This window comes from Musca autumnalis, unplaced genomic scaffold, assembly GCF_047663935.1.
Source record: "Musca autumnalis isolate F117 unplaced genomic scaffold, ASM4766393v1 scaffold_5, whole genome shotgun sequence".
Lineage (NCBI taxonomy): Eukaryota > Metazoa > Arthropoda > Insecta > Diptera > Muscidae > Musca > Musca autumnalis.
Window position 1 is genome coordinate 124,874,962 of NW_027412088.1, and position 72,089 is coordinate 124,947,050.

At 36.2% G+C, this 72,089-nt stretch overlaps 1 protein-coding gene across 1 annotated transcript; it reads right to left on the reverse strand.

Moving 5' to 3' along the window:
• Positions 1 to 15,919: 15,919 nt before the first annotated feature.
• Positions 15,920 to 32,115, reverse strand: LOC141386745 (uncharacterized). The gene is made up of 2 exons (XM_073955665.1): positions 31,782 to 32,115; positions 15,920 to 15,981 (listed from the first exon to the last, which is right to left on the reverse strand). Exons 1-2 carry the CDS (start codon positions 32,113 to 32,115, stop codon positions 15,920 to 15,922), a joined length of 396 nt encoding a protein of 131 aa, XP_073811766.1.
• Between the last annotated feature and the right edge of the window lie 39,974 nt (positions 32,116 to 72,089).

The following is a 72,089-nucleotide window of genomic DNA, read 5'->3' on the forward strand; positions in this document are numbered from 1 at the left end:
CATTACATGTCCATATGGGAGCAAATATCTCATGACCCATTACATCTACAGTCTTGTTTCTTACGTTGTTTGTTAAGCTATCGTTGACACACAATCCGTGCAATTGATATGATGATAACGAATACCGTTTGAAAGATAGATGGAGAAACAGCCAAGTCTCAAGAAATACAAGGGTAAGCTTGATAAAACACATTACATGTTCATATGGGAGCAAATATCTCATGACCCATTACATCTACAGTCTTGTTTCGTACGTTGTTTGGTAAGCTATCCTTGACACACAAACCATGCAATTTAGATGATGATATCGAATTCCGTTAAAAAGATAGACGCAGAACATCCAAGTCTCAAGAAATACAAGGGCAAGCTTTCTCAAAACCCATTACATGTCCATATGGGAGCAAATATCTCATGACCCATTACATCTACAGTCTTGTTTCTTACGTTGTTTGTTAAGCTATCCTTGACAAACAATCCATGCAATTTAGATGATGATATCGAATTCCGTTAAAAAGATAGACGCAGAACATCCAAGTCTCAAGAAGTACAAGGGCAAGCTTTCTCAAAACCCATTACATGTCCATATGGGAGCAAATATCTCATGACCCATAACATCTACAATCTTGTTTCTTTCGTTGTTTGTTGAGCTATCTTTGACACAATCCATGCAATTTAGATGATGATATCGAATTCCGTTTGAAAGATAGACGCAGAAGCATCCAAGTCTCAAGAAATACAAGGGTAAGCTTTGTCAAACCCATTACATGTGCATATGGGAGCAAATATCTCATGACCCATTACATCTACAGTCTTGTTTCTTACGTTGTTTGTTAAGCTATCGTTGACACACAATCCGTGCAATTGATATGATTATATCGAATTCCGTTTGAAAGATAGATGCAGAAACAGCCAAGTCTCAAGAAATACAAGGGTAAGCTTTGTCAAACACATTACATGTTCATATGGGAGCAAATATCTCATGACCCATTACATCTACAGTCTTGTTTCTTACGTTGTTTGTTAAGCTATCCTTGACACACAAACCATGCAATTTAGATGATGATATCGAATTCCGTTAAAAAGATAGACGCAGAACATCCAAGTCTCAAGAAATACAAGGGCAAGCTTTCTCAAACCCATTACATGTCCACATGGGAGCAAATATCTAATGACCCATTACATCTACAGTCTTGTTTCTTACGTTGTTTGTTAAGCTATCCTTGACAAACAATCCATGCAATTTAGATGATGATATCGAATTCTGTTTGAAAGATAGGTGTAGAAGCAGCGAAGTCTCAAGAAATACAAGGGTGAGCTTTGTCAAATCCATTACAAGTTCATATGAAAGCAAATATCTCATGACCCATAACATCTACAATCTTGTTTCTTACGTTGTTTGTTAAGCTATCCTTGACACACAAACCATGCAATTTAGATGATGATATCGAATTCCGTTAAAAAGATAGACGCAGAACATCCAAGTCTCAAGAAATACAAGGCAAGCTTTCTCAAAACCCATTACATGTCCATATGGGAGCAAATATCTCATGACCCATTACATCTACGGTCTTGTTTCTTACATTGTTTGTTAAGCTATCCTTGACAAACAATCCATGCAATTTAGATGATGATATCGAATTCTGTTTGAAAGATAGGTGCAGAAGCAGCGAAGTCTAGATGCAGCGAAGATAGATGCAGAAGCAGACAAGTCTTAAGAAATACAAGGCTAAGCTTTGTCAAGCCCATTACATGTCCATATGGGAGCAAATATCTCATGACCCATTACATCTACAATATTGTTTCTACGTTGTTTGTTAAGCTATCCTTGACAAACAATCCATGCAATTTAGATGATGATATCGAATTTCGTTTGAAAGATAGACGCAGAAGCATCCAAGTCGCAAGAAATACAAGGGTAAGCTTTGTCAAATCCATTACAAGTTCATATGAGAGCAAATATCTCATGACCCATTACATCTACAATCGTGTTTCTTACGTTGTTTGTTGAGCTATCTTTGACACAATCCATGCAATTTAGATGATGATATCGAATTCCGTTTGAAAGATAGACGCAGAAGCATCCAAGTCTCAAGAAATACAAGGGTAAGCTTTGTTAAACCCATTACATGTGCATATGGGAGCAAATATCTCATGACCCATTACATCTACAGTCTTGTTTCTTACTTTGTTTGTTAAGCTATCCTTGACAAACAATCCATGCAATTTAGATGATGATATCGAATTCTGTTTGAAAGATAGGTGCAGAAGCAACGAAGTCTCAAGAAATACAAGGGTGAGCTTTGTCAAATCCATTACAAGTTCATATGAGAGCAAATATCTCATGACCCATAACATCTACAATCTTGTTTCTTACGTTGTTTGTTGAGCTATCTTTGACACAATCCATGCAATTTAGATGATGATGATAGATAGATGCAGAAGCAGCCAAGTCTCAAGAAATACAAGGGTAAGCTTTCTAAAACCCATTACATGTCCATATGGGAGCAAATATCTCATGACCCATTACATCTACAGTCTTGTTTCTTACGTTGTTTGTTAAGCTATCCTTGACAAACAATCCATGCAATTTAGATGATGATATCGAATTCTGTTTGAAAGATAGGTGCAGAAGCAACGAAGTCTCAAGAAATACAAGGGTGAGCTTTGTCAAATCCATTACAAGTTCATATGAGAGCAAATATCTCATGACCCATAACATCTACAATCTTGTTTCTTACGTTGTTTGTTGAGCTATCTTTGACACAATCCATGCAATTTAGATGATGATATCGAATTCCGTTTGAAAGATAGACGCAGAAGCATCCAAGTCTCAAGAAATACAAGGGTAAGCTTTGTCAAACCCATTACATGTGCATATGGGAGCAAATATCTCATGACCCATTACATCTACAGTCTTGTTTCTTACGTTGTTTGTTAAGCTATCCTTGACAAACAATCCATGCAATTTAGATGATGATATCGAATTCCGTTAAAAAGATAGACGCAGAACATCCAAGTCTCAAGAAGTACAAGGGCAAGCTTTCTCAAAACCCATTACATGTCCATATGGGAGCAAATATCTCATGACCCATAACATCTACAATCTTGTTTCTTTCGTTGTTTGTTGAGCTATCTTTGACACAATCCATGCAATTTAGATGATGATATCGAATTCCGTTTGAAAGATAGACGCAGAAGCATCCAAGTCTCAAGAAATACAAGGGTAAGCTTTGTCAAACCCATTACATGTGCATATGGGAGCAAATATCTCATGACCCATTACATCTACAGTCTTGTTTCTTACGTTGTTTGTTAAGCTATCGTTGACACACAATCCGTGCAATTGATATGATTATATCGAATTCCGTTTGAAAGATAGATGCAGAAACAGCCAAGTCTCAAGAAATACAAGGATAAGCTTTGTCAAACACATTACATGTTCATATGGGAGCAAATATCTCATGACCCATTACATCTACAGTCTTGTTTCTTACGTTGTTTGTTAAGCTATCCTTGACACACAAACCATGCAATTTAGATGATGATATCGAATTCCGTTAAAAAGATAGACGCAGAACATCCAAGTCTCAAGAAATACAAGGGCAAGCTTTCTCAAACCCATTACATGTCCATATGGGAGCAAATATCTAATGACCCATTACATCTACAGTCTTGTTTCTTACGTTGTTTGTTAAGCTATCCTTGACAAACAATCCATGCAATTTAGATGATGATATCGAATTCTGTTTGAAAGATAGGTGTAGAAGCAGCGAAGTCTCAAGAAATACAAGGGTGAGCTTTGTCAAATCCATTACAAGTTCATATGAGAGCAAATATCTCATGACCCATAACATCTACAATCTTGTTTCTTACGTTGTTTGTTAAGCTATCCTTGACAAACAATCCATGCAATTTAGATGATGATATCGAATTCTGTTTGAAAGATAGGTGCAGAAGCAGCGAAGTCTAGATGCAGCGAAGATAGATGCAGAAGCAGACAAGTCTTAAGAAATACAAGGCTAAGCTTTGTCAAGCCCATTACATGTCCATATGGGAGCAAATATCTCATGACCCATTACATCTACAATATTGTTTCTACGTTGTTTGTTAAGCTATCCTTGAAACACAATCCATGCAATTTAGATGATGATATCGAATTTCGTTTGAAAGATAGACGCAGAAGCATCCAAGTCGCAAGAAATACAAGGGTAAGCTTTGTCAAATCCATTACAAGTTCATATGAGAGCAAATATCTCATGACCCATTACATCTACAATCGTGTTTCTTACGTTGTTTGTTGAGCTATCTTTGACACAATCCATGCAATTTAGATGATGATATCGAATTCCGTTTGAAAGATAGACGCAGAAGCATCCAAGTCTCAAGAAATACAAGGGTAAGCTTTGTTAAACCCATTACATGTGCATATGGGAGCAAATATCTCATGACCCATTACATCTACAGTCTTGTTTCTTACTTTGTTTGTTAAGCTATCTTTGACACACAATCCATGCAATTGATATGATGATGATAGATAGATGCAGAAGCAGCCAAGTCTTAAGAAATACAAGGGTAAGCTTTGTCAAACCCATTACATGTGCATATGGGAGCAAATATCTCATGACCCATTACATCTACAGTCTTGTTTCTTACTTTGTTTGTTAAGCTATCTTTGACACACAATCCATGCAATTGATATGATGATGATAGATAGATGCAGAAGCAGCCAAGTCTCAAGAAATACAAGGGTAAGCTTTCTAAAAACCATTACATGTCCATATGCGAGCAAATATCTCATGACCCATTACATCTACAGTCTTGTTTCTTACGTTGTTTGTTAAGCTATCCTTGACAAACAATCCATGCAATTTAGATGATGATATCGAATTCTGTTTGAAAGATAGGTGCAGAAGCAACGAAGTCTCAAGAAATACAAGGGTGAGCTTTGTCAAATCCATTACAAGTTCATATGAGAGCAAATATCTCATGACCCATAACATCTACAATCTTGTTTCTTACGTTGTTTGTTGAGCTATCTTTGACACAATCCATGCAATTTAGATGACGAATTCCGTTTGAAAGATAGACGCAGAAGCATCCAAGTCTCAAGAAATACAAGGGTAAGCTTTGTCAAACCCATTACATGTGCATATGGGAGCAAATATCTCATGACCCATTACATCTACAGTCTTGTTTCTTACGTTGTTTGTTAAGCTATCCTTGACACACAATCCATGCAATTGATATGATGATATCGAATTCCGTTTGAAAGATAGATGCAGAAGCACCCAAGTCTCAAGAAATACAAGGGTAAGCTTTGTCAAATCCATTACAAGTTCATATGAAGGCATAGCATCTACAATCTTGTTTCTACGTTGTTTGTTAAGCTATCATTGAAACACAATCCATGCAATTAAGATGATGATATCGAATTTCGTTTGAAAGATAGACGCAGAAGCATCCAAGTCGCAAGAAATACAAGAGTAAGCTTTGTCAAACATATTACATGTTCATATGGGAGCAAATATCTCATGACCCATTACATCTACAGTCTTGTTTCTTACGTTGTTTGTTAAGCTATCCTTGGCACACAAGCCATGCAATTTAGATGATGATATCGAATTCCGTTAAAAAGATAGACGCAGAACATCCAAGTCTCGAGAAATACAAGGGCAAGCTTTCTCAAACCCATTACATGTCCATATGGGAGCAAATATTTCAGGACACATTACATCTACAGTCTTCTTTCTTACGCTGTTTGTTAAGCTATCGTTGACACACAATCCGTGCAATTGATATTGATGATATCTAATTCCGTTTGAAAGATAGGTGAAGAAGCAGACAAGTCTCAAGAAATACAAGGCTAAGCTTTGTCAAGCCCATTACATTTCCATATGGGAGCACATATCTCATGACCCATTACATCTACAGTCTTGTTTCTTACGTTGTTTGTTAAGCTATCGTTGACACACAATCAGTGCAATTGATATGATAATATCCAATTCCGTTTGAAAGATAGATGCAGAAACAGCCAAGTCTCAAGAAATACAAGGGTAAGCTTTGTCAAATCGCATTACATGTCCATATAAGAGCAAATATCTCATGACCCATTACATCTACAGTCTTCTTTCTTACGCTGTTTGTTAAGCTATCGTTGACACACAATCCGTGCAATTGATATTGATGATATCGAATTCCGTTTGAAAGATAGATGCAGAAGCAGCCAAGTCTCACGAAATACATGGGTAAGCTTTGTCAAATCGCATTACATGTCCATATGGGAGCAAATATCTCATGACCCATTACATCTACAGTCTTGTTTCTTACGTTGTTTGTTAAGCTATCCTTGACAAACAATCCATGCAATTTAGATGATGATATCGAATTCTGTTTGAAAGATAGGTGCAGAAGCAGCGAAGTCTCAAGAAATACAAGGGTGAGCTTTGTCAAATCCATTACAAGTTCATATGAGAGCAAATATCTCATGACCCATAACATCTACAATCTTGTTTCCTACGTTGTTTGTTGAGCTATCTTTGACACAATCCATGCAATTTAGATGATGATATCGAATTCCGTTTGAAAGATAGACGCAGAAGCATCCAAGTCTCAAGAAATACAAGGGTAAGCTTTGTCAAACCCATTACATGTGCATAGGGGAGCAAATATCTCATGACCCATTACATCTACAGTCTTGTTTCTTATGTTGTTTGTTAAGCTATCCTTGACACACAACCCATGCAATTGATATGATGATATCGAATTGCGTTTGAAAGATAGATGCAGAAGCACCCAAGTCTCAAGAAATACAAGGGTAAGCTTTGTCAAATCCATTACAAGTTCATATGAAGGCATAACATCTACAATCTTGTTTCTACGTTGTTTGTTAAGCTATCCTTGAAACACAATCCATGCAATTTAGATGATGATATCGAATTTCGTTTGAAAGGTAGACGCAGAAGCATCCAAGTCGCAAGAAATACAAGGGTAAGCTTTGTCAAACACATTACATGTTTATATGGGAGCAAATATCTCATGACCCATTACATCTACAGTCTTGTTTCTTACGTTGTTTGTTAAGCCATCCTTGACACACAACCCATGCAAGTTAGATGATGATATCGAATTCCGTTAAAAAGATAGACGCAGAACATCCAAGTCTCAAGAAATACAAGGGCAAGCTTTCTCAAACCCATTACATGTCCATATGGGAGCAAATATTTCATGACCCATTACATCTACGGTCTTCTTTCTTACTCTGTTTGTTAAGCTATCGTTGACACACAATCCGTGCAATTGATATTGATGATATCTAATTCCGTTTGAAAGATAGGTGAAGAAGCAGACAAGTCTAAAGAAATACAAGGCTAAGCTTTGTCAAGCCCATTACATGTCCATATGGGAGCAAATATCTCATGACCCATTACATCTACAGTCTTGTTTCTTACGTTGTTTGTTAAGCTATCGTTGACACACAATCAGTGCAATTGATATGATGATATCCAATTCCGTTTGAAAGATAGATGCATAAACAGCCAAGTCTCAAGAAATACAAGGGTAAGCTTTGTCAAATCGCATTACATGTCCATATAAGAGCAAATATCTCATGACCCATTACATCTACAGTCTTGTTTCTTACGTTATTTGTTAAGCTATCCTTGACAAACAATCCAAGCAATTTAGATGATGATATTGAATTCCGTTTGAAAGATAGGTGCAGAAGTTGCGAAGTCTCAAGAAATACAAGGGGGAGCTTTGTCAAATCCATTACAAGTTCATATGAGAGCAAATATCTCATGACCCATAACATCTACAATCTTGTTTCTTACGTTGTTTGTTGAGCTATCTTTGACACACAATCCATGCAATTTAGATGACGAATTCCGTTTGAAAGATAGACGCAGAAGCATCCAAGTCTCAAGAAATACAAGGGTAAGCTTTGTCAAACCCATTACATGTGCATATGGGAGCAAATATCTCATGACCCATTACATCTACACTCATGTTTCTTACTTTGTTTGTTAAGCTATCTTTGACACATAATCCATGCAATTGATATAATGATGATGATAGATAGAAATACAAGGGTAAGTGTTGGAGCAGAATACTATTGTCTTTTTGTGTTATTGTTGTTATTTGTCATTTGTGTCGTTTGGGCCTTTCATTTTATTATTTAATTTAAAATTATTTAATTTAATATTTTATTCGGCCCACCTTAATGTTCGTATCGTTCGTCCCACCCTAATGTGCAGTGTCGAGTTTGTGTCATTTTTGTACGGAATACATTTCCTTGTTTTCTTTTGTGCTTTGTCCGCCTCAGTGAGAAGCAACAACAACATTGCCTTCTTGGTTTAGGCATTTGTGTGTTATTCGTCTTCATCGTTCGATCTGTGTTTGAAGGGCAACAACAACACTGTTGCTAAATGCAGTTCTTCTTGTATGCTTTTGCATACAATTCAAACTGCTGTAGCCCTTTTTTACTTGTTTTGATCGTCCATTTTCGCATGTTTTATTTCTAATGTTTTATGTTTCATATGTCGTTCTGTTCCCCTTTGTGTGTGGCCCCAAGAAGGGATAAGAAAATAAGAACATTTAGTTAGTTGACAAATAACCGGCTATCGAAAGCAACCAAATAAATTGTGAATTTTAAATTAGAAAACAAATCGTGTTTTTATTTAATTCCTGCGGGCACAAAAATATAAACTTTCTGTGCGAATATTTTGGCGACCGTGATAGGACGGTCGCGATAAAGTTAAAGTAAATTAATTATTTGCATAATTAATTGAACAAAATAGAATAAAGTGGAAACATTTGTGTTTCAATCATTTGTGATTTTCTTTGTTGTTGTTGTTGCCCAACAGATTCGCTGTTGCAACTTAATCAAATAGTCGTCCACTTTATAAACATAAACATTTTCGTTGATTAACTTTAATCGCTGCCGCCGTAAAAACTATATAATTATCGAAAAGAATTATTACATTTTTTAGCAGAAAGTGAATTTTTGTTGCTCGAATAATTTGAAGATGTTACGCTATCGTGATACACTTATACAAACAAGAGTTCTTCTAATTGGTATTAGAAAAAGACACCATCTTGAGTGAAAACTTTGTGATTTTACATAAATATTTTGGCGCTTTTATTTTGAAAATAGAAGCCAATTTCTCTTGTTGCTCAATTGTGTTTCTCTTGAATAATTTCTCAAAATGCCTAAAAACGATATTGATACCTTGGAAGAGAATACTAGTGCCTCCGATTTGATTTCTCTTAAACAGCAAAGAAGTTCGATAAAGAAAAATATTGTGAACATCCAAAAGAAAATTGAAAAAGATGGTTCAAAAATGGACACAACTATTTTAGAATGTCGCTTGGACATTTTAGAGTCGTACTTTAAAGAATTGTGTGAAATACAAACTCAAATCGAAGCCATTAATGCTAGTGACAATACACGAATTGAATTAGAAGAAACATTTATTGTTGCCAAATCGAAAATATTAAAATTATTGAAGAAAAGTCGTGATTCAGTGTCAGTGGACAATAGTTTGATGAATATTTCTATGGCTAGTGGTTCAAATTCTCGTTTGCCTTCACTGAATTTTCCCAATTTCAATGGAAAATATAGTGAATATCAAAGATTCATTACTGCGTTCAATAATATGGTACATGAAAACCCATCGATCAGTATAATTGAGAAGTTTAATTATTTAATTAATTGTCTTTCGGGTCCGGCCTTAGCCGTGGTCGAACCATACCAAATTTGTGAAGAAAATTATGAAAAGGCTTTACAAAGATTGGAAGAAAGATATGATAATAAAGTGCTCATATTCTTAGAACATATCGAATCGTTATTCAACGTTCCATCTTATTGATACCGTATCTGCTGTTCGTGGTTCGTTGTTGTCGCTCGGATCAGAGGCGGATGTTATGAATGCAATTTTAGTGCATATGGTTCTATCGAAAGTGGACAATGAAACAAAAGACAATTATGATAAGAAACAAGATTTTAAATCGTTACCCTCATGGGAATTGTGCTATGAACTATTAAGTCGTCGTTGTCAGTTTCTCGAAAGTCATAGAAAAAGAACTGAACTTGTTGAAAATGTAATTCCAAACAAACCTAAATCTCCTAGATTCAATCGGTCGGCTCATACATTTGTCAACTCTAATTCGAACTGTTCATATTGTAACTCAAGTGAACATTACCTCTCAACTTGTTCGTCGTTCCCAAATATCGTCATTTCTGAATGTTTTAGTTTCGTAAAACGTAGTGGACATTGCATCAACTGCCTTCGAAAGGGTCATATGGTGTCCAACTGTCCCTCTAAATCCCGATGCAGAGTTTGTGATTATGCACATCATACGCTGCTGCATATTTTCAGTACCCCAGAACAACCCAGTACTTCAAATTCGAATATTAATTCACCGCAACCATCTACAAGCTCAAATCCAGTTTCGTTCGTGGCTCGTTCTTTTCGAAGAGCTATAATTCCGACTGCAGTGATTCTAATGAAGGACAATTGTGGTAACTTTCAGACTCGATTCTTGTTCTGAATTGAATTTCATTTCGGAGGAAACAGCAAAAAGGCTGAAATTAAAATTTAAACCGTACTCACAAGAAATATCTGGAATTGGAGAAGTTCGTACTTCAATTAAGTTTTCTGTCGATGGTACTATAAAATCGAAAAGTAGTTCGTTCGTGTGGTCCTCAACATTTGCAGTTACCAAAAACATTTCGTCTCGTCAGCCTGGTGAATTCGTCAATAATTCGCAGTGGAAGATTCCCCAAAATATTGAACTCGCAGATCCGTTATTCTACAAGCCACAACCTATAGATGTGCTGCTGAGTGCCGAAGTCTTTTTCGATTTATTGTTGGATGGCAAAATTTCATTGGGAAATGGATTGCCGTGTCTCACAAATACAGTTTTCGGATGGATAGTTGGTGGTTCGTCGCCTAGTCGTTCCAATTCAAATTCGTTGATGTGTAACTTAATCTTAAGTACACGAGAACAAAATATTAATGAAATTTCGAAACAATTCTGGGAAATTGAGGAGTATTCAAAATCTCCTACAACATGTACTGAAGAAGAGCAAATTTGCGAAGATCATTTTGTCGAAAATAGTAGTTTGGATTCTTATGGAAGTGTACAAGTTCGTCTTCCATTCAAGAAATTACCCAATTATCTTGGCAACTCATTGGAAATATCTCGTAGACGTTTGTTGTCGCTCGAAAGACGAATTGAACGTGATTCAACTTTGAAATTGATGTATGAAGCAATCATGCAAGAATATGTGTCGCTCGAATACATGTCACCCTACACTCTATCGTCGAATAATTCGCATTATATAATACATCATCATTGTTTTCTCAAGCCTCATAGTAGTCCCACAAAACTTCGAGTAGTATTTGATGCTTCAGATGGCACTTCGTCGAATCATTCGTTGAATGATAAATTGATGGTCGGTCCAACAATACCAGAGGATTTGATCATCACACTCTTTTCGTTTCGCTGGAACAAATACACTCTCACTGCAGACATTTCGAACATTTCGCATTGGAGAACCGGATAGAAGTTCTCAACTCGTTTTGTGGATAAGTAACAAAAATTATAATATAAAGGTATTCGAATTACACATTATTACTTATGGCTTATCGGCCGCCTCCTTTTTCGCATATCGTAGTTTGTTTCTCATTGTAGGTAAACATGGCACATGTCATCCTTGTGGTTCGGAGGTCTTACAAGAAGATCTTTACGTCGATGGCGTACATACTGGCGCCGATAATATCGAAACTTTAGCCCTCAAGGAGGACGAGTTGTTACAAATTTTGAAATTGAATAGTATCGAATTGGCAAAGCGGAATAGCAACAATGCGTCGCTCACTTGGAATGATGATACAGCAAACATCATTAATACATCGGACAACGAAATTACCGAAACCTTGGGTATGTTCTGGAAAGCTAAGCAATATGTCTTTCTTTGTAATATCGTGTTGGCCGATGTCAAAAATGCCAAAAAATTTCAGTTTCGTCGCTCGCATTCAAAAATATTAGATTTTCTTGGAATTGTAAATCATCGAAAGTTGCTGCAATCAAAGGTGAATCTTTACATCGACTTGCTGGAGGGTCTCTCAGTAAATCGTGGCTAAAATCGAAATACAAAATATACCATTTTGGCTCATCGTTGCACTTTTGGACTAACTCCAAACTTGTACTGCAGCGGATCAAACCTCGTTCGCCGAATCTGAACTATAATGTAATAAATAGTGTCAGAAAGCCCAAAGAAGAAACTCGAATGGTATTTCGGAGACATGTCCAAACACACGATGTCTCAAATTGGCCGGGTACAGAAAACGAATTTTCGCTTGATGTTCCAGAATTTCGGAAAGCTGTCGCCATCAACTCTATTCTATAATTGTGGAAATAATGTCATTTTGGACATTTTAGATAAGCTTTTCTCATATTTATATCGGATACGAATAATCCCGTTTGTTTTTTGTATCTCCAACAGACCTTTAAAGTACCGATCTTTGCAACATACCGCTCCACTTGGAATAGAGTGCATAGTTTGGAAACCCTAGTATATATCGTCGTTGCAGAAGGTCTCATTTTTCTCGAAAAGCCTTCAAATTAGTACCACTGATGTGGGTCTGAATCCAATTTCTGGTTGTATTCCGAAATCACTCATCCCATTCGCCATGCTGTTCGTTTATTTTCCTACATTTGTTGCCGAAAAACCACCTATAGTCAGAGGATTATGTTGATGTCGCCCCATCCACGAAATCGCTCCCTTACAATATGTACTTGAACCTTTAGGATTCAACGGGCGGAGGATGTTGGAGCAGAATACTATTGTGTTTTTGTGTTATTGTTGTTATTTGTCATTTGTGTCACTTGGGCCTTTCATTTTATTATTTAATTTAATATTATATTCGGCCCACCTTAATGTTCGTATCGTTCGTCCCACCCTAATGTGCAGTGTCGAGTTTGTGTCATTTTTGTACGGAATACATTTCCTTGTTTTCTTTTGTGCTGTGTCCGCCTCAGTGAGAAGCAACAACAACATTGCCTACTTGGTTTAGGCATTTGTGTGTTATTCGTCTTCATCGTTCGATCTGTGTTTGAAGGGCAACAACAACACTGCTAAATGCAGTTCTTCTTGTATGCTTTTGCATACAATTCAAAACTTCTGTAGCCCTTCTTTACTTGTTTTGATCGTCAATTTTCGCATGTTTTACTTCTAATGTTTTATGTTTCATATGTCGTTCTGTTCCCCTTTGTGTGTGGCCCCAAGAAGGGATTAGAAAATAAGAACATTTAGTTAGTTGACAAATAACCGGCTATCGAAAGCAACCAAATAAATTGTGAATTTTAAATTAGAAACAAATCGTGTTTTTATTCAATTCCTGCGGGCACACAAATATAAACTTTCTGTGCGAACAGTAAGCTTTGTCAAACCCATTACATGTGCATATGGGAGTAAATATCTCATGACCCATTACATCTACAGTCTTGTTTCTTACTTTGTTTGTTAAGCTATCTTTGACACATAATCCAGGCAATTGATATGATGATAATGATAGATAGATGCAGAAGCAGCCAAGTCTTAAGAAATACAAGGGTAAGCTTTGTCAAATCCATAACATGTCCATATGATGGCATATATCTCATAAGATAGACGCAGAAACATCCAAGTCTCAAGAAATACAAGGGTAAGCTTTGTCAAACCCATTACATGTCCATATGGGAGCAAATATTTCATGACCCATTACATCTACAGTCTTGTTTCTTACGCTGTTTGTTAAGCTATCATTGAAACACAATCCATGCAATTTAGATGATGATATCGAATTCCGTTTGAAAGATAGGTGAAGAAGCAGACAAGTCTCAAGATATACAAGGCTAAGCTTTGTCACACCCATTACATGTCCATATGGGAGCAAATATCTCATGACCCATTACATCTACAGTCTTGTTTCTAACGTTGTTTGTTAAGCTATCGTTGACACACAACCCATGCAATTTGGACGATGATATCGAATTCCGTTAGAAAGATAGACGCAGAAGCATCCAAGTGTCAAGAAATACAAGGGTAAGTTTTGTCAAACCCATTACATGTCCATATGGGAGCAAATATCTCATGACCCATTACATCTACAGTCTTGTTTCTTACGCTGTTTGTTAAGCTATCATTAACACACAATCCATGCAATTTAGATGATGATATCGAATTCCATTTGAAAGATAGGTGAAGAAGCAGACAAGTCTCAAGATATACAAGGCTAAGCTTTGTCAAACCCATTACATGTCCATATGGGAGCAAATATCTCATGACCCATTACATCTACAGTCTTGTTTCTAACGTTGTTTGTTAAGCTATCGTTGACACACAATCCGTGCAATTGATATAATGATATCCAATTCCGTTTGAAAGATAGATGCAGAAACAGCCAAGTCTCAAGAAATACAAGGGTAGGCTTTGTCAAATCGCATTACATGTCCATATAAGAGCAAATATCTCATGACCCATTACATCTACAGTCTTGTTTCTTACGTTATTTGTTAAGATATCCTTGACAAACAATCCATGCAATTTAGATGATGATATTGAATTCCGTTTGAAAGATAGGTGCAGAAGCAGCGAAGTCTCAAGAAATACAAGGGTGAGCTTTGTCAAATCCATTACAAGTTCATATGAGAGCAAATATCTCATGACCCATAACATCTACAATCTTGTTTCTTACGTAGTTTGTTGAGCTATCTTTGACACACAATCCATGCAATTTAGATGATGATATCGAATTCCGTTTGAAAGATAGACGCAGAAGCATCCAAGTCTCAAGAAATACAAGGGCAAGCTTTGTCAAACCCATTACATGTGCATATGGGAGCAAATATCTCATGACCCATTACATCTACAGTCTTGTTTCTTACGTTGTTTGTTAAGCTATCCTTGACACACAATCCATGCAATTGATATTGTACATGAATGTACCATTTTTATACAGTGTACCATATTTCTCGGCCTAACACTGTGGTATCTAATATGGTCAGACACCACTTTTGGTTAGCGGTGGGCATTTACATACACACACAACAGCATCCATGCAGGGGTATGTTGTTGTTTTGTTTTCGCTATTAGTTTTGTTTATTCCATTAGGCATTGGAATATTTGCAAACTCCAAAACAGGTTTTCTTATGACGTTGAAAAATGTCATTCGAAGTTTAGTTATCAAGCGCAACAAACGTACACCCCCGCCGTGATCGAAGTGTTTAGATAAAAAGGTTATAAAAAATGTAATATAAATGTGAAATATTGTACAGTGGAAAATTATAAATTGACATTTAAATATTGTACAAAGTTACTTACCTTTTGATACTTACCTGTGAAATTAATGAAGAAGAGAAAAATACTTACCAGATTAGTACTTACCTTTTAATTATAAACCCAATACTTACCGTGAGAATTTAAAGAATTTAAATACCAATACTCACCTGTGAATATAACCAAAATTACTTACCTTGAAAAGTGCCATACTTACCTTTGTAAATCATTTGTACATAAAAAAACCCTAAACTGAATTGAAAATAAAAAAAATTGAATTTGAGATTAAAAACAAACAAACCAAAAATCTTCTGTTTTGGAAAAAAGTGTAAAAAAGGTAAAGTGCTAAACATTTGGTCCATGTCGAGCCGAATAAAGTGAGGTTAAGAAAATTCTTAATAATTACAAAAATAAAAATTGGAAAAAAGAAGTTTGTGAACAGCGAAAGAAAAAATCCTGCAACAACAAAAACACAGAGTGGAACAATGAAATTATAAAGTAGAAAAAGCTTAAAACAAAAACAACAAAACAGTGAACATTGAATAACTTTTGGAAGAAAGAACAAATAATTTGGAAAAAATAAAAAAAAGCACAAACAGTTTACAAATACGGTGAACATTGCAACACAGTGGAACATATCAGTGGAAAACATACGGTGGAACCTAAAACGAAAGAACAAACAAAAAAGTTTAAAAATAGATCTTTTTACATTAAACATTAAATTTTCAACAATATACACACAAACTACCAAGTGAAAACAGAAACAACATATCGGAGCAAAATTTCTTAAATTATTACACAAGCATTGAATCCAATTATCTGACTTCACTTGCTTTTCGTGACGAAAACAGATCTCAGTCGAAATCGGAAGAGACTTTGCTTTTCACGGCCTTAGTGGAAGTTGAATCACACGGTCAAAGATACGTAGCCCGCGCAATCATCGATTCCGGCTTGCAATCGCCCTTAATTTCCGAGAAACTCAAAAATAGACTTCGACTTCCAACCAAACGAACCTGGTGCATGTTTCAGGTTTGAAACCAGCAGTGACAGAAACCTCAACACAAGCTTGTAACTTCTCACCTCGGTCGCGGTTTACTCCTGACTTCATCCTAGACGTATGGGCGCCAGTTCTGAAGACTTTGTCTTTCAATTTGCCCCCTCAGAATATATTTATCGACAATTACTCCACTTTTCTATGAGAGTAGACCAATTGACATTCTCATTGGCCTTGACATTTACCACAAAAATTTTGACTTCGCCGTTCCGATGCGCTCCCATGGCTCCTTATTGACACAAAAAACTATCTTTGGGTGGATTGTGGGGGGACCTGTCGAGCGATCAACCCAGTCACCTATACCTGTCTCGTTATTTAACGCAGTGGCGTTAGATAACCTCCTCACACAATTCTGGGAGGTGGAGGAGACGCCAAGTAAGACTTTGCGATCCAAAGAGGACATTTTTTGCGAAGACTTGTACAAGTCAACAACTTCAAGAACTCCCTCTGGGAGATACCTGGTTGAGCTTCCTTTCAAAAGCAAGGAGGAAATTGGGCATTCTAGGACCATTGCAATGGCTCAGTTTCTTCGCATGGAGAAAATGCTCAGCAGGAAACCAGAAGCCAAAGAATTATATGATAAAACCATCAAAGAGTATCTGGATTTGGGCCACATGAGGAAGGTTTTAAAAGAAGATATAGATAATAGACCTAATTTTTATCTACCACCCCATGCGGTGATAAAACCTGATAGGGTGACCACCAAACTAAGAGTGGTATTTAATGCCTCATCTCCTTCAGATAATAAGAAGAGTTTGAACGACTTTATGTATCCCGGACCTATCCTTCAACAGGATCTCTTACTTCAAACTTTGAAGTGGAGATTCTATAAATACGTATACAATGCCGACATCACAAAAATGTACAGGCAGATTCTAGTGACTCCTTCTCAAACCCGATATCAACGGATTTTGTTTCGAGAATCGCCAAAAGGGCCAATTGAAGACTTTGAACTCCTGACAGTGACGTTTGAAGTCAACTGTGCCCCGTTCTTGGCAATAAGGACATTGTTACAGTTAGCCGAGAACATTAAGGAAACATATCCTTTAGCAACGCACATATTATTAAACAATGTGTATGTTGACGACGTTCTGGCTGGAGGACACACTGTGGAAGAAGCAGTTGCCTCTAAGAGTCAGCTAAGCTTTGCACTCGCTTCCGCTGGACTTGACCTGCGAAAGTGGAGTTCAAATAATCCCAAAATCATTAATGATCTACCACCAGAAAGTCTTTTGTCTGACGATTGTCTTCATCTATCCGAAAACTTTTCAACAAAGACTTTAGGCATTAAATGGAATGTCAGCAGCGATTCATTCTCATTTCCTTAACCCGACATCTCTCTTAAATCGACTTTTACGAAAAGAGAAGTGCTCTCAATAATCGCGCGGTTCTTTGATCCCTGTGGATAGTTAGCGCCAATAATTGTCATGGCCACACTCGTAATGCAACAAGTATGGCTTGATCAAGTTGGCGACTTTGTTTATCAGACTTGAGGAAAACAATGATGTACACACACACACCTCTTGGTTGCAAAAACTCGAGTTGCTCCTATAAAGAAGATCTCGTTACCTAGATTAGAACTTTGTGGGGCAGTTTTATTGGCAAACTTGACCTCCTCAGTTATACCGAAACTAAATTTGGGATTATATGAGACATTTTTTTTGGACTGATTCAACAATCTTGGTTGCAAAAACTCGAGTTGCTCCTATAAAGAAGATCTCGTTACCTAGATTAGAACTTTGTGGGGCAGTTTTATTGGCAAACTTGACCTCCTCAGTTATACCGAAACTAAATTTGGGATTATATGAGACATTTTTTTTGGACTGATTCAACAATCGTCCTAGCCTGGCTTAAGAAACAACCATATGCCTGGAACACCTTTGTTGCCAATCGTGTATCAGACATTATAGATAAAGTGGGAACATCGAACTGGAGTCATGTAGATTAATCTGATAACCCAGCTGATATTGCAACAAGAGGATGTTCCTCTAACGACTTACAAACCAACGACTTATGGTGGCATGGATCTGCATGGCTCCGAAAACCAACTAACTGTTGGCCACAAACTCAGCAAATCAGTGACACTTGCTTGGAACAAAAGAAAATCAAAACATTCATAATTCCCTCGACAACAGATTTGAAAAAAAACCGATCCTCTCAAAAATTTTTCGACTTTATCAAAAGCATATCGTTGGTTTGCATATGTTGCCAGAACCACTCGAATAATACGTAAACTTAGACGTCAAGGTTCCTCGAATGACATCCTCTATGACGAAATCCAAATAGGCAAATCTAAAGCAATTCTACTCACGCAGTCTCACTACTTTCGGGAAGAATACACCCTACTATCTCGACAGCTTTTACTAGGTTTATTGGACGACGTGGCTGTCCAGCTAATATGTACTCCGACAATGGCACTATTCCGGAAAATTCAAAATGACCTCTCCCACTAGTATTCATATCAAAACTTAGAGTGGACCTTCATTCCTCCAGGGGCTCCGCACATGGGTGGACTTTGGGAGGCCGGGGTAAAATCCTTTAAAATGAATCTCAGGAAAATTGTACCTAATATGACGTTCACATTTGAGGAATTCTCGACAATACTGGCGCGTATTGAGTCTTGCCTAAATTCTTGGCCGCTGTCACCAATCAGTGATGATCCGAACGACCTTTCGCCACTCACGCCAGGACATTTCCTCATTGGCTCGCCTTTATTGACGCCACCTGAACCTGAAATATCTAATGAAAATTTAACGATCACCAATCGTTGTAAACTTCTTAAGATATTATCTCAGATGTTATGTCAGCGCTGGAAGACCGAATACTTGAAGGAGTTACATCGACGTTACAAATGGAAAAGACAGCAGGACAACGTTCGACTTAATGACATAGTTATCATTCTAGATGACCGATTACCTCAAAATGAGTGGAAGCTAGGCAGAATCGTAAAATTATGTCCAGGATCAGATAAAAATGTCAGAGTCGTTAACCTAAAAACTTCAAACGGTGTCATACGACGTCCAATAACAAAGCTTATTCTGTTACTCTCTAATTAACTTTATCATTCCATTATTCATCTTCACCATACACTACCATCAACATTTGTTTTTTTTTTAGATATGGCACCCACTGACCACCACAAGGACCTCCGACCAGCTGGATGGAAATATTCCTGTGGGCTATGCCAACAGGATCACGCCATCAAAACCTGAAATGCCTTTCGCAACCTTAACCAGGATCAGAGGTTCGACGTTGTCTGTCAATTCGAATACTGCATAAACTGTTTGGCTCGGTCCTACACGCAACAACTGCCCTACAAAACTTAGTTGCAAGATTTGCCAAGAAAAACATAATACTTTGATTCATTATGCAACACTACTGAAGGAGATAGAGAATGAACGACCAAGTCGAGCTCAACAACGACAATCTACTGGCAATATAAAACGGCCATAATCGACAAACAATTGTAAGGTCAAATCATCAACTGATCGCAGTTCTTCGTCAAAGCATCATGAAACACAAGACCGACCAACAACTTCAAAGTGACCTCAAAATCAGCTATCACCTGTACGTACTGAACCATCAAAATGCCACCAAAAGCAACCAGGACGAGAACGTTCCGTATCGCCCAAACGACATCAATAACGATCCGTATCGGCTAGCCACAACCCTTCTACACGATCTCTATCATCCACTCGACCATCGCCTTCCAAGGTTTCCCCGTTCTGGAGGACGATAAATTTAAACTGGCGCCAAGACCAAACATGCCATTTGCTTGGTCAAAAGTTGTTGTACCTACAGCCCAAGTCCGAATTGAAATTCCTGGCCTTGAACGCATGTGGCATACATGCCGATCAAGCTTAAGCTTCAATGCCACGGTCTCGCGAATCTCAATCAGCCTTCAAACTAAACTCAATTTAGAAATCTTTACTCATAATGAGGATCAGTTTGCGAAGTTTGTGATGGCTCCTCGCCTAGAACGCACCCGTTGGAAACGGGTAATACGTGCAATATTGACAAACAAACTCCCAAAAAAGCCGTATGCAGGGCCTATTTTCGACGACCCCACCATTGATCTTCCACCAGATACCCTAGCGGATCCGAATCCCAGATGCAATGCAGCAGTCGACATCGAGATAGGTGCCAATTTCTACAAAGATATACACAGAAACGGCGCTTGGATATGTTTTTGTTGGAGCTATTGGTAACTTGTGGTAAAGTCACTCCGAGGGGACTGAATGTTCAAAGTCCATTGAACCAGTAAAAAAAACCATCACAATATTTAATATTAGAATTTAACTATAAATGGGTCAAATTTGGCATGGAACGCGCCATAAGCAGCTGATCGGCAATTGTCCTATTTATCGTTAGTTGCTTATTCCTTGAATTATTATTCTTATTTTTATTTTCTCCTTCTTAGTAAAATCCTCACTCAATTCTCTGACCAACATAAACAACAACAACATACACACACGCACGTGCCTATGGCCTTGCATAGACAACGATGATGTTGTTGTTTATTCTGTTTCAAACTTTCTAATGCCCTTTTTGCAAGTGATTGCGAAAGAGTTTTTTAGTCGGTTCACGGTAGTTAAAGACAACGCATAAACAAATTGAATTTAAGCGGGAAAATAAAAACCGAGGAAATAACTGAGAAGTGTTAAAGTGATCAAATTACATATTATACAAAAAACTGAACTTTAAGTAATCGAACCAAATTGAACTCTATTTACAAGATAACACCATTGAATTAAAATCTATGTAAAACGAAAAGTGAATACAAACCAAATTTGTACATTTTGTGAAACAATCAATTAATTATTGTTTGAACAAAAACCAAAAGAAATCTGAAATAAATCTTTTTCACCATCAACTCTATCTGTTTCATTTAAGTTAACGAAGATGTAAAACAGATTATCCAAATAAAATATCAAACACACAAAGTTTAGACACCCAGATTTACACTACTTTTACCGTTATAAAATTTTAAAACGAATAAACAAACGCCAACCCTCCTAATCACGTATTTAATAGCGGTTTCTGCGGATCATTTCTACGGCAGTGATACAGGATTTTCGCTTTTGCGGCAACAGAGATTTAAGAAACTTCACTGGCAAGGGAGCTATATTAATTTTATCCCAAAAATAGTGTGTGATACTTGTTTAAGTTAGAATTGATCAAATTGTTTTAGTTGGCCCTATGAATCGCATCGGCATATTCGTTGAAATCTCCTCATTCCCATTTATTACACCCCTGTAATTGTATTAGAGATTTCAACGAATATTCACTTGACAACCGCCCTCTTCAAGCATCCATGCAGATGTCAACACAACATAATAATAAACAAAATAAACAAAGATCGATCGACATCTTGCAATCAAGCACAAGAACCGCGCTTTATTGTAAGCATCGCGTACATATCGTTGTACATACATTAAGTAGAAAAGTAATATCGTTTACCATAAATAAACACCGGCAGTTGAGCCAAACCTTCTTACTAAACTATTGTGTTTTATTTTCTACTAGCTGAACCCGGTGCGCTTTGCTGCCCCGACTACGATAAAATATAATGGAATGCATAATTATATAAACGTTTTTAATATTTTAACGAATAAATAAAGGAGATATAGCTTATATAGCTAATCAGGGTTGCTATGAAGCTACTATGGAAAGCCTTTCCGCCTATAAGTATTCCTAATGATTTTGATATATCATAATAAAACATAAATCTTAAGAAGTCTCTCAAAGATATGATACTTAATTGCTGTAGCCTTGGTCAATTCCTTCCCAACTATAAGTACTTCTGTAAATAATGATGACTTTTACTGACTGCTAAGTCTTCAAAATTTCATTGAAATTGAACATACGCAACAAAAACATTAAATCGACCGAAAATATATATTGCTAGCTATATTCCTATATGAACCGCTCTCGATATAATTTGTCATATTTTTAGACCAAATCCCGTCTTACATTCACATTTTGTGCATAAAATACGGAAAATCAGCCGAAAATATATATGGCGAAAAACAAAAATTTTTTACAATCGATGAATCTGAGTTTCACCCTTTCAGAATTCGCGAACTGTTAACATATTCTATATAGTATGATATACATTCTTTAAACTGAAGTGTTTTAGGAGGAATCCCATAAGGTCGACCATTAAAATTAATTTACGTGGAAGCTGTGTTGGCATCAATGTAGAATAATAGGTAAAAATGGGTTGAAGCCAACAAGTTTTTTTATGCTCCCTTCCGATTTTAGGCTTAACCTTACATTTTATAGACATATGCCCAAAGAAAGACTCAAAGAATACTTCATGGGCAATATGATACTAGTGTATCATTTTTCAATATATCCACTGCATCCACCTAAAATTGATGCTGACATTTTGAAGCCGGAATTTCGGGGTTTTTTGAATTGTTTTAATAATTCGGACGCGCAACAAGATAATATTCAAAACTCACATTAGGATTATAAAACTCGTAATTCTACGTCGTTTAATGCGTATCTCATGAGTGTGCTCCTTACAGCATCCTAGTAATTGGAGTCTAAAGGCCAATATTTGATGCGTGATTTTTTTTAAAAAACCTATTTTTTGCGTTTAATATTTACAAGTGCCATTCAATTTCCTTTGTACCCCGCGTGAATTTAGTTTTTTTACGCGACGGATCTAATGATACCTTCCGCGATCGAATCCATCCACTAAAACCGCGGATATAGATACCCTGAAAATAGGAAAAGCAGCAAAAAATTATTTCGACAAATCCGCGTACTAAACCGCGATTTTCTTGAAATTTTTTTACGTAAATGGAATCCTTTATACGCGATTATAATATTTGCGAAAACGCGTGTCATAAATTACAGAGATTCGCGTGTAATATGGGTTTTTCACCAAAAATAGAATGTGGAGGCACATCCGCGGTTCTTGAAGAATCTAATTAAAATTGGTATATTTGGACGTATTTTTGATAGGCGCTGACGAAACCGGATGCGCATCAAAATCGTATGCACATTGCGCGACTTTTACCAACTTTAAGGTTTTTTGCAGTGTATGATGCAACTGGTGGCACACAATGGCCCCTGAGTGAAACATCGAAATATGCATAAATTTTGACAGAGATTGATTTGCTGTATCCAAAAACGGATGCGCATCAACCGACTTTAACTAATTCGCGAATAACAGGCTTTTTAATTATAATATTAATTGAATGATTGTAATTTCAATATTACTCTTAATTTCCTACCCTTATAAGTTATCACAGTAATCTGTTAAACTCTCGCGATGGTAAACCATATTTTTTGATGAAGTTTTAACTGTATACATTCTTTATTCTATGGGATTTTAGCAAAATAGTTGGAGAACTCCCAAATATTTTTTTCTAATTTTTAGAATCAAACCAAAAAAATATTTGCAACAATATTTTCCAACAATAAGTTTTTCTCTTTTGTTGTTGCTATAATATGCAATTTATGTACCCAATCTCTATAAATTTGGTATCATATTTTTCTACGCATTGTCTAGATTCCGCATATATTCTTTAATTTATTTTTTGAGGGTTTGTACGGATTCTGGGACAGGATAATTTGGATTTACTTCAAAATTTTTTTATTATTTGTTGACTTTCCGCGAAAATAATAATAAATTTAATAACTATTTAAACATCTACGAATAGATATGGACTGCTGTTAACGATTTATGCATACATTTTCTCATAACAACAAAAAAGATATTTTTAAATATTTTTTCTTTATATGAGAATAAAAACCGCTATAACTTTTGCGCGCATTGGCCAATTTCGTGAACGCGAGCAGATTTGAAACCGGATTTTTTTCCTTTACCTCTGTACCAAAAATCGTAGATGTGCTCGTAAAAAAAATTTTTAATTTTTTTCAAATGGAATTGTAAAGGAATTTTGTTATTCGCCATATGGGAGCTATATTCTAATCTAAACCGATTTCGGTATAATTTGTCCCATTTATTTCTAGAACGAATTGCGTCACGCTTTCCAAATTTCAGTGAAATTGGACATATGTAGTGTCCAAATCTGAACCGGTTTCGATAGAATTTGGCACATTTATTTCTAGACCAAGTTCTGTAACACATTCCAAATTTCAGCGAAATTGGACATATATAACGTGCTTGGTGCATAAACTACAGAAAATCGGCCGAAAATATATACAGGAGCTATATCCAAATCTGAACCGATTTCAATATGATTTGGCACATTTATGTCTAGACCAAATCCCGTTACTCATTCCAAATTTCACAGAAATTGGACATAAATAGCGAGTTTGGTTCATAAAATACAGGAAATCGGCCGAAAATATATACAGGAGCTATATCCAAATCTGAACCGATTTCGATATAATTTGGCACATTTATTTCTAGACCAAGTTCTGTAACACATTCCAAATTTCAGCGAAATTGGACATATATAACGTGCTTGGTGCATAAACTACAGAAAATCGGCCGAAAATATATATGGGAGCTATATTCAAATCTGAACCGATCTCTATATAAGTTAGCACATTTATTTCTGGAACAAATTCCGTCAGACCCTCCAAATTTCAGCGAAATTGAAAATATACAGCGTGTTTGGTGCATAAAATGTGGAAAATCGGCCGAAAATATATATTGGAGCTATATTCAAATCTGAACCGTTTTCGATATAATTCGGCACATTTATGCCTAGACCAAATTCCGTTACACATTCCAAATTTCAGCGAAATTGGACATATATAGCGTGTTTGGTGCATAAAATAAGGAAATCGGCCGAAAATATATATGGGAGCTATATCCAAATCTGAATCAATCTCAATATAATCTGGCACATTTATTTCTAGACCAAATTCCGTGGGAAATTCAAAATTTCAGCGTAATTGGACATATATAGCGTGTTTGGTGCATAAAATAAGGAAGTCGGCCGAAAATATAAGTGTATGGGAGCTATATCTAAATCTGAACCGATTTTGATATAAATTGGCACGTTTATTTCCAGACCAAGTTCCGTCATACATTCCAAATTTCATCGAAATTGGACATAAATAGCATGTTTGGTACATAAAATAAGGAAATCGGCCGAAAATATATGTATGTGGGAGCTATATCCAAATCTGAACCGATTTGAATATAATTTGGTAAATTTATTTCTACATCAAACTCCGTCACGCATACAAAATTTGGAGATTGTATCTGTAACAGTTCTAAAGATATTTGCATACAAAATCTAAATTTTTTGGAGGTACCTCCGGTTTTGATGCTATATCTCCAGATCAACGCGAAATTTCAGAAAATGATATAGCCTATTTTCATTCCAGGCCATGTAGCAATGTACCCTTAACATTTCAGTAAGATCTGTTCAGCGGTTTTCGAGTCTATAAGGCACAAACAAACAAACAGACAGACAAACAAATTTCAATTTTATATATATAGAAGATAGATTATTGGGGCAGAAATATCATCTATCCCATATGTTTATGTTCTACTAGGGTTAGCAATTTTCGAGTTTTCTAACGCTGCAATAATGTGCCATTTGAAGCAATATACATCTCGATTATAAATGTTTATGCATGCTCTTCTATGTTGGAGTGATTTAGAGGTTTTTATGTATTGGTGGTGTAGATTTATTTATGTTTATTCCTATGCTTATTATTTTCCATATGGCCCATCCCGAATCACGTTCTTGAAACTCGTAAATTTTATTTCTCAATGAATCAATATGTTCATCTAATATTTCTTCTATGTCATCAACCCTCGTAATCTGATGCATTGGAGTGTGATGTTTAAATTCTTTTTGTTGTTGTTTTTCTCCAGAACTCTTGAAATATTGTGCAATAGCTTCCACATTAAATTTTAACACATTGTGGCGTGCTAAAGAATTATTCATTAATTCAATCATTGCTTTCTTTGCGTCAGCGTATACTTCATTGATTTCAAATGTATCCTTTGTTAGTTTATATTCAAACATTTCTATACGATTTTTGAAACCACTTGTTATTAATTTTATATTTTCATCAATTACTTTAGAACTATTCTCTTTATGAGTTGTTGTTTTGCAATGTTTAAACCATGATTTTTTTGGTATACTTACATTGCAAGAATCACAAAATCGATACATTTGTGGGTTATTGTTTTGATTGAAATTTTGTTGGTTATGTTGTTGTACTTCATTAAATTGATGTTGAAGCTGTTGGTGTGAATTTTGTTGATAATGTTGTAGATATAAATTCTGTTGGTCATGGTATTGTGATAGACTTAACTGACGTGGAAAGGTTTGTTGTCGATATTGTTGAGATATTTGTTGCTGATGCTGTCCATACCCGTATACTTGGTATTGTTGTATAGGGTTTTGTTGATATTGTAGAGTATAATGTTGATGGTTTTGTTGAGGGTAATATTGATATTGTTTGTGATATTGCTGATTATAATTTATGTTATTGTTTTGTGAGAAATCATTATATGTAAATAAGTTATTCCATTGACGCTGCTGTTGCCAATTATTCGCTCCAAATAATCCATTTTGAATTTGTTCATTCTGTTGGTGTCCATAATACCCATTATTTATTTCAGATAAATATTGTTGTTCTTGTCCTTGGTGTTGAAGTTAATTTCTTTGTGAGGGATTTTGTTGGTTATATTGGATAGGATTTTGCTGTTGATTTTGTTGGTTGTTATCTGGTTGACAACTTTGGTTCTGAAACGAAGCACTCTGATGAGTCTGTTGCCAATTACTTAATAAATTTTGCATCTGTCCTCTTCGCTGATCAATATAATATCTATTATTCATTTCACATAAAAACTGTTGTTCTTGTTCGTAATCCCATACATTTAACTGTTGTTCTTTTGGTAAAGGAGCTTGATTACGATGATTTATTTTATAATGCGCTTTAAGAGCTGGTGAGTGTATAAAAACCTCTTTGTATATGTATTTTGAAGGGACTATTTTGTCCTTCAATGAGGTTTTAGATGTCTTTTATCAAGGCAGTGTCACCAAGATAAAATTATAGGTTTAACGCAAGCACATAAACTTGGTTAAGACGGAGAGGAAATGATTGTAACACGATAAGTAGTTTTCACTTTCTCATTTCTTTATTGAAAAGTTTGTTCTTAAATACTAAATTATTGCTAACTTGCACATTTACATTGAATATCTTGACCTAGTAAAATGGTTTAATAATTATTACAAAAATAACTATTGTGATTCATTAGCCTACAACCATTCTACGACATTGTTGTTGACTTTTTAGTTAATAACAATAAATCTGCGTTTGCAGTTTTTAACTAGAACGTTTCGTTTATCGCAATGACATAATGAATGAGTTATGACGATATGAACAAAAGCATGAACGCATACATTTATTATTTTGTTTATTTATTATTTAGACATAGTAATGCAAAAAGTCTTTAAGACCAACGTTTGTTTTTAAGCATAAATATATTTTCGATGATGTGAATGTCTGAACAGGCTCCCCGCCGTTGAGCCATGCTCAACTGAAATTTGATATGCTGGTACAACATATATTAGTTTACATTAAAAAGAGTGCAGTAGTATGATTGTTCGTTTTCGTGTAGCCGTTTTTCAATGTTGTTCAATTGACGATCAAGGCTGTCGAAGTCTTCTTTTAGTTGTAGTTCATCTTGTTTAAAAATGTTGAGGGTTGAGTTAATAACTGAGGTTTGGTTTCTTAAGAGCTGTTTCATGTGGTTTTCATCTTCTTTGATTAAGGTGATAGTGTCTGACATTTGTTCCGCGTAATTTGAGTCCAAAACTCCAAAAAGTGAGTTAGCAATGTTTCCAACAATATTTACAGCACCACGTTTGCTTCTTTTGTTTTTTAGCAAAAGGTTTCCGTCCTTGAGGTCTGAGAAACCGAGCTCAAGGGTATGTAGAATGTTCAGACACGGTGTCCTTTGGGATATGAGGGTACATAACTTCTGGAGTGCCGAAGTGCCATTTGTAAATGTGTCCATCTCTCGCCAGTATGGTTGTAGTTCATAGTACGTTATAAGTTTCCAGTCTGATCTTGAGATACGTGTGGTGCCAATTCCTTCAAAGTGTATTCCAATGTTGGGTTCAAACTTGGTTACCTCTATTTTGTTTGCACAAATTAAGGGAAGTGCACATAGAGCTACGATCATCGTTAGCATGATGCTAGAGCTTGAAGTTGTTCGTTTCCTTTTGCTTGGACGTTCGTCTGTTGATGTTGAGGATGATTGCGTCTCCAGCTCTTCCTCATTGGTCGGGTTTGGTGATAGTTGCACGGTCGGCAAGTCTTTGCAGGTATTGTCTTCTTCGAGTCGCGGAAGTGGTGCTAAATATTGGATAGCTCTTTTAAAAACTCCGGATGCGGTTTTTACGTCAGCAACTCTCACTAAATTGTCGTTTCCTTTGTATGTTTTGATAACACGACCTAAGGGCCACTTCATGACCGGAACATTGTCTTCTTTTATAATGACAATGGCTCCTGGTTGTAGATTCTTCGACTGCTCTTTCCACTTACTGCGATATTGCAGTTCGTTTAGATAGTCTCGTGACCACCTGCTCCAAAATTCGTGCTTAAGTCGAGAAACCAGATTCCACCTTGTCGCTAGGCTTAAGGTTGGTTGCTTTGCTTGCGAGTCCACTTGTGCAGTGAGTGGTTCTCCAATCAAAAAGTGTCCTGGAGTGAGTGCACCTATATCATTGGGATCATTTGACATCGGAGAAATAGGCCTCGAGTTTAATATGGCTTCAATTTCAATGACCAAAGTCTCGAGTTCTTCATAAGTCAAGGATGCATTCCCCATGCTTCTGATTAGAAGATGTTTTGCTGACTTGACAGCGGCTTCCCAGAGGCCACCGAAGTGTGGCGCTCTTGGCGGAATGAAATGAAACTGAATGCCCTTGTTGTTGCAAGTATTTGAAATGGCTTCTTGGGCATTTGTTGTATGTATGATGGTTGACAGTTCAGGTAGCTGGTTTTTTGCTCCTACGAAGTTCGTTGCGTTGTCGCAGTATAGGTTTTGGCAGTGCCCACGTCGTCCGATGAATCTTTTAAGAGCACCTATGAATGCCTCTGTTGTGAGATCACTCACTAGTTCCAAGTGTACTGCCTTCGTCGAGAAGCAACAAAATACTGCAATGTATGCCTTGTGTGGCCGTTTTCCGCGAAGTTTGTAATGTACTGTTATTGGGCCACAAAAATCTACCCCAGTATTAATGAAGGCTCTGGCTGGTGTGACACGCGTGGAAGGCAAGTTTCCCATAACTTGATTAAAAAATGCTGGTTTAGCTCTGCTACAAATTGTACAGCGATGAACCGTAGCTCGAGCCATAATCTTCCCTTTTAGTGGCCAAAACCGTTGTCGTACGATTCCCAGCAATGTTTGTGCGCCACAATGTTTATTTTCTTTGTGGACCATTTCAAATATTAATTTTGAAATTGGGTCATTGTAGGGAATAAGAAGTTGATGCTTGGAGTCGAATGACAAAGACGATGCTTCAAGACGACCCCCAACCCGAATTAGGCCGTCATTGTCCAAGAATGGTGACAGGTTACTCAGTTTACTTGTTCCACGCACCTCTTGATACTTCTTCAGTTGTTGAATTTCTTCCTTAAAGTCCGACTCTTGTATGTGCCTGATGATATGCCTTAAAGCCGTGTCTAGCTCGACCGTTGTAAGTGATCCTTGGGCCTGTCGAAGGGTATTTTTATACCCTACACCACTATGTGGGGAGGGTATTATAAGTTGGTTTTGGCCAAAAAGTTTGTAACGCATCGAAATAATGGTCGTAGACCCATACTTATATATACCAAAATGAATGTCTCGACGAGCTGAGTCGATCTGGCTATGTGTGTCCGTCCGTCAGTCCGTCCGTCCGTCCGTCTGTCCGTCTGTCCATCTAAACCTTGTAATCACGCTACAGGTCGCAATTTTGATCGGATCGTCACGAAATTTTGCATGTTGATGGGGGTCCCGGAGGGGAAGAAGCCTATTGATTTTGGTAATGGTCGGATAATATTTAGGGGTCGGAAAGGGCAAAAAACTTAAGTGGATAAAAAGACAACGTTTTTTTTTCAAAGCGAATATTTCAGCTTCTATATGGGGTATACCAAAAGCAAAACCTGACAATGAAAGTAGAAAATATCACCTTTCTAATGATGTAAAGTATGTTCTTGTAGGTGATCAAATAACGAAGATATCACAGTAGTCGCAAATAAACTCAAAATTTTCATGCTTGCGATTTTAGTTATAATGACGAATATCACAGCTTTGATTGGATACTTTCCAAAAGCAAAGCCTTACTATGAAAGTAGATGATCCCGTCTTTACAATGATGCAAAATAGGTCGGCGTAGGTGACCAAATAACGGAGATAATACATCCCATTTTTCCATTTTTATTTTTAGAAATCACGCTACTGCGCGCAATTTTGATCGGATCGTCACGAGGGTTAATGAGGGTCTCACAGAGGAAGAAGCCTATTGATTTTGATGATGGTCGGATAATATTTAGGGATCGGAATGGGCAAAAAACTTATGTGGATAAAAAGACAACGTTTTTTTCCAAAGCGAATATCTCAGCTTCTATAAGGGGTATACCAAAAGCAAAACCTGGCAATGAAAGTAGAAAATATCACCTTTACAACGATGTAACGTAGGTTGTCGTAGGTGGTCAAACAACGAAGATATCGCAATAGTCGCTAATAAAATCCAACTTCTCATTTTTGCGATTTTAATAGTAATGACACACCTTTGGTTGGGGACCTTCTAAAAGCAAAGCCTGACTAAGAAAGTAGAAAATCCCATATTTAAAATTATGCAAAGTAGGTTGGCGTAGGTAGTCAAATAATAGAGATATCGCAATAGTCGTTACTGCATCCCTTTTTCCACTTTTTCTGCAATCACACTACAGGTCGGAATTTTGATCGGATCATCACGAAATTTTCTCACAGACATAGAAGCCCATTGATGTTGGTGATGTCGACAGTAGTCAAATATAAAATTAAATATTAATTATTTTGGTTCAGTTCCCCTTAAGTCATTTGGTATAAAAGCCAGATAGGTGAAAACTTTCGTATCTCCATAAACGAAATGTTTTCGAGTGAAAAGATTATTCACAGAGGTAGTGGTGTAGGGTATCACATAGTCGGCCCCGTACCGACTATAGCCTTTTCTCACTTGTTGCATCTGCTCTGAGTAATGAAACGCAAAACGTATGCTATGATTCGTTGTAGACGGATGAACGAGTTGTTGTGATTTATGTTGTACATAAAGTTGGTTGGTGTCACTGAAGTGACGAGTGCCTCTGGTACCTTCCTCTTTCTCTCGAGATTGGTCGAAATTGCAAGATTTGAATTGAATTTTTCTGGCCATGTTGTATCCTTTCCGTGTAAAAACAAGGGACCACAGAACCAAAGAGTACAATCTTTAAGGGTTGTCGGCGATATGCCGCGAGATAGTACATCGGCTGGATTGCACTTTGAGCTGACATGACGCCACTGTTCTGCCTGAGTGATTTCTTGTATGATTGCAATTCTATTGGCCACAAATGTATTGAATGCTGCGGATGATGAGTTTATCCAGGCCAGCACGATTTCTGAGTCAGTCCAAAACCAGGTTGGACACGTCAATTGAAGATCGATTTTGATTTTTGAAGCTAGCTGGGCTCCAAGTACTGCTGCGCAAAGCTCCAACCGTGGTATGGTTTGCCTTTTGAGTGGGGCAACGCGAGACTTCGAACATAGGAGACGTGTCATGATTGTTCCATCTTTAAAGGTTGATCGCATATAAGCCGCTGCGCCGTACGCCTTTTCTGACGCGTCTGTGAAGATGTCTAGTTGCCTTGATTCTGGCACTCTCCCTTTAAAGATGTGTCTATATATCTGAAGATTTTTTAGAGCGTTTAAGTCCGATCGAAACGTGGTCCATTTAGAGTGTAAGGATTCTGGTAACGATTGGTCCCAGTCTAATTTTAACTCCCACAATTCTTGTATGAATATTTTGGCCGTAACTGTGACTGGAGACAGTACCCCTAATGGATCAAAATGTCTGGCAAGATCTGAAGTCACTGTACGTTTAGTGACTCTCCTGACGGGATCAATATTGACTTTTACACAGAAGGTGTCATCTTTTGGAAGCCATGTTAACCCTAATGTTTTAACGGTGTCAGCCTTTGAGCTCTCGAAATCTAAATTTACTTCTTGATCTCCTTCTGAAATGTCTTTAAGCAATTGAGGGTTATTAGCACACCACTTGCGTAAGTTGAACCCGCTGTCTTTCATAACTTGAATGAGTTGCTGCTGCAAATTTACTGCGGTTATTAAACTGTCGGCTCCGCCCAGGCCATCGTCGACGTAAAAGTTCTCTTGCAGAAATTGCGAGGCGAGTGGGTAGCGGATTGCGTTCTCCTTGGCCATTCGTTGCAGGCATTTTGTTGCCAGATATGGGGCGGCTCTTGTGCCATATGTGACTGTGTTGAGTTGGTAGTAGGTTATAGGCTGAGTGACATCCTTTCTCCAAATTATTAGTTGAAACTGGCGGTCCTCAGGAGAGATTAAGACCTGCCTGTACATTTTCTCGACATCAGTTGTAAAAACGTACTTGGGTAGCCTAAATCTCAGTAGTATAGAGAACAGATCGCTCTGAACCGTAGGTCCTGCGTACATAAGATCATTTAGCGAATGCATTGACGAAGTTTTGGCCGAAGCGTCGAATACTACACGGAGCTTTGTTGTTGTGCTTTCAGGTCGTTGTACGCAATGATGTGGGATAAAGTAGTGTGGTGAGCGAATAGCATCTGTCGATATTTTTGTCATGTGTCCTAGGTTTTCATATTCTTCCATGAATTTGACATATTGTTGTTTCAACTCCGGATCCTTCTGCAACCGGCGTTCGAGGGAAAAGAATCGATTGATTGCGATCCCATGAGAATCTCCTAAGGCGTCGGGGTTTTGATGAAATGGTATTCGAACTACGAATCGATTTTTGTTGTCCTTGGTGGTGTGCTGCTCAAAGTGATTTTCTTATTGTCTTTCTTCGAGGGACATTGGTTTGCTGGTTGTCTTGATTTCTTCCAATTCCCATAGTCGGGCGATAGAGGCGTCAAGCGATTCATCCGTCGTACATATTCCGCATGTAAGGTTCCTGGGCTGTTCCTCTTGAATTTTTCCTGAGATTACCCATCCAAACACAGTGTTTTGCATTGTAGGGAGATTCTTGGCTAATTTTATTTGTCCAATCGACAATAGTTCGTGATAATGTTCTGCACCTAGCAATATATCAATTTTATCAGGACGGTTGAAGGCTGGATCAGCTAGCGTCAGATTCTTTGGAATCGACCAATCTTCAATGTTAATGAATTGTGATGGCTGTGGTGATAGGATACGAGGCAAAACAAACGCTTCAAGTCGAGTCGAATAATTGTTGATTCGAGACTTTAGAGCTACATTTACTCGATGGTTTGTTCTAGTGTTGGTTGCACCGATCCCGTTGATATTGATTGTTGATTTTTGCATTGAAATGCCAAGTCGCTTTACTAAACGTTCTGTGATGAAATTGACTTGGGATCCCGAATCGAGCAAAGCGCGACACTCCACTTCTGCTTCATCCACCTTTATTTTTACTACAGCAGTGCTGAGTACCACGTACGAGCTGATTTGTTCTTTATTAGCAGCAGCTAGCGCCGTGGCTTCCTGATTATTGCACGACTCAGAATTTACGGAGGCTACTCCACCGGCAGGCTTTGTACCAGTTCCAGCTGATAAAGTCGTACGACTATCTTGTTTGTTCGTAGACCCTTGCTTGCGTTCTGGATGCAACAATGTGTTGTGTTTCTTGTTGCATTTCGTGCAACATCGTGTTGTACATTGCTTCGATGAATGGCCCGCCTTTAAACAGTTCACACATCGTTTTTGCTTTTGAGTGAAGTTTAGTCGTTCTGGCGGTGTCATTTTGAGAAAGCTCTGGCAGTGATATAGCTTATGGGTGCCATTTTTACACAGAGTACACATGTTGTCTCCTTGGTTTGCCGATGCCACTGTAGCACACGATTTAGGTGACGTTTTTTCCTTTTGACCCATCGCCTCCATTGACTGGAATCGAGTCTCCAGAAATTCTAGGAATTGGCTAACTTGCTGCAACTCCCTTGGGTTGACAATAGACCTTTCATACTGGCTGTAAGTACTTCGGTCTAGTTTCCTCGACAGTAGATGAAGTAACATTGGACTCCAAGAGGACGTGTCGACTCCAACGTTCTTAAGCGCATGTAAGCACTCTTGAGTGACGTCATGTAGCTGCTTAATGGACGCGGCAGATGACCCGGTCGATGGTTGATCAACCAGTTGATGTATAAGCTATGCTACCAGCACTCGCTTATTGTTGTATCGATCTTGCAGCATTTTCCATGCCGCGTCATAATTTTCGGCAGTAGCTGATATATGACTAATCAGATTTTCTGCTTCACCCGTCAGATTTGCCTTCAGATACCACATCTTTTGTACTGTGGGTATGCGTTGGTTGTTTACCAACTGTGTAAAAAGATCACTGAATGCCGGCCATTTTAAATAATGCCCATTAAACTTTGGGATTGTTACCTTCGGTAGCGGAATTACACTGTGTGTTGACAAGTTACTCCCCAGTTGAGGTGCGTTTCTTACATTATCAGAGCATTTGTCCTTCAGGACCGCCAGCCGAATTAGGTTATGCTGCACCGAATCTTCTAGGCTATCGTAACTATCTTGATCTAGCCCGATTTTGGAAGGGTCCTTGATCTGCTGCCAAATTTCGTCGAATAAATCTGTGATTTGGCCCCACAGCTTTTTTATCGTATCTTCTTTGATTGTATAAAATGGAATTGATTGTCCGGCTTCGATACTGTCCAAGCTCTGCAAATGGCGCTTAAGAGCAGCCATTCTGGCTTTTATCCTTCGGGCCAGCCCCTCAACTTGGGTTGATGCATATACCTCTATCTGGCCCGAAGTTTGGTCTTCTGAACTAATTTCTTGGGCTTTTTTCGATGGACCTGGCTTGCTCTTCACTTTGTCTAATTCCGCCGCGATGTAGTCCATTGTTGAATTGAATTTTTCTCCAATGTTCTTATGTAAATTCTCCGCTATATATGGGTCATCCTCTGGCAAAGACGGATCATTGCGGATCTGGTTCTCCTTCTTCTCAAACGTCTGCCAGAGCGCCGTTAGCTCGTTACGCTTGCTTAAATAGAACTCCTCCGTCCTTCTGTCGTGCGGCGCCTTCTTAATTGTCGACACGAATTTGTCGAAATTGCTGGCCCTTACTCCCTGCAGAGCTATAAGGTCTTGTACCGTTGTCATTGCTATATCTCCAAACCACTTGTGAGTTTGTTGCTAGATATGTAGCTTTATGAGTTTTCGAACGTTGTAACCGAAGTTGAATCAGCAAGGATCTGGTTCGTATCTGAGGTTCTGTGTATACTCAGAAAGGATATGCGTTGTATGCGGGATCGTATTTAGAATCAGGATATGTGGGATCGTATGTAGAATCAGGATATGCGCTGACCGTATGTAGAATCAGGATATGCGCTGATCGTATGTAGAATCAGGATATGCGGGATCGATTGTAGAATCAGGATATGCGCTGACCGTATGTAGAATCAGGATATGCGCTGATCGTATGTAGAATCAGGATATGCGGGATCGATTGTAGAATCAGGATATGCGCTGACCGTATGTAGAATCAGGATATGCGCTGATCGTATGTAGAATCAGGATATGCGGGATCGTATGGCGAATCAGAAAACGCGCTGTATCCGGGAACTCGAATTAAATAAACGCGACACGTTACACTTAAACCGGTACGATCACGTCGGGGTCACCATGTATTTTGAAGGGACTATTTTGTCCTTCAATGAGGTTTTAGATGTCTTTTATCAAGGCAGTGTCACCAAGATAAAATTATAGGTTTAACGCAAGCACATAAACTTGGTTAAGACGGAGAGGAAATGATTGTAACACGATAAGTAGTTTTCACTTTCTCATTTCTTTATTGAAAAGTTTGTTCTTAAATACTAAATTATTGCTAACTTGCACATTTACATTGAATATCTTGACCTAGTAAAATGGTTTAATAATTATTACAAAAATAACTATTGTGATTCATTAGCCTACAACCATTCTACGGCATTGTTGTTGACTTTTTAGTTAATAACAATAAATCTGCGTTTGCAGTTTTTAACTAGAACGTTTCGTTTATCGCAATGACATAATGAATGAGTTATGACGATATGAACAAAAGCATGAACGCATACATTTATTATTTTGTTTATTTATTATTTAGACATAGTAATGCAAAAAGTCTTTAAGACCAACGTTTGTTTTTAAGCATAAATATATTTTCGATGATGTGAATGTCTGAACAGTATACATGACATATTTTGTGGGTTTGCATATGCTTCTTATATGCATAACGGGAATCAAAACTGCTGGAGCCAATACTGCAGACAAAATATCTTGGTGCCATTTTAATGAACAAAGTAATTTTTTTTGTTTGAATGTGAAATGCGTTAATTAATAGTCGACGTCTCAACTGAAAGTGATATTTCGACTTCCCTTTTCAAATAAGTATAACTTTGTGAAAAAGTTTATCTCAATATTTTTCAAGTTGGAAAAGTATGACGAAGATTGTACAAATAAAATCTCTCTTGTTAAATCTAGAAATGTATATATTAGATTGTAATATGCAGCAACAATGTTATACAATCCAACAACAACATGAAATATCAATAGCATCTTACCAATGACGAATTCTTGATCGTTTCATACAAAAAAAGAACATGTAACAGAAGACAACAACAAGTGTATTTCATAAATCAGTCAATGACAATCACCACCCAAAATATTTAGGCACATTCATATTTCAAATACGTACATTTTTATGAAGTGTGATCTTACATGGGTATTTAGCTTCTTATTACAAATCATACTTTACAATAACAACAAGGGTATTTAGCTGCTTTGTACAAACCACACTTACAACAAATACACACACACACAATTAATTCTTAGTCATTCCTCCCCTCAGATGCATGCCTAGTAACGAGATGTTACAAGAATCAAAAACATACCGCACTTTACAAATTAGGCGATTAAAAAAATTTCCCCCTCTTATTTTTGTCCAGTAACGAGATGCAACAAGAATCAAAATATCACCCAAAAATTGAGGCACACTTACATGAATATTTAGCTGATTAGTACAAACCATTCTTACAACAATAACAAGTACATCTTAACAACAAGAATCAAAACATGTCCTTCAGTTCATTGCTCCCAATGTTCATTCCCCCCCAAAGTTTTAAGCTATGACCTAGTTTTACGTTATCACCTAATTATTTTTAATTGTCGTCCCTTGATTTTATTGCACATTATGGTTTAAATTGCCGAAACTGATATTAAGCTGAATTTGAAGCCTCTGTTGTATACTACTATCTGCTATAAGATTTAGTGACTACATTTCTACCTCAGTTAGGTGTTAAAACATATACGTTGCATCTTTGGTCCGATTCGACAATAATACTAGCTTAGGTCAAAAAACCGTCGCACACATGGACAACATTTGTGCGAGCAGTGTTGCGAAGATTTATGAGGCAGTCAGTTAGACGAAGCAAGCAAATCTCAATTTCGATGAAATTTGGAATGTGTTACAGAACTTGGTCTAGAAATAAATGTGCAAAATTATATCGAAATCGGTTCAGATTTGGATATAGCTCCTGTATATATTTTCGGTCGATTTCCTGTATTTTATGAACCAAACTCGCTATTTATCTCCAATTTCGGTGAAATTTGGAATGCGTAACGGGATTTGGTCTAGGCATAAATGTGCCAAATCATATCGAAAACGGTTCAGATTTGGATATTGCTCCTTTCTATATTTTAGACCGATTTTCTGTATTTGATGCTCTAAACACGCTATATGTGTCCAATGTCGCTGAAATTTGGGATGTCTGACGGAATTTGTTCCAAATATAAATGTGCCAATTATATCGAGACCGGTTCAGATTTGGACACACTACATATGTCTTATTTCACTGAAATTTGGAAAGCGTGGCGCAATACGTTCTAGAAATAAATGGGACAAATTATACCGAAATCGGTTCAGATTAGAATATAGCTCCCATATATATTTTCGGCTGATTATCTGTATTTTATGCACAAAATGTGAGAGACGGGATTTGGTCTAAAAAAAATGTTCAATTTCAATGAAATTTTGAAGACTTAGCAGTCAGTAAAAGTCATCATTGTTTACAGAAGTACTTATAGTCGGGAAGGAATTGACCAAGGCTACAGCTATTAAGTATCATGTCTTTAAGAGACTTCTTAAGATTTATGTTTTATTATGATATATCTAAATCATTAGGAATTCTTATAGGCGGAAAGGCTTTCGGAGGAGTGTTACCTCCTGAAAAATACAAAAATACCATAGTAGCTCCATAACAACCCTGAATAGGTATATAACGCCTTCATATCTCCTATATTTATCCGTTAAAATATTAAAAACGTTAAAATAGTTCTGGAATTCCATTATATTTTATCGTAGTCGGGGCAGCCAAGCGCACCGGGTTCAGCTAGTTTATGAATATATTTTTATATATTTACACTGCTTAAGACAACGAGAACGATATCAACGTAAATTAGAAATATTTTAGGAAATATCTTCTACACTTTTTGCAACAAGAAAGGAAAAGTAAATGACAATTTCGAAAAACAAAAAACAATGCGAAATTTTTAAAACGAAAAATATTATTTTTGTTTTGGTTTCTTATTCCCGTATGTATGTATGTACGTCTGTCCACGATTTGGACTTTGACCGATTAACAAAAAAGGGGAATATGTGACGTTTATTTATTGCTCACTTTGCACTATACGTACCGATGGTAGTTGAAAGCTGCAATTATGTTGTGGACTGTATTTTAATTCCAAAATTATGCCAACTGGAATATCCGGCTCGATTGGATCATATGTTTATTCGGCTCGAAGCGACCAAATGTTTATTCGGCTCGAAGCGACCAAATGTTTAGTCCGCATTATAGGGACTTGGTGGGAACAAGTGTTATCGATCCAATGGAGCCAGTACGCCCAATGCGTACGTTTGGCCGTCAATACAAATGAAAAGAAATCTATATATATAAAATTTAAATTTGTTTGTCTGTCTGTTTGTTTGTTTGTGCCTTATAGACTCGAAAACCGCTGAACACATCTTACTGAAATGTTTAGGGTACATTGCTACATGGCCTGGAATGAAAATAGGCTATATCATTTTCTGAAATTTCGCGTTGATCTGGAGATATAGCATCAAAACCGGAGGTACCTCCAAAAAATTTAGATTTTGTATGCAAATATCTTTAGAACTGTTACAGATACAATCTCCAAATTTTGTATGCGTGACGAAGTTTGATGTAGAAATAAATTTACCAAATTATATTCAAATCGGTTCAGATTTGGATATAGCTCCCACATACATATATTTTCGGCCGATTTCCTTATTTTATGTACCAAACATGCTATTTATGTCCAATTTCGATGAAATTTGGAATGTATGACGGAACTTGGTCTGGAAATAAACGTGTCAATTTATATCAAAATCGGTTCAGATTTAGATATAGCTCCCATACACTTATATTTTCGGCCGACTTCCTTATTTTATGCACCAAACACGCTATATATGTCCAATTACGCTGAAATTTTGAATTTCCCACGGAATTTGGTCTAGAAATAAATGTGCCAGATTATATTGAGATTGATTCAGATTTGGATAAAGCTCCCATATATATTTTCGGCCGATTTCTTTATTTTATGCACCAAACACGCTATATATGTCCAATTTCGCTGAAATTTGGAATGTGTAACGGAATTTGGTCTAGGCATAAATGTGCCGAATTATATCGAAAACGGTTCAGATTTGAATATAGCTCCAATATATATTTTCGGCCGATTTTCCACATTTTATGCGCCAAACACGCTGTATATTTTCAATTTCGCTGAAATTTGGAGGGTGTGACGGAATTTGTTCCAGAAATAAATGTGCTAACTTATATAGAGATCGGTTCAGATTTGAATATAGCTCCCATATATATTTTCGGCCGATTTTCTGTAGTTTATGCACCAAGCACGTTATATATGTCCAATTTCGCTGAAATTTGGAATGTGTTACAGAACTTGGTCTAGAAATAAATGTGCCAAATTATATCGAAATCGGTTCAGATTTGGAAATAGCTCCTGTATATATTTTCGGCCGATTTCCTGTATTTTATGAACCAAACTCGCTATTTATGTCCAATTTCTGTGAAATTTGGAATGCGTAACGGGATTTGGTCTAGACATAAATGTGCCAAATCATATCGAAATCGGTTCAGATTTGGATATAGCTCCTGTATATATTTTCGGCCGATTTACTGTAGTTTATGCACCAAGCACGTTATATATGTCCAATTTCGCTGAAATTTGGAATGTGTTACATAGAAATAAATGTGCCAAATTCTATCGAAACCGGTTCAGATTTGGACACTACATATGTCCAATTTCACTGAAATTTGGAAAGCGTGACGCAATTCGTTCTAGAAATAAATGGGACAAATTATACCGAAATCGGTTTAGATTAGAATATAGCTCCCATATATATTTTCGGCTGATTTTCGTATTTTATGCACAAAATGTGAATGTAAGACGGGATTTGGTCTAAAAATAAATATGACAAATTATATCGAGAGCGGTTCATATAGGAATATAGCTAGCAATATATATTTTCGGTCGATTTAATGTTTTTGTTGCGTATGTTCAATTTCAATGAAATTTTGAAGACTTAGCAGTCAGTAAAAGTCATCATTATTTACAGAAGTACTTATAGTTGGGAAGGAATTGACCAAGGCTACAGCAATTAAGTATCATATCTTTGAGAGACTTCTTAAGATTTATGTTTTATTATGATATATCAAAATCATTAGGAATCAAGGCTTTCCATAGTAGCTTCATAGCAACCCTGATTAGCTATATAAGGCCTTCATATCTCCTTTATTTATTCGTTAAAATATTAAAAACGTTTATATAATTATGCATTCCATTATATTTTATCGTAGTCGGGGCAGCAAAGCGCACCGGGTTCAGCTAGTTAAACATAAAAGTGGGATCATACTCGACTTTACAGGTCTAAGTTTCCCTTTGCAATTGGAGAGCATAAAAATATTTGAAGAACGCAATGCAAGTATAAGCATAAATGTATTTGGATATGAAAGATCTACGAAGTCTGTTGTGGGACCATACTACAACACAAAAAAGGAAAAAGCAATTCATATTAATTTGATATTTAGTGAGGAACGTTTCTAGGTAAGAAAAAACTATATCTACAACTGATTCGTAAAAATATAAATTAAAATATTTTTTTAGATTACTAAGAAGTCAATTAACACTATCAAAACAAGAAGTAAAGATTTGCAATCTGTGTTTTTACTATACTACGAACGAGCAATTGATGAAAATTCAAAAAAAATATTGCAGCCTTGTTTTTACAGAAATGCCAAAGGCAGGTAAAGACATATTAGAATTTAAGAATTTAAAAAAAACAAATGGATGTATATTTCGTTATATACGCAGACTTTGAATTCGTGTTAGAAAAAGTGGGTGGTGTAGGGAAAAGTGTAAACAAGCATGTTCAATGTGCCTTCGGCTTAAATATAAAATTTACCTTTGGTAGCAGCTTAGATAGATTTCACAAATATACTGGAAAGGATGCTGCTCAAAAATTTGTTGAAGTATTAGATAGAGAAGGAAAAGATATTTATAATAAGTATTTAAGTGTAAATCGCCCAATGACACCATTATCACATAGAGAAGAAGAAATATTCAGCACTACAGAAAATTGTCATATATGTGACAAAAAATTATATAATGATAGAGTACGTGATCATTGTCACATTACAGGACAGTATAGATGGGCAGCTCATAAGGAATGTAATTTGAATTATACAGTTCCTAAGTTTATTACTATCTTCTTTCACAATTTCTCCTCATACGACTGTCATTTGCTCGTAAAAGGACTCAAAATACAGTTCAAGGTAAAACAACCATTATTCCTCTAAATAAAGAATTATATACTTCATTGTCACATAAAGTACCAATGAAAGGGCGAGAAACTTTAGAGTATAGATTTTTGGATTCCCTTCGTTTTATGGCGCAAAGTTTAGATGCATTAGCCAGTTACTGTAAAGATTCTGACTTATTATCGATTAGAAAACATTTTCCGTCCGATATTCAATTTAATTTAATGAGGAAAAAAGGTATATTCTGTTATGAATATATTGACAATTTTGATAAAATAGAAGAAACTGCTCTTCCGCCTATAGAATCATTCTATAGTAAGCTAAACGAAAAACACTGTAGTGTTGACGATTACAAACACTCAAAAACATTGTCAATTGTCAAACCATTCGAGATTATATGGAATTATATTTAAAAACTGATGTGCTTCTGCTCACTGATGTTTTTCAAAATTTCAGAAAGTCATGCAAGCAAATCCATAAACTAGATCCCTGTCAATATTATACTGCTCCTGGGTTGTCATTTGATGCTATGCTTCGACAAACCGAAATCAAGCTAGACTTATTGACAGATTTAGACATGTTTCAGTTGTTTAAAAACGGAATAAGAGGAGGTTTAACACAATGCTCACTTAGGCACACTAAGTCTAACATCAAATATATGAATGATTTCAATGCAAATGAACCCCCTAATTATCTGTTGTACATTAACGCTAATAATTTGTATGGTTGGGCTATGCAACAATTTCTTCCTTCAGGAGATTTTGAGTGGGTTAAACCAAAAGATATGATAATTGACCCAAAGTTAATTCAAGCATTCAAAGCAAATCAAAACATTGGATATGTATATTTGGTCGACTTAGCATATCCAAAGGAACTCCATAAAAAGTATAATGGTTTACCGTTTTGCCCCGAGAATAAAAAAGTAGGAGGTTCAAAATGTGAAAAACTAATTGCAGACTTTGCTCCAAAACTAGAATATCCCATACATTATATATTATTTAAGCAGTGTTTAGATAATGGATTGGTATTGCAAAAGGTTCATCGAATTCTATCGTTTACACAATCTCCATGGCTAGCATCATATAATAATATAAACACCAAAGAAAGGCAAAAAGCAGACAACGATTTTTTGAGAAATTTCTTTAAACTGCTTAACAACGCGGTCTTTGGTAAAACTATGGAAAATGTTGATAAGCGAAAGGATATACGATTAGTTACACATTGGGGTAGTATTAAATGTAATAAATTAGGAGCTGGAACTTTAATTTCAAGACCAAACTTCCATAGCGCTTCGAAATTTAGTTCGAATCTTTGGGCTATTCAAATGGATAGAGTAAAGGTTACCTATGATAAGCCAATTTATTTAGTTTTTTGTATTCTAGAATTAGCTAAGTGGAAAATGTATGATTTCCACTACGAATATATCAAAAAGAAATTTGGTGAACGTGTATATTTTAACTATATGGACACTGACCCTTTCATATATACAGTATTTTCCGATGATGTTTATCAAGAAATTAAACCTGATATTGATCAGTTATTTGATACATCAGCCTACCCAGAAGATAATTCGTATAATATTCCTCGTCGCAATAATAAAGTTATTGGTATGATGAAGGATGAGAACTGTTCCGAAGTAAAAAAGCAAAAGGCGTTAAAAAGTGTGTTATTGGGCGTTATACAATAGAAGATTACAGAAATACTCTATTTAATCAAGTATCAATAAGCGATACTATGCTTAATTTTAAATCTAAGTTGCATCAAGTGTATACTGAGGAAGTACATAAAGTAGTTTTAAATTATAAAGATAATAAGAGAAAAATAAGATTAGACAAAATCAACACATATGCGTGGGGTCATATAGTGATTGAGGAGGAAGATGCTCTCAATACCTTCCTTAGTAATTCTACATCAGAAATGGGTGGTATAGGCATTGAGGATATTTCACCAAGTGACTTTACATCAAAAATGTATGTTGTTGGTATTGAGAATGAATATGCTTCCAGTATCTTACCTAGTCATTTTACATCAGAAATGGATGTTGTAGATGTTAATTTTACATCAGAAATGGATGTTTATTTAAACTTATCCTAAGAATATTAGTAATAATAATATGTAAATTGTCTATAATAACTATTTGTAAGTCATATATTTCACCCTCAAACCTTTATTTTATATGAATAATAAAACCAAATATATTAAAATATAAAATGTGTTTTTACTTTATTTATAAAATGAGGTAAGTAAGAAAAAGTTACATCATATAAATAATATTAAATGTTTAAAGAATCTTTCGAACAATTCCAGTTAGTGGTGTATATTCAATTAAGCGATCATGAAGAATAAGACAGTATGCTGATGTTCCACTTGGGATGGGTGTATTCGTTTAAAATTCCAGTTTTACATCTATTGGACCGCTTTTTATTACTTCATTCTGATGACTAACATCAATTACAACAATTGGTGCTTCTTTGAATTTTTCCCACGATAGAATTGGTTGAGGTTCTCTGAAAAAGTAGTTTTGTTGAAATTTGGCGTACATATCGTATAGTACTGCATGTCTGTTTTCATCAAATTTTAGGTTTAAGTCATCGTAGGGATATGTTTCTGAGTTTAAATGAACTTTTACATTAACCAAATTGGAGTGAATAAATTCGTTATCTTTTCCTAAAGTTAATAATATAAAACGTGGCCTTTCTCTACTTGTTGATAATTTAACATTCCAATGACATTTTGTTGCACCTTGAAAAGTTGGATTAAAATGACAGTCCCAACTCCGAAAAGCAATAGGAAGCGGCTTTCCATTGTTTATTGTTTTCATAATTTGCAGTTTTGTAGGATCTGATTGTATATGAGGTAATCTCCATGTGATATTGGTAATTGTCAAATTTAATTTTTCCTTTGAATCCATCGAATAGTATGCGTTCTTATCTGTTGTACTCCGCAGTATAATAAGATCATGTTTACTATGTAATATAACTTTATTATAATCTTCAGCGAAACCCAACAGCATTTTAAGAGGTAAACAAAAGTTGAATAACCCCATTTTTAAATCAACTCCGTTATTCCATCCAGCATTTCTCATTATACTACTTTCTGAGTTAGAAAGGGAAACAAAATTTTTGATGGTACTCGACGTACCTAAATAACGTGTACGATCAATTTCAATACCATTTATTTCATAACGGATTTCATAAAATAAATAAGCTATGCAATTATTGCGTAAACGAGCATTAGGTGGCACTTCACCCCCTGGTAATTTTACTGAACCTTCAACATAAATATAACTTTCGCTTGGTAAAACATATAAATCTTGATTTTGAATAGTGATCCTTATTTCATCATTATTTTTAAAAGATTGAATATATGGCACGTAGCTATGATAATCTTTTTTTAAAAATGGTGTCATCGGAGAGTGGTTTGTCTTCAACATTAAGCATTTCAATCATTTTCCTTTAGACGTAGCTTAATAGATTTTAAAAATGTTTTATTTTTGTCAGTGAGCGTCAATGCTTTGGGTTTGGTTGTCTTTGGAGGAATGTTTGAATAATTCTTCTTTGTTATATATTTATTATATATAATCATCTTGTTATAGCTCTCAAATGTAGACGTAGTGTAATTTCTTCTCCTCGAAAATTAATTAGTCGTTGTTCTTGATCAGCTATCCAAACTTTTAGTGAACTTATTTCTTTAACATTCACTGGTAAATAGATTAGGTTACAGGGTATTTCATCCAATTTATATCCTGGTGGGGCATTTATTCCAAATTCATGTAAAGTATGTACAGGCGCATTATTCATATATGACCCTGTTGTTTTATTACATTGTATCTGTATCGCGCATACTCTTAAAATATTTACGGGGAGTTGCGATAAATTTTTCTTTTCAGATTGTAAAATACCTCCACTAAAGCCAAATAGTGAGCATATGGGACGTTCTTTATTAAAATCAATAATATCATGTGATGAATATATTTCGAGTTGTAATGTATTGTTATTAGCATAAATTTCAATAGATTTCGTATCGTTGTTATTTGCGTATGCTTTTTTAATATATTCAACAATATCCTCAAGTTCGTATGAACCAATAAGAATTTCTATTGTTTGGTTACCAATATGAAACAAGTTATTCTCATAATCTACATTTGGTATAGAATTATATGAGTGAAAATCAACTAATGCGCACTCATAATCTTCTTTTAATTGAATTGGTGGAAAATAGTCAGCAGTTAAAACGGAAGACTTTCCGGTTAAAGCCAATGTTATTGACATTGCGAATACTTGTTTATAAATGAAACGATTTTTTTTAATGTTTAATGTATACATTTTATTGCTTTTTCCTTATAAATACATTATAATAAATCTTTTTTATATATCCAAGAATTATGTTTATTAGAAAACCCCAACCATTTTACATATACTTTATCATCCTTTGACTTTAAAACTTTCTCTACGAGATAAGTGTTTCGGTAGCGAGTACGTTTTAATTCTTCTTTATAGAATCCGCCTTTGATGGGATTGCCTTCATAATCTTCCAAGATATAGGTGACAGGGTTTGTTACTTGAATAGACTTTATACGGAAAATCTCTGTACTATAGTTCAGTGTATATCCCTTTTCAAACACATTCTTATATTTGCTTATTCGAACATAATCCCCTATACGATATTTAGATTTAGGGAATATTTTAAGGTGATTATAAACTGTATTCAACTGCATGCTTTAATTATTCTTAGTCACTTTAATGGGTGCCATATTTATAGTGCGATGCTTCCTTCTATTATAATCATCAACCATTTTCTTATATGTATCAATCCAAAGATAGGTGCCGTTATAAGAAAATTCTCGAAACATTATAGATTTTAAGTTGCGATTAAATCGTTCAACAATAGATGCTTTCATTATGCTATATGTTGAATAGTGATTAATTGAATATTTAATCATAAGTTTTTTAAAATCTTTATTGAAAAATTCTTTGCCATCATCTGTTTGTAAATTCTTAGGTATTCTGCCATCACTCAATATTTTTTCAAATGCATTACAAGCATATTTTGAGAAAGTATCAATAACTGTCAGCAAGTATTTCATTCCTCTGTTTATTGTAGAATAATTCCCCATCTCGACTAAATCTGCTTGCCATAAATCATCTATCCCTTTTGTTATTACTCTTCGACGAGGAAAATGTTTCCTGGCTTGAGAATGGAGTTCGTTTACAATTGTTCTTCTTTCCATTGCTTACTTGTTGAGAACTCTATCGAGAATAATATTTTGCGGTAATGATAGAAGCGATCCAACGTTGCGTTGGTCTCTAATATGATGGAGTTGTTTTTTTAAATTATTTATTTCATTTTGTAGATATTTTATTTCAGCTGTTACATCTCTTATTATTATATATTTACAGTGTAAGATTTGTGTTTGTAAATAAGCTTTGTTGACTGCGTCATTATTTTCCGATGGCGGCGCCAAGTTTTCAATTTTTTTATTGTTGATATTGAGGTTATGATGCTGGTCAATAGTAATTCCCAAAATTAGTGAAACATTTTTTCTAAAAATATTGGAATTAGAATAGTGACTGAATTTATCAACGCTCATTTCATTATTGATAAGGTTTTCTAAATATCAATGCATTATATTAGCTTCTCTTAACTCTTCGATTATAGATGTGATTTCATTGTCTTGATTTGTATGTCCAGCATTTTTGGATGCTATCAGCAATTGCAAGCGTTCAACTAGTTCATTTGGATCGTCCCAATATATATAGTTTGGTTAATTGAGATTGACAGTCATAAGACCTTCATCAGTGTGAGTGGTTTGAAATAATTTTTTAATTATCTTCAAGTACTTTGCACTTTTATTTCCTCTTATTTGTCCATTAGGTTGATTATTTCTTCGATGAACGCATGTACTTTCCAAAATTTTCTTATATATATCTAATTCATATGAATCGTAGCCGTAAGGGTTTTTATGAAAAAGAAGACTATAGAGACCAGATGATAGAGCCCACGTTTGATTTCCTATCTTTATTTTATCATCCACAAAACATAATTTACTATTTCCATTCACCATTTTCATCTCGATGAGGGCCATATGTTGTATCAAATTTCTGATTTTTGAATAATTTATTTAAACTGTCAACTCCAATCGATTACGCTTTTTTGGTTTCTTCGTTCTCTTCTTCTCCTTCGGAATAAAATGTTTCATCATTGGAATCATCTTCTCTCTCACTTTCTTGTTTTACTTCTTCTTTTGTTTTAAAGAATTCTTCTTTTTTAATTGTATCCATAGACTTTTTCATATCATTTAATTTTATATGAGATAGTTTAACAACATCCTTCAGTGGTTTTACTATGGGTTTAAATGTATATTCCAATCTTTTCCCCACTTCATCTTCCCTTGCTTAATGGATTGCAATTTTCTTTTTAGAATGCTTCTCGATTTAATAAGATCTTTCAAAACGCTTTCATTCATTTTGGAATTTAGTTGCTGGTTTGGTTGATCGTTTCAAGGGGTTATGCAAGTCGAGCTGTTTGAAATGAATAGGTCGGTTCAAGCGGTTAACAGGGAGCTGTTTGTAATGAACAAGTCGGTTCAAGCGGTTAACAGGGAGCTGTTTGTAATGAACAGGTCGGATCAAGTGGTTATCTGGGAGCAGTTTGTAATGAACAGTTCGGTTCAAACGGTTAACTGGATGCTGTTTCTAATGAACAGGTAGGTTCAAGCGGTTAACAGGGAGCTGTTTGTAATGAACAGGTCGGTTCAAGGGGTTAACAGAGAGCTGTTTGTAATGAACAGGTCGGTTCAAGCAGTTAACCGGAAGCTGTTTGTAATGAACAGGTCGGTTCAAGCGGTTAACAGGGAGCTGATTGTAATGAACAGGTCGGTTCAAGCAGTTAACAGGGAGCTGTTTGTAATGAACAGGTTGGTTCATGCGGTTAACAGGGAGCTTTTTGTAATGAACAGGTCGGTTCAAGCGGTTAACAGGGAGCTATTTGTAATGAACAGGTCGGTTCAAGCGGTTAACAGGGAGCTGTTTGTAATGAACAGGTTGGTTCAAGCGATTAACTGGGGACTGTTTGTAATGAACAGGTCGGTTCAAGCGGTTAACAGGGAGCTGTTTGTAATGAACAGGTCAGTTCAAGCGGTTAACAGGGAGCTGTTTGTAATAAACAGGTCGGTTCAAGCGGTTATCAGGGAGCTGTTTGTAATGAACAGGTCGGTTCAAGCGGTTAACAAGGAGCTGTTTGTAATGAACAGGTCGGTTCAAGGGGTTAACTGGGGGCTGTTTGTAATGAACAGGTCGGTTCAAGCGGTTAACAGGGAGCTGTTTGTAATGAACAGGTCGGTTCAAGCGGTTAACAGGGAGCTGTTTGTAATGAATAGGTCGCTTCAAGCGGTTATACTGAAAGCTGTTTATAATGAATAGGTCGATTTAAGCGGTTATATCGGCAGCTGTTTTCATTTTCTGTCTAAATATGAATAAATACATCAAATCCCTTTCTATAGCGACCATTCATAATGCTATCATCTTTATTTATAACCAAAAATCCATATTTATCTTTCCAACATTCTCGACAAATCTCAGTAAATTTATGAAAACATGTCGCCGCCAACATGTTCGTTAAAAATGTGTTTCATATTTACATTATCTTGTTTAAAAATTATGAGGAAGTTTGCATTATATCTTATTAGATGTTTAGGAATCCGTGTATATGTTTGACATAAATAAAAAGAATCTATATTTTTATGTCTCCCCATACAGAAATAAGCGCGAATGTTGTTTTGTTTCTCGCAGGAAACATCATCAAATATCATTATAGAATTTTCTTCAGCATCATTTGGTTGTATAACGTCAGCGTTCTCGGAAAATGTATGACACCCCATCCCTTTTATTGTTGAAATTAGATCTTCTAAATATTTATATTTGGGTTGATGAAGCGATTTTGAATATAAATATATATATACTAGCAAAATGCCCGCTACTTCGTATGCGGAAAGGATATAAAAAAAAAAAAAACAAATAAACAATATATAATATGGAAATGACAAACACTGAAAATTTGGTCGCACTAATACCAATTTTAATCAATATTTATTTTTATCTTAGTACTGTACGTACCCCTTAAGTTCGTTTTTAAAAAAGATCGGCCGTATCTCACCCTTACACATTAACAGCGAGATCAACGTTGCACACCAATACACACCCTAACTCCAAAAAATAAAAATTCCAGCACTGTCCCTACACCCAAAAACAAATTGAGTACCATTAAGTAATTTTCGTATACTTATGGTACGTATTTCGACGACATATCTCAGCCATACACGGACATTAATACAAAATATTTACAGTAAATTCCATAATAATTACAGTAATTCCAAATCTCAAGATTCCAGCTGTATCCGTTCGTCCAATTCCAAATTGTACCAAACTTAGTATCAAGTCGAACTCTTCGTACCCATAAGAAAGATTTTCCAAAACTACCTCAATCCTTCACTTTAGTAGTAATCTTACTTCCAAATTTCAGGATTCAAACTCTATCCGTTAAACCAAATTAAAATTGTACTAAATTTAGAACAATTTAGAATTTTCGTACCAATTTTCAAAACTTCCTCAACGCAACAGGGCTACAATAATCATACTTTCAAATTGCAGGATTCCACCGCTATCCGTTCACCTACATACAAATTGTACTAAATTTAGTACCATTTAGTGCTTTTTGTAACCATAAGTTTGCTTTTTCAAAACAACCTGAATCCTACTCTTCGACTGTAATCGTAATTCCAAATTTCAGGATTCCAGCTCTATTAATTCACCCGAATCCAAATTGTATCAAATTTAGTACCATTTCTTTCCCAAACAAAAATTTCAGGATTCCAGCTCTACCCGTTCACCCAAATCCACATTGTACCATATTTAGTACCATTTAGTACATCTCGTACGCACACGTACGACTTTTCAAAATTTCCTCAATACTACACTCCTACAGTAATCTTAATTCCTAATTCCAACACTATCCGTTTACTAAAATTCAAATTGTACCGAATTTAGTGCTTTCTGTACCCATAAGTACGAATTTCCAAAACTACCTCAATTCTACTGTCCGACAGTAATCTTAGTTCCAAATTTCAGAATTCCAGCTTTATCCGTTCATCCAAATCCAAATTGTACCAAATTTAGTACCATTTAGTACTTTTCGTACTCAAAGGTACGAATTTCTAAAACTATCTCAATCCTACACCCCTACAGTAATCTTAATTCAAAACTTTAGGATTCCAGCTCTATCCGTTCACCCAAATCCAAATTTAGTACTGCTCGTAATCATAAATACGAACTTCCAAAACCATTTCCTTATTTCAACGCCATTTCCCAACCTTGATACTTAAAATTCAGGATTCCAGTTCTATCCGTTCACCCAAATCCAAATTGTAATAAATTTAGTACCATTTAGTACTTTTCGTACACATAAATACGAATTTCCAAAATTTCCCCAATCCTATGATCCAACAGTAATCTCAATTTCAAATTTCAGGATTCCAGCTCTGTCCGTTCACTCGAATCCCTATTGTACCAAATTTAGTACTTTTCGAACACATAAGTACGAATTTCCAAAACCACCCTCATATCTCAGTCCTACACTTCACAGTAATCTTAATTCCAAATTTCAGGTTTCCAGCTACATACATACGTTCACCCAAATCCAAATTGTACTAAATTTAGTACCATTTAGTACTTTTCGTGCCCATAAGTACGAATTTTCAAAACTACCTCAATTCTACACCCCACCAGTAATCTCCATTCCAAATTTCGAGATTCCAACTATATCCGTTCACCCAAATCCCCATTGTCCCAAATTTAGTACCATTTAGTACTTTTCATTCACATAAGTAAGAATTTCCAAAACTTCCCCAGTCCTACACTCCAACAGTAATATCAATTCCAAATTTCAGGAATCCAGCTCTATCCGTTCACTCAAATCCAGATTGTACTAAATTTAGTACCAATTATTACTTTTCGTACACTCAAGTTTCCAAAAACCCTTTGGTGCATCTTTCTTACTCTTCATCAGTGATCCTCAGTCCGAATTTGAGGAATCAAGCCCTATCCGTTCACCCAAATCGAAACTGTACCAAATTTAGTGCTATTTAGTATTTTTCGTACCCTATGTACGAATTTCCAAAACTTCCACAATATTAAACTCCACCAGTAATCTCAGTTCCAAATTTAGAGATTCCAGCGCTATCCGTTCACCCAAATCCCCATTATACAAAATTTAGTTCCATTTAGTACTTTCCGTACACATAAGTACTAATTTCCAAAACCACCTTCATATCTCAATCCTACACTTCAACAGTAATATTAATTCCAAATTTCAGGTTTCCAGCTCTATCCGTTCATTCAAATCCAAATTGTACTAAATTTAGCACCATTTAGTACTTTTCGTACCCATAAGTACGAATTTTCAAAACTACCTCAATCCTACACCCCACCAGTAATCTCAATTCCAAATTTCGAGATTCCAGCTATTATCCGTTCACCCAAATCCCCATTGTATCAAATTTAGTACCATTTAGTACTTTTCATACACATAAGTACGAATTTCCAAAAGTTCTTCAATCCTACACTCCAACAGTAATCTCAATTCCAAATATCAGGATTCCAGCTCTATCCGTTCACCCAAATCCCTATTGTACCAAATTTAGTACTATTTAGTACTTTTCGTACACATAAGCACAAATTTCCAAAACTACCCTCATATCTCAATCCTACACTACAACAGTAACCTTAATTCCAAATTTCAGGTTTCCAGCTCTTTACGTTCACCCAAATCTAAATTGTACTAAATTTAGTACTTTTCGTACACATGATTGGTAATTTTTCAAACCATTTCCTTTTAGAAGCACCACTTCCCAACCTTGATTTCCATACCAAATTCCTATATTCCTGGGGCCTATTATTGATTTCATTCAAATTACAGATTTTGAAATTGAAAATTGAATAGTTATGACTGTACATCTCCATATACGATAAAATTCTTAATTGCAAATAAATCGTGGTAATATGCACAATTCTATTGCACTTTCATTGATTTGCAAACATTTAGTTATTACCAAAAAGTCAGGTCCATACAGTTTTTAGTTGTTGTTATTTCTGGCCGATTTCTGAATTTATTCCCCTAATGTTGTCTTCAACAGCAACTCATTTGTTCATTTGCGTAATTGATGTTTATACACCATTATCACCAACTGCGACATCTGTTGCAATGGAAGATAACAAATGTCTTGTCTTTCTATTATTTAGTGGTTTACGATAAAATAAGTGCGCCTAGAAGTAAACTACAAAATTTGAAATTATGTGTGATCTCTTACGATATCAAGAAGTTATGGCATTGTTAATTTTACACATGTCTTGCAGAGGGCCAACTAAGTGAATAAGTACGTAATAGTAATGAAAAATAAGGATTTTTGTTGTTGTCATTTTTTGTAGTTCCAGGACGAATTTTCTAAAACCCGGCCTTATCTCGCACATTTGCATCAACAGTGACCCACTGGTAAAATTTCAAGCTCCTAGCTTTAGCCGTTTTGGCTGGGCGTTGATGATGAGTCAGTCAGTCAATCACTTATCACCAAGCTCATTTATATATATATATAGATTTATAAATTTCAATCCATTAGGGCTTTCAATTAAACTAATCATAATATTAGTTTTTCCACAATTTGATGGCCCAACTATTACAGCTCTAATAGAGTTTGGTAATAATTGGCTATGTCTGGAGTTTTTGTTAGAATTTTGTATAAAATCAAAGTTTTTCACATTAATATGTTTATCTTGCTTCACCAAACGCATTTTGGAGACTGTACTTTTTTCTTTCGATTCATAAAACTATATATAAACATTTACCATTTACATTTTTATTTTTTTTTTTCTATTTAGATCTTTCATAATTATATAAAATGATTGTTTATAATAAAAATAAATTTAATTGACATCGAATCATTCAAGGAAGAGGAAATTCACTTCCATTTGAACTTCACTTGCCTGGTTATCAACATTGCGGTCCGGGTACAAAGTTGGAAAAAAGATTAAAAAGGGGTGATAACGGCATAAATGGTCTAGATTCTGCATGCAAACTACATGACATTGAATATTCCAAAACTACAGATATAAATCTAAGAAATAAAGCTGATAAAGAAATAGCTGAACGTGCTTGGGAGCGAGTAAAAGCTAAAGATAGTACTTGGGGTGAAAAATTAAGCGCCTATTTAGTCACCAACACTATGAAAGCCAAATCTAAATTAGGCATGGGTATATCCAAAAAGAATATATGCAAAAATAAAATATTTTCTTCGGCTGTCAAAAATGCAACATCAATTTTGAAAAAGAAGAAACCAACCAGTATCGACTCTGCTATTGTCATCCCTAGAGTAATACGAGTACCAAAAATTGGTGGTTTTCTACCAATAATACCTATATTAACAGCTATCAGCGCTGTTGGAGCGTTGGCCACTGGTGGATCATCTATAGCTAAAGCAGTAAACGCAGCGAAGAATGCAAAGAAACGACTTGAAGAAAATATTCGTCATAACAAAACAATGGAGAACATTGCAATAGGTAATGGACTTTACCTCAAACCATTTAAAAGAGGAATGGGGATTATATGCAAGACAAAAAGCTAATAAGCCAGCTAACCAATAGACCTCTAACTGATGCTGATATAAAAATGTTTGGTAAAAAATATATACCACATTTTAGAGGGGTTTTCATGAGAGACAGACTCCCTAAAAAACCACATGCCATTGAATCTGGAGTAGTAAACCTAGATTCGTCTTCTGGACCTGGCACTCATTGGGTAGCATACCACACTAACAACAAAAGATCAGAATACTTTGATAGTTTTGGTAATCTGCAACCACCTTTAGAAATAAAACGATATCTAGGTGATAATATAACATACATGTATATACGAAAACAGAAATTTAAAACATTTAACTGTGGACACTTTTGTTTAGAATTCTTGATGAATTTGTAAATGAAGAAATAAAATATTAAGCAAATATTTTAAAATCAATAATTATGCATTTTTATTTACAAATTTATATATTAAGTATGTATAAAAATGTAAGAAATGTTAATAAAAATATAAAAAACATTAAAAATGTATCCATTTTAAAACTTTTTAATATTACTGCTGCTGTAGGACCTGAATTTAAATCACACTGCTCTGTGATAGTAATATCATGTGTTCCACATGTATCAAAATTTTTTTCTGGTAGAAGTTTATTTAATTCTTTCGGATTTGTTGCGACATTGTTGGTTGTATTTCTCCTCATCAGAGCACAGTTACTTGACCAGTGAACATGTTCTGAAATAGGAGAATCAGTTTCTTTCCAGCAACAAATTTCCACTCCGCAAAAATAACATGCAACCCTATCTGATTCACCAGTGTAATAGAATCCAATCATAGCCAACACTTTGGGATCTCGATATGTTAAAGGCCAGGAATCAAATGTTTTCAATCGTGCATCCTCCCTGTGAAAGCGTTCCTCAAGAATGTTTACAGATTTTAAACTTTCAAAACCAGAGAAAAGCATCTTTATAGTAAAACTTATTCTTGAACACTGACATTTTAGACGAGATTGGCCCCCCTTTTATAGAAATAAAAGTATATTTAAATTTGTTTTTATTTGTTTATTTATTTTTATTATTAAATAGAAGTGGTTTTTTGAGCTTGAGGTCATTAGTTTGATTTTTATTTTTCCATTTTTATTTTCCAATATTTCGGAATTCTTTGAATTCCATCTTCAGGGAGTTTAATTTTTACAAAGTGAAAAACAAAAGTAATAATAATAAAGTACGACTTATAATCTATATCACAGAATTGTTACAAACTAAATAAAATGTATAAATAAATAAATAAATAAATAAATAAATAATTGTTGTTTGTATAATCACAGGAGAATAAAAGATCGCTTACGTGTAAATATCATTAACAATAAAACTTAAAACTAGCGTAGCATGTCTACCGTCGTCAAGAGTTATTATTGCACTGGATGTTATTTACTAATTACTCGATCTCTTCTCTGTGTAAGCTGCCTGTAACAATAAGCTGTGTTGTCCGTATCTGTTTTGTGGTTTATTCTTTTTGTTGTTGTTAAGCTATTTATGTGTAGCATCTCTAGTGTGAGTCTTTTGTTGTAATTGTTTTCTGTTTGCAATATTCTCACTTCGTCGATGTTTGGTGAGTGGTTATTATGCTTACAGTGTTCTGCAAGCGCTGTCTTATGTGTTATATTTGTATTCCTCAATTTTATGTCTGATTTGTGTGCCGACATGCGAGTTTTTAATTTGTTTTTTGTCGTGCCGACATAGAGTTTGCCACATGTTTCCTCATCGTTGCCACCACATTCGATTTTATAAATAACATTGTTTTTGTCCATCTTTGGAATTTTGCTTTTTATGTTACTGAACATTGATTTGGTTGTATGATATGAATTATGTGCTATTGTGTATTTATTTTTGTCATATATATCAGACTTTTCAAATCTTTCTGATATATTTGGTACATATATCAGTGATTTATAAATCTTGTCCGGTTTTATATCTGTTGATTCTGGTGTTCTAGGTTTGTAATTGTTATCAATCAACAATATAATACTTCAACTTCCTGACACTTTTTTCATCACTAAAATATATTTCAACAACTGTTTTTTAAAAACTTACATCACTGTTCGATTTTATTATTCATCACTTTTCAATGGATGCTTGCCAATTCGCCCTAGCATTGCCTTAACATTACTATATTATGTCCGTATCAAATGAAATGTCGTTGTTTGGTTCCAAAGATAATGCCAAAACCCTCATAAAAATTCTTTGTAATCAAAAAGAAGGTCTGCGGATTTGTCATATTAACGCTCAGAGCTTATGCAAAAAAATCGACGAATTTCGACATATTTTTGAAGATTCTCCCATGGACATTATTTGCATAACCGAGACCTGGTTCAATAATTCCCTCACTGATTTTATAGTACAAGCCAATGGATTCAAAATAATTCGAAATGACAGAACCACTCATGCTGGAGGTGTTGCAATTTTTGTAAAATCAAATATACAATGCAAAGTCTTATGTCAATCAAGCAAAGAAGATCGGATTGAGTACATCTTTGTTGAAGTAGTAATAAATAGAAACAAACTATTCTTAGCTTGCATCTACAGGCCCAATAAACACATAAAGTACCATGAGCTAATAACGCGGCTGGGAAATCTTACCGTGCAATACACCGACGTTATAATCACTGGAGACATAAATTGCAATTTGCTAAAACCCAATAATTTTGTCCCGAGTTTAAATTCCATTGGCCTATCGGTGGTGAATACTAGTACTCCCACACTTCCAACACTCTATTGGATCTATTCATTGTCAATAAAATTGAAAAAGTACTACTCTATGACCAGCTATCTGTCACGTGCTTCTCCAAACATGATCTCATCTTCATGACATATGAGTTTAACACACAAGTAGACGTTCGTCCAGAGAAATACTACGACTTCAATGGAATTGATATACAGAAGCTGGAAAATGATGTATCGTATATGAATTGGAATGAAATATACCACAAACTAAACGTAGATGACCAATTAGATTGTTTACAGAGCAAAATACATTGGCTATTTAATAATCATGTCCGTCTTCGGAACGTTAAAACCAAAAAGAGTAAACCGTGTTTAGCAATTCCATTAAAAGACTAATTGATGAGAGAGATAGACTTTATGCCCGCTGGAAGCGATATAAGATTCCATCCTTTCATGAACAATATAAAATCGCAAGAAAAGACGTTACTAGAAAAATACAAAGTGCCAAATCTGCGCATTACGCAAATAGTTTTCGTACGGCTGCAAGCTCCAAGAAAAAATGGAAAGTGGCAAAAACATGATTCAATCGTTCGATGACGGTGTAAATGTTGATGAATTAAATAAACAATTCGTGAATGTTAACCAGATATCATCTAATATGCAAATGTCAATAAACGATCCAGCATTTATGCATCCCACACCATCATCTAATCACATCACAAATACCGAACATGTTAATTCACTCGAATTTAGTTGTGTCTTACCCTCCGACGTTTTTAACTACTGTCTAGCAGTGAAGTCAAATGCTATGGGATTCGATATGATACATCCCAAATTCTTCAGACTCCTCCTACGATTTATTCTCCCTTATATAACATACATTTTCAACAATATAATCACCAAAAGCACATACCCTAGCACGTGGAAACATGCAAAAATTATTCCAGTTATTAAGCCAAATATCTAAAGTATTTGAGAAAGTAATTCATAAGCAAATTACCAATCATATCCATGCCCAAAACTTATTATTTGATCGGCAATCCGGTTTTAGAGCGAATCATAGCTGCATTACGGCGCTAATGGACTTAACAGAGAATATCAGGAAATCAGTAGACTCTGGCAATATTGCTTTTCTTGTCCTATTGGATCATTCAAAGGCGTTCGACTGAGTCAATCATGAACTGCTGTGCTACAAACTGAAGACGATGTTTTATTTCTCCAATACCGCCGTAAAACTTATCAACTCTTACCTAAACCTTAGAACTCAAGCAGTTGTTGCAAATCACAAAGTATCTAATACGATGCCCCTAAAAGCTGGTGTTCCCCAAGGTTCAATTCTCGGACCTTTGTTCTTCACGATGTACATACAAGATTTACAAGACCATATTGTTCATTCTAAATTTCATGTATACGCCGACGACGTGCAGATATACTTAAGCAGCCCCAAAGCCAGTATCCAATCTAACATAGTGCTACTGAATGAAGATTTGTGTAGAGTTCATACTTGGGCATGTAATAATGGTCTAGTACTGAATCCATCAAAAACGAAATGCATGATAATAAGCAAATCAACTATACCACTGTCTCTAAATCTCAACGATATCTTACTGGACAACCAGGTTATAAAAATCGTCAAAGAAGTTAAAAATCTGGGAATACATTTTAATTCTAGTCTAACATGGCATAATCACATTCAGGCTACCTGTGGAAAAGTATTTGGTATGCTCAGAACACTTTATACTACTCAATACATTACTCCATTGCATATCAGAACGCTGTTGGCAAAAACATATCTTGTTCCTCAGCTTTTTTATGGATGTGAGCTGTTTGCATCATGTGATAAAAAAAGCAGCCATCGACTAAACGTTGCATACAATGCTATCCTACGATACGTTTTTGGTCTAACACGGCAAGATAGCTTAATCCTTTATTCGCGTAAATTATATGGCGTAACTTTTGATAACCTGCTGAAAATTAAATCAAATAGAGGAAAAAAAATTGATCATCCCGACCCATCGCAGTAAATTTTCGGATTGGCACTTTTTTATATACCCAATCAAACTTTGGAATCAACTCCCAGACAAAACTCAACTTCAAGGCAATGCTAAAATTTTCAAATCTTTACTTTTCCGAACGTTTGAACCTGTAACTCCAATATAACTTCAATTATAAATTTCTAATTCAATCTTTTGTATTTTGTTATTATTACGATAACTTTAATTTTAATTATTTACTGTTCAAAACCCAAATTTTTGTTTCTACTCTAATCACCTAATTTATTATATTTACTTAATCTAACCTATATCTACTATATATTGTTCATTATACGTTATGTAAAATCAATAACGCACACACTAATTTATAACACTCAGTTGTTATCGTGTGGGATACCAAATAAATAAAATAAATAAAATAATTGTTAATTAAGGATTTTATCATATGCTTAGGAAAGTTATTCATGTCGAATATGTTTTAAATTTTTGTTTTATTTTCGTCGTGGAATTTCTTGTCACTTATATTTAGAACTCTGTTTATAAGATTTTTAGCTGTATTGATGATTGTTCGTTTTGTGTGCTTCGAGTAGAAGTTAATTAATCTCCCAGATGCCGTGGGCTTCTGTTACCAGTTTAAATCGATACCATTGTCTTTATTTCTTATTACTAAGACATCCAGATAAGGGATTTTTCCATCATTTTCTTTCTCCAGAGTGAATTTTATGTTTCTGTTGAAGTTATTTAATACCTTTAGTGTTTCCTCTATTGAATCTTTTCTAATAATCGCGAATAAGTCATCAACATATTTAGTAATTATTTTTGGCTTATGTAATAATAAGTTCAGTGAATCATTTAGCAAAGTTTCCATCACCAAGTCTGCAATAATAGGGGAGGCTGGTGACCCCATCGGTAATCCCACTTTCTGCTTGTAATATTTATCTTCGTATTTGAAATATCTATTTTCTTTGATGCAGAACTTCACGATATTTATAAACATATTTTTAGGTATTTCTGTGTATTGTTGTATTTCCTCCCATCTGTCTTCTATTATTTTAAGTCCTAAATCTACAGGTATACTAGGAAACAGCGAAACCACGTCAAAGGAAACCATTATTTCGTTATTATCAATCGTCAAGTTTTTTACCTTATTTCTAAATTGCAACGAATCCCTTACATTGTAAATCGAGTTTTTGGTCAAGTTTTTGAGAATATTTACAATGTATTTGCACAAATTGATGGAGGGTGAGTTAATTGAGGAGCAAATAGGTCTGAGAGAATATCTTTCTTTGTGGATCTTTGGTAGTCCATAAATCCTAGGCGCGATGGCCACGTCAGTTTTCATTCGGTTTTTCTCTATTGCTGATATTATCTTATTTTTGAATAAGATAATTACAACCTAGAACACCAGAATCAACAGACATAAAACCGGACAAGATTTATAAATCACTGATATATGTACCAAATATATCAGAAAGATTTGAAAAGTCTGATATATATGACAAAAATAAATACACAATAGCACATAGTTCATATCATACAACCAAATCAATGTTCAGTAACTTAAAAAGCAAAATTCCAAAGATGGACAAAAACAATGTTATTTATAAAATCGAATGTGGTGGCAACGATGAGGAAACATGTGGCAAACTCTATGTCGGCACGACAAAAAACAAATTAAAAACTCGCATGTCGGCACACAAATCAGACATAAAATTGAGGAATACAAATATAACACAGAAGACAGCGCTTGCAGAACACTGTAAGCATAATAACCACTCACCAAACATCGACGAAGTGAGAATATTGCAAACAGAAAACAATTACTACAAAAGACTCACACTAGAGATGCTACACATAAATAGCTTAACAACAACAAAAAGAATAAACCACAAAACAGATACGGACAACACAGCTTATTGTTACAGGCAGCTTACACAGAGAAGAGATCGAGTAATTAGTAAATAACATCCAGTGCAATAATAACTCTTGACGACGGTAGACATGCTACGCTAGTTTTAAGTTTTATTGTTAATGATATTTACACATAAGCGATCTTTTTTCTCCTGTGATTATACAAACAACAATTATTTATTTATTTATACCTTTTTTTTAGTTTGTAACAATTCTGTGATATAGATTATAAGTCGTACTTTATTATTATTACTTTTGTTTTTCATTTTGTAGATAAAATTAAACTCCCTGAAGATGGAATTCAAAGAATTCCGAAATATTGGAAAATAAAAATGGAAAAATAAAAATCAAACTAATGACCTCAAGCTCAAAAAACCACTTCTATTTATTTAAAAACAGAAAGGTCGAAGAAAACAATAAAAATAGTTATTTTTAATATTTCTTAAATGTAATTTTTTAAATGGGGGAATAATAGAAATTTTCATGCGTTAGTTCCAGTTTGTATGAATTGTTATCGTTTCCTTCGCGTAATATTTTCTTTATTATTGAAAATTCTCCATTATTTAATTTGGTTACAGCTTCACCTCCAAGTGAAAGGAATGTCGCTGGAAGATATATTTTGTCACCCAACTTTAAAACAATTTTCATCCCAAACTTGGTTTGTGTTTTATACGCTCCACTGATTCCATGTTCTATGTTAGCTTCCATATCCTTTATACAGAGTATTTTTTTAAGTTGAGACCGTTGAAAGAATTTACAAGTTCTACGCTGGAATTCATCGTTGTGAGACTTAATTTGGAATGTATAGTTCTATCAAAATATGACAACTATTTATATGAAAATTCAGTCACACATACATGCATTTAACATAATTTAACCCAAAACTGCTTCTGCTTCGCAATCATTATAAATAATTTTTTGTATTATTAAACAAAATCAAGAAACATTAGACAATATCCACAAAAGTATTCACGATGAATCGATTCAAATTATTTAACCGTTTCTTACAAAAATGTAACAGAAAAAACAACAACAACAAACATTACACAATACCCACAAATGCATTGAAGATGAATCGATTGACGAATTCTCGTTCATTTCATACAAACAAAAAAAAAAACACATGTAACTGAAGACAACAACAAGTGTATTTCATAAATCAGTCAATGACAATCACCACCCAAGATATTTAGCTTCTTAGTACAAATCATACTTTACAATAACAACAAGGGTATTTAGCTGCTTTGTACAAACTAGAGTTGTACTTTTTAGCTCTTTTAGCTAATCGCTCTTTTTAGTTCAGCTCTTTTCAACGAACTAGGTCGTTCTTTTAGTTCAGTAGTTCAATCGTTCGTCGAAAAGTTCTGTCAGTCAGCTGTCTTTTCGTTCTATCGTTCACCGGCTCTGACTCGTTCGCTTGCAAGTTCGTTCATTATACAAACACACATACATATGTATACCGATAAAGAACAAACAACAGAAGAATAGCAACGAAAATAGGTTTGGAGTTTTTGTAATTAAGTTAAAAATAAATGAAAATATTCAAATTATAAAATTACGATGAGTAAAGATGTGTGTGGGTAGCTGTGTAAAATTCAAAATGTAAACAAAACTATTACCTTTACAAAGGCAACAGTTAACTCTGACGACGGCGTTACATTATGATACGTGAATGACGTGGTGAATCGTTCGTTCTTGAATCGAATCGTTTGATTTGATCGTTCTTTTATCTATCGGTCAGTGCTCAGTGAGCTACTGAACTATATCGACTGATCTAGTTCGTACGCTCTTTTCAATGAATCGTTCAATTGAAATAGTTCGTTCGTGAACTATACAACTCTAGTACAACCCACACTTACAACAAATACACACACAATTAATTCTTGGTCATTCCTCCCCTCAGATGCATGCCTAGTAACGAGATGTTACAAGAATCAAAAACATACCGCACTTTACAAATTAGGCGATTAGTAAAATTTCCCCCCTTTAATTTTTGTCTAGTAACGAGATGCAACAAGAATCAAAATATCACCCAAAAATTGAGGCACACTTACATGAATATTTAGCTGATTACAACAATAACAAGTACATCTTAATAACAAGAAACAAAACATGACCTTCAGTTCATTGCTCCCAATGTTCATTCCCCCCCCCCCCCCAAAGTTTTAAGCTATGACCTAGTTTTACGTTATCACCTAATTATTTTTAATTGTCGTCCCTTGATTTTATTGCACATTATGGTTTAAATTGCCGAAACTGATATTAAGCTGAATTTGAAGTCCCTGTTGTATACTGCTGCAGATGAGCTGCACAGAGTTCTAACAGGGGCAGAAAAATATTCTTGATCGGAGCAACTTTTGAATTTAAAACGAGTATATCAGTAGAGAAAGTATCTCCAATTTCCATTCTGGATTATAAGACCGCTGCATACCCTAACTCTGACGAATCGCAGAATGCGTGAAATTGTATACCGCACTCTGGCGTTAATTTGACACACTGGGGTATATTGATTTTCTCTATATCGACATAATTGTTCAAAAACGACTTCAATTTAATCAAAGACATGGGTTTTAATTCCCTGAAATGTGGTATGTTTAGGATTGATTAGAATTTGTCCGTATATTTTCGACATGTAAGCATTGAAAACAAATTTGTAATTATATTCCTTGTAGACAGGACCCACATACAGTAAGTTATGAAGACTTTTACCAGATGCCGTTGGGCAAGATCCATTGAAAACTCTTTGAATTTGTTGTGGCCATTTCACATGGGGCAAATAACAAAAAGGGTCAGCATTTTGTGATTGGGAGTCTACTACCTACTAGAGACAGATATTCTCGCACGACCTCGTCATACGTTGATTAAAATTTTGGGGTTTTCGACATTGGGTGTTGGTTTCGAAGAAACTGACAAAGGGCTACATATCTCTTGGCACGAAGGACAGATTTTGACGGTTTCTCAGGTTTGAAGGGTACAAATTTGTTCCTATCGATTGGAGCACTTCGATAAAATTCTGGGTCAGCAAAATGCAAATCGGGCATATACATACATCTCCTTCAAGGCGGTCAATGAAGAACCGTGGATGTAACATCCAACACTATATTTGGGATAAAATATGTGTAAATCGTTATTATCAAAATCCGCATGTGCTTTTTATTTACAACAAAGCCATACCTTCAAATTTGTTTATTGATACTAAACTTTATGTGTAAACATGCTGTAAAAAACAAAATTTCCATCAATGTGTACGTAAACTTTTGCTCGCTATTACTGAGATAAACTGTCAAATCAGTCTCCTCCATTTTTCCATAACCACCATTGTCTTTGTAAACAAATTAGAAGAGGGGCAGTGCAGTTTAAGCCAGTGCGAAGTGCGGACACCCCAAAATAATTTAGTTTTGAGTTAATGCAAATGAATTGTTGAATCAGAGTTTAAAATGCTAGCGCCATATTAGCATCGAAATGTGCAGCTTTGCCTGCTAAAATTGCTTCGAAATATGTTTAGCAACAATGAACGACGGCAAGACGCAGCAACACATTTCACAAAATTATTGCTATCGAAGATAATGTTATTCGATATTGTTGCTATAATAAAAGAGCGCCGCACATTTTTTTGTTTTATTTTCTTTTCATTCATTCTATTTTATTCAAAAAACATATTGGTAACACTATATGTTACATATGCCCGACACACAACCAAAAATGGTATAGTGGGCTATCGGCAACCCTGGCGTCGCTTGCACCTGATGAGTTATGACCCTGGCAATAACTTACGGCCGAGTACAAAGGCCACCCGACCAGGCCTATTAAAATCGGGATCTGCCAATAAAGACCTAAAAATGAGTCATGAATTCGCTCTGGGATTGCCGCTGTAGGCGTAAGCGCATGGTCCAAATTGGTCACCACAGCCACAATTGAAATGGACTGACTCCGGTCCTAGATCGAACTAACGGTCAGGCGACATATTTGGCTACCTTCGATCACAGAAGTAGGGAGTCGAAGACTATGCACCAGAGCGGAACATATCTGACTCTGCCTACTGCATTGGTCCAAAACCGCCCTCACAATAGTGGGTCGATCGGACGACACAATCTTGGCTATCAAAGTCGGGGATAGGCAGATACCTGTCTGGATGGACAACAAGCCGACCAATCCTATCTGCGATGAGGGAGTGTTATCTGACGGACGACTATACGGACTGCTACGTGACCGATATCTATCATCGGTCTGCGGACGACACTGACGATTATTTGTGGGTTTAACCACGGTCTTCGCATCTTCATGAAGGAGCGTGTGGTGTTCTTCATTGCATACGGCACATTTTCTTTTGCTTCGACAGTCCCTAGCTTGGTGGGATTTAGATAAACACCGTACGCAGTCATTATATTTTACGACAATGCTACGTCGCATGTCAACATTCATAACCCGGAAGTCACTACATCTATCCAGCGGGTGCATGCGATCACAAAGGCGACATTTGTGTGAGGCCGCAGATGAAACCTTATGGGTTTCAGACCTTAAGCTTTTGGCCGACTCCTCCGAATGAGGTGTGGCAACCGGAGCCGCAGATGGACCCGAAGATCCGGTCTCGGTTCGTATGGTATCAATTTGGGACTGACGCAGGGACCAGAGCCGCAGATGAACCCACAGAGATGGATTCGGACTCGGTTTGCAGGGTGTCGCTGGTAGAGGTGGGGGCCGCAGATGAATCCTCATTATTGGACTCGGACCCGGGCTCGGATATTTTTACAGCAGCCATTGGCTCAAAAAGGGCTTCTTCCACTGCAGCCGACGACATTCCAGTTTGGGGAACGGTGAGGCGATGTTCCATAACAATACTGTCATCAACGTTCAAAAGTTCGTCTTCCGAATAGATTTTCATCGACATACTATATAACGAGAAGAGAACCATATTATTCGAATGCGGGGGTGTGGTCGGTCAGAACGACCAACTTTGTAATGGGCCGTCTTACAACGCCGTTTTCGGTTCGAAAGTCCGCGACTCGAACGTGCCCGTCGGTGCCCGGAAAAACATTTTCGATACGTCCTAATTTCCACGACGTGGGTGGAAGCTGACCATGACGAACAACAACTAGATCGTCTATCGCTATTTCTCGTTGTGGAAATATCCACTTATATCTCATATGCCAATGCTTGAGATATTCATCTTTCCACCCCAAACTAAACTGGTAGGCAAGGGCCTGAACTTTCCTAAACCGATTAACTAGACTTAATCGTTGCTCTGTGATGAGAGGTTCAGGCGGGGCTAAAATGGGGGCACCAATCAAGAAATGACCTGGCGTTAGTGCCCCTATTTCGTCTGGACTGTCCGGCATTGGACATAAAGGGCGAGAATTAAGGCACGATTCGATCCTAGCCAATACCATTGCTAATTCCTCAAACGTGAATTTTAAATTTCGAGATTGCTTTCGAAAATGTAACTTGAAGCTCTTGACTCCAGCTTCCCATAACCCTCCCATGTGAGGGGCACCAGCAGGTATAAAATGCCACGATAGGCCCTGATCTGATAAAGACGAGGAGACGGAGTCAGCGCTTTTTCGGAGGAAATCTTTAAAATTCCTTTGAAGTTCTCGTGAAGCTCCAACAAAATTTGTTCCATTATCCGAAAAAATGGAATGGGGACAACACGTCGAGCAATAAATCTATGTAACGCAGCTATAAAATTAGCAGTCGACAAATCGGACACTGCTTCCAAATGAATTGCCTTTGTAGAGAAACACACAAAGACACATACATAGCACTTGGTTATTTTACAAGACCGACCTAGATAAGATTTTACATCAAACGGACCTGCGAAGTCCATGCCAGTATTTGTAAAAGGCCGATTAAGAGTTCTTCTCTCTGGGGGAAAGGCAGCCATAAATTGACTGCAAGCCCGTTTCTTCAACAAAAGGCACACTTTGCACGCCATTGTCATTACGAAAGGAGATAGAGGAGCCAACAAACTCTTACTATCTAACGGCTTCTTGTCTAACAAATTCTTATAATCGTTGGCGAAATATATTTTTTGAGCCGTAATTGCACAATATTTACGTGCGTCAATAATATCTGCCGAAGAAATGCGTGTAGTAGGATAGTAGTAACGGTTTCTATACCGGGGATGCGTTTGACGAATGAATCTAAACGCGTATACAATGATGTGAAGAGCTCTACGCAAACAAGAAAAATCTTCCAAAATCTCTTTAAATGTCGACGGAAAAAAAGAGAAGTGACATTCAGCCGGGCGCATTTCCATTTCAGTACTAATCGGAGCCAGATCACGAATAGACCATTCCGATTTAGTTTTACCTAGCCAACTAGGGCCGTTCCACCACAGGGGGCAGGCAGACAATTCTGCCGGAGACAAACCTCGACTTCCTAAATCCGCAGGGTAATCTTCTGATTTGACATGGTACCAATTGTAATTGCCAACATTTTCTTGGATTCGACAAACCCTATTGGCTACAAATGTCGTCCAAGTAGAGGAGGTTCTCTTCAACCAAGCAAGAACTATCGTCGAATCTGTCCAACAATAAATTTGATTAAATTCCAGATCTATTTCCCGCACAATAGTTTTCAATAGATCTGATGCTAATACTGCTCCAAAAAGTTCCAAGCGAGGCAGCGAAATTGATTTCATAGGGGCGACTTTTGTTTTGCACGATAGCAAATGAACGAAAATGTTTCCATCTGGGGACTCGACACGTATATAGACTACCCCCGCGTATGCCTTTTCCGAGGCATCGGGAAAGACATGAAGTTCACCAGAAAATCTTGGAACGTATTGAACCTATCTAGGTATCATAATCGAGTTAACCTGAGGATATGTTTCAACCATACTTCTCCATTCAGCCTCAGTAGCTGCCAGAAGTGGATCATCCCAACCAATGTTGTCCAGCCAAATCTTCTGCATGATCATTTTCGCCCTAACAATCACAGGGGCCAACCAACCGACGGGGTCAAACAATTTTGCAATTTCCCTTTTAGTGAAGTGTTTATTGACAATAGGACTCACTACGAAGAAGAAACAATCTAAACGCGCATTCCACCTAATGCCCAAGGGTAAGAACTACTAGCTTCTACAAACGATAAAAGTTGAGCATCTACCAAATGCTCAGGGGGAGACGATCCAAAATAGCTCTACTTTTCGCTGTCCATTTTCTCAGCTCGAACTTTGCCGACGATAGTGCCCTAATCAACTGGTCCCTAGCTGCCAATGCAGTCTCGATGTCGTGAGCTCCCGCTAAAACGTCATCAACGTACATACATTTTCGCAATATACGCGCCGCGAGGGGAAGCTCTGGCTCAGTATCATCTGCCAGTTGAAGAAGCGTCCTAAGTCTTGGACATGTTTTGTTGTTGAATCCCGATACAAAATTCTCTCAAGAGGCGAATGCTTTGAATCTACACGAAATTGCCTATATATTTGAGTAATGTCCGAGTTAAACACAAATTTGAAGATACGACAACGGAGGATCAAAAGAACTAAACCTTGTTGTAACGTTGGACCTATGTGCAATATGTCGTTAAGACTCTGCCCATTCGAAGTTTTATTTGAGGCATTAAACACTACTCTAAGTTTCGTGGTCTGTTTTTCAAGGTTTATCACGGGGTGATAGGGTAGATAACACGAAAGGATATCCATTGAAGTATTTGCGGATACCGGCCTCATGCGGTCAAGTTCCAAATATTCCGATAGTACTTGGTCGTAAACTGCTTTTACTTCAGGCTTTTTCATTAAAGAATTCTCGTTCCGAAAATATTGCTTGAGGACGTTCGTGCGAGACTCTCCCAAATACCCGATAGCGCTAATCTCAGATTTAATGGGCAGCGTAACAATATACCTACCCTCTGAGTCCCTACGAGTAGTTCGGACGTAATTCTCCTCACAAAAACGGTCCGATGGGGATAATATTTTGCGTTTGAGAGTCTCCTCAATTTCCCAGAATCTCAAAAGGGTCTGGTTGATTTTATCTTCCTCTGCTCCTCAACAGTAGTGGCAAAAGTTCGAACCCGTAACAAGCTAGGACCCGTAACAAGCTAGCCAAATGCAGTATTTTCAGCCAGTAGTGCTCCAGACAAAATGGGACGACAACCATCTAGCAATATTTTGGGATACAGATCAGCACCTAACCGCAAATCGACAGGACGAGATTCAAAAAGTTAACATCTGCCAAGCGAAGATCGGGAATTTGCGACCTTAAGTCGGAATTAACCATAAAAGAGGGGAGATTTCCTGAAATGGCACGCAAAACTAAAACGTTGGTTTCCAATTCCAGAGAAGAGTCGAAGGGACTGCTAATTTGAATACGACAAGCTTTACTAGCAGTGGCCGAGAGTGAACAACTAATTCCTGAAATTACAGCATTTGCAGAACGAACAGGAAGCTTCAAACGAGTTTGGAGTCGCTCGGAAATAAAAGAGGACTCTGAAGCAGGATCTATCAACGTTCTAGCAGGGTACGAAACACCTAGATGAACAATATTCACCATTGCGATAACTAAAAGTACAGCTTTGTTCTGCGCGGCGTGAAACACTTGTCGGAGCAAGCAACCAGTGGACGTGGATGGTGCGCAATTTTCCGAATTAGGGGGGACAGTCGAAGAAGTAGTACTCGAATTTTCTCGAATATCATCCCGATGCAACAAAGTATGGTGGGTCTTATTACACTTCGAACACCGACGTTTGCTATCACAATTCTTTACTTCATGATCGTTCCTAAGACAATTAATACAAAGATGATGACGTTTCATCACTTTGTACAGATCTGAGGGTTTAAGACTCTTATTTATGACACTGTTTTTGGCAAATTATACAATCTGAACCTTTTGAAGCGCGGGGAGAACGCGGTGGATCTGAAACTCTGGTGTTCAAATGATGCGCTTGAACTTTACTATTATTTGACCGCTTAGACTGATCTGTACCACGCATATCATGAAGGCACATGAGCGTACGAATTCGCTCAGTGAGAAAGGCATCCAAGTCTTTCCATGACGAAAGAGAGGATCTGTCTTTAACACTCTGCTCCCAAAGAGTCTGAGTAATCTTTGGCAATCTCTGGAGACACAAAAATACTAATATCGAATCCCAGTTTTCCGTATTGACATCATACACGGACATCGACGATAGGCATCCATTGATACCACGTTGGATCGACTTTAATCCCAAACTAGTCTCACTATAGAGGACCGGAATATCGAACAGAACTTTCAATTGGTTGTGAACCAGAAGCCGAGGATTATCATAAGTTCCGACTAGTGCCTTCCACGCGAGCTCGAAACTACGATTAATTAAGGGGAACTTCAATACAATCTCGCGAGCTTCACCAGAAGTCTTCCTAACGAGATGACAAAGTTTTTCTACGTCGGTAAGACGACCATTACCAATATATATAGCCGTAAACAAATCCCTAAAATTTGGCCACGAATGGAAATCGCCTTCAGAAATGTCAGTATCGCACGGCGGTAGGGCAAGGTTAGGAGAAACTTCATCCATAGTCCTAAAACTGGCACTATTATTTCTCACCATAGAGGAATGCGGAGTTTCTACCTGCGAATGATTTACGCGAGTCGAAGTACTCAAATTGTTGTGCGTTGCTTGTGGGTTTTCCTTAGACGAACTAGCTATATTCTCTCCCGGCGTTTCTATCAACGAAGCAACCGAACCACAAATACTACCATTAATAGAATTGCCCTAGTTTCCTATTAATTGCTGACTGGCAGTCGACATAAATTTGAAATGACGAATTGTACTCCTGATCGACCGCATCGATAACCCCTTTCGTCGTCTCTGACGACATCATATAATCACAGCACTTTCAAATTTTTCCTGTGCTTGTGTCCAAAGTTTTTTTAATGCACTAAGATGAGACTGTAGCGCATGAATATCAAGCTGCTCATCACGCATGGTGTTGAAACGAGCATTAAACTGGATGACCGCATCCGAAGTTCTAGTGAACATATCTATTGGGGTGAATGGCATTTTGAACAAGTTTTCCGAAATCTGTACTACAACAAGCCAGAAGGGAAGGACTAAAGCACGATTTGATCTTATAACGTATCCAAAAACCAAGAATTAAACTGATTCTACTTCTCACGATATACGAAGAAACCACAAAATGATCAAAAAGATATCCACAAACTCCAAAAGTTTCAAAAAATCTACCGAATTTTTCAAAGGTCCAAGAAAAATACCAAAAACTTCCGAAAATCTAACGAAACCGCACTATAGGGCCAAAGAAATCGAAAATTTTCGCGAAATAAATGCCTTGAACCTCTCACACAATAGTGAAATTTCAAAAAATATTTTAATTTTTATTATTTTCTACCGAAAATAATGAGATTTTATAACTTTTATTTCCACAGGTTACCTACTATTTAGGCAATCGAGCTACCGACTGTAGCGTATTTTCCAAAAATAAA

Excerpts from the sequence above, each read along its gene's own strand:
- LOC141386745 (XM_073955665.1), bottom strand. The coding sequence starts at position 32,115 with ATGACACGTCTCCTATGTTCGAAGTCTCGCGTTGCCCCACTCAAAAGG. Across the intron at positions 15,982-31,781 it reads GCCGACAACCCTTAAAGATT|GTTCCACCGTATGTTTTCCA; the intron begins GTACTCTTTGGT and ends CTTTCGTTTTAG.